The following is a 72,089-nucleotide window of genomic DNA, read 5'->3' as shown; positions in this document are numbered from 1 at the left end:
CGCGATGCTTCAGAAACTTTAACTACGCGAACGCGTGCCCTATGACGCGAACGCATTGAACAATTTCACAAGGCCTTGATTCCCTTCTACGCGAACGCGTTACCACTAACGCGAACGCGATGCTTTGCCTTCCAGAACTTCGCGAACGCGGCCCTCTTCCACGCGAACGCGAAGAACAAATTCCCAAGCCCTCACATTTCCTCTACGCATTCGCGACATCACCCACGCGAACGCGAAGGGCAAATCTCTGCAACACCAACAGCTGAAAATCTGCTACTTTTAAAGTCCAAAATTGGTCCGATTGACCACCCGAATCACCCCGAGGCCCCCGGGACCTCAACCAAAAGCGCCAACACATCCTAAAACATTATTCAAACTTGTTCCAATCTTCAAAACACATCAAACAACGCTAAAACCATTAAATCACATCGGATTCAAGCCTAAGTTTCTTCAAAACTTCTGAAATACGCATTTGATCAAAAACCCGACCAAAACACCTCCGAATGACCTGAAATTTTGCACACACATCCAAATTCACGTAAGAACTAATGCAACTCCCGGAATCCCATTCCGACCTCCGGATCAAAATCTCACCTACCAACCGGAATTCGCCAAAATACTAACTTCGCCAATTCAAGCCTAATTCTACACCGGACCTCCAAAATCAATTCCGATCGCACTCCTAAGTCACAAATCATCCCCCGAAGCTAACCAAATCACCGGAATTCACATCCGAGCCCTCTAAATCAATAGTCAACATCCGGTTGACTTTTCCAATATAAGCCTTCCTTAAAGAGACTAAATGTCTTATTTTCTACCAAAACCAAACCAATTCGACTCTAACTCACCAAATGCCGATAATGAAACATGAAGAAGCAATAAACGGGGAAAACGGGGTGGTAACACATGAGACGACGGGTCGGGTCGTCACATCCTCCCCAACTTAAACCAACGCTCGTCCTCGAGCGTACCCAGAGTTGTCCTAGAAGCCAACCAGTAGCTGAATAACCTTACCAAGCATATACCCGAGGTGATCCCACGTCACCCTATCTCACGTAGGTCCGATAATACAACATAGCCGAAATTTCACAATCCATCTAGTCCATAAACCATAGAACCACATTGCACTTTCCCAAATCATACACAAGATCCGAACCTCACATCTATACTCAGAATAAGCCCGAACCAGCTGTAATAACCCATACCTGCAACCTCAGGTGCAATCATATGATATACCACATAACCCAAACACTCGAAACGATAACTTCTATTCATAGTAGTTGTCCACAATACCCGAATACCGATAGAAAATATCTTATCAACTAAGGTCTTATTCCAACACTTTCATATACTGCCAACGATAAATAAAACACGCGATAAACCGTAACCATTTCTCAGATCAACCATTCATGAAGCCACTTCCCTTTTGACTAATACCACAACAGATTTCCGGGCCGAACCTCGATATTATCCTTCTAACAAGATGAGATCAAATCTGTCCGTATTCTTTAATGACTCCAACGACCACCTCGAATCCAACACTCCACTCTGGTGATATGACACCTCAAGTCACTGTGATCAAAAATCGATAGCCACGCACATTTGATGTCTGAAACCAAGGCAATTCATTACATCCACGGTGAAACAAATAACATATGACACGCAACCTGATAGGTCATAACCGATACTCCATTTACCGATCAACACCCAATTACTCTCCCCGCTCGACTTTCTCTATGAATCCCCAATAGAACCGCACCACATGTGCCCATATCCAACAAATCATAACGTCTCACAGCACAGAAAAGCAACTCATAGATCTCCCCAGATCACTAACAAGTTCAATAACGATCGAATCAACCTATCCCTCAACAATACAACTCAGGACCAACCAAGCTAACTCAAGCTAAATACATAGCCACATCGGTCTGCCAACAAACTCAATACCAAGAAGGCATAAAACTGCTCCTTCCACTACCACAATTCCTGCCGGAGCCGTACGATACGGTGCCCGGCACCAAATTAATACCGAAATCCACAACCTCGCCCGGCGACATGCCCGGCCACAAGAAACGCATCCGAAAAGTCTTTCAACACCGCAACTGAATCAAGGGTAGAAACCTCTGCACTGACATCCATCACGAAGGCCCACTTAAGAAAAACAGTCCTTCCCAACCGTCCGCTGGTCTTTGGAATACAAACCACTCTGCTAGAACGTAATCTGATGCACCTCGCCACGCAACCTGTGGCATTTTCCGGCATAGCCCATAGCATAATAGTCTAGAACAACCCAACACTGAGACAACCAGTCTACACCCCAATATCATATCCAAAATCTAATATACCAAGCAAAGAAAGATCCACTCGAGCCTCCAAATACCAATAGCCGCTAACGGTACCAATACACACGATCCAGAACCACTACATAGTCTGTACCTAAGAGCTCCCAGTCTCCAACTCCATATAGCACACGAATCACTGTACCTGATCCCAAATTCCGTTGTATGAATACATATTACACCTCGAGTACCCAATCATTCCACGAAAGATATTCTGAAATTCCCCTGTGCCATCAAACAAACTCAGATATCAGCAGTCGATCTAGCAAGAAAGTGCCGCAATACTACCGAAGTATCATCAGTCTAATCACATTACCCTTCTTCCGAGACATATACTCTCGTCAAATCACTTCCATTTAGCAGTACCATTTCCTTGATTCCTTGAGGCTACCCGTTGCCTAAGAATTTTATGAACTTCTTTCAGAACTGAACTGTAACTCGTCTAGCCAAGACCTTCCGTCAATCCCATCTAGAAGAAGAATCGTTACACATCCCATGCTTCGCATATCCATAGAAAATATGTTCATCTCTAAACCACGGTAAAACCCAACAAGGGCTCTCTCCCCCAATTCCATGTGCACAAGCTAAACTGCCAGGACTGAATCCTTCTACCCAAACCAAGCTAAGCAAGCTGCCAAAACTCAAGAGCATTGCTGCAAAATGCCTGTAAGGCTCATTACCTCGAACACATATGAAGAATTAATCGTACCCTTACCGTACCGACTCGGTCTACTATCAACCTATTCCATTTATCAAATTTCCTCTCTGATTGATCATCAACTTGATATTCTTCCTTGCTGTAGCACCACAATACCTCAACCCAGGTTTACCATACGAGACTCGAACATAAGACCACACTGTTTAAGACCCATAGGCTACCGAATACTCCCTCAAATGTTCCCAAAAATACCACATTCCAGAATACTTCACTTTGAAGAACTTCCTGCGAATCTGAATTCGCTACCATCACTTTCCAGATACTGATACATAGAATCCCATAATTAACATAAAATACCACCAGTCTTGACCTTTCCGATGAAAACACAATCTCTGACCACCTACACAACCTTGAGACACCTGATTGTTACATGTAGAATCTTGAACACAATAAAACCATTCTCGAGAGTCATTCACTCTTATTCAACTACAAATTACCTGGCTTAACGAATAGAACCACTCGTGCCTTATTAGCATTCCGACACCGCGGGATATGATCTCATTCCAATACAAACCAACATCTTCCTTCTCTATTCACTGAGCACTCTTTATCAACAACAGCTCAAGACATCCTATTATTTTCTCACATCTACGAAGCACCATATAACCTTTGTCAAAATTTTGCTTCACTCGTGCCATCCTCGGCTCAATTTCTGCAACCAGGACTGATCCGCCAGCATACCTCGAAACGGAACCAACATAGCACATAACCGTGCGATCAGCTAATCAACAGCAACCTCCCCAACTTGGCTCGAAGCCATATATCAGGACACACTCAATAACTCATAATGCTTCTACTAATGATGCCACCATATCATAGTGAGATTAAACTCAAATTATCTACTAGTTTGTGAAAACACAGATCATCTAGTACTATAATCCTTTACACTTCTCGCATCCATCTCTACATCAGTTGAATCCACTCTCTTAAGCGATCCGAAATTTCAAATTTCAACACGTACGCCTCAATTACACATGAGACCTTCTAACATATACATAAGGATCATACCACTCAGGAGCACTCCGCAGGAGATAACCCACCTGTTTCGCCTCAATTTAACATTTCTGCATGCCTTCCACCGTCATACACATTACACAATCATTTAATCTTCCTGGGTCCGAACTCATACCGCCACGTGAAATGCACTTCACTCCCCAACTAAGAGACACAAAACGATTCTTCACGCGCCCATAACTCAGGCTACACATCAAATCACAATAGGAATCGAACACTTAACAGTTTATCTATTATCCAGCAGACTTCTTCGTCACAACCAAGTCATATAGATACATCTCGCAGTACTAACATACTCATCACATGGATATGCAGTCGTCACTTCCACTAATAGGGACAATATCGAACATATAGGCTCAAATCACTTACTCACACAATCAGCACCTCGGTGCTTAAGCCATAGGCAAAGATCCGGCCTCAAGTCCTCCAGACTGGCCCAATATATGCTCACAGGGATAACATCTCGCCCTTGATCGGGAATCACAAGCCATCAAGGAACATCTGATACGGAGCGCTCATGCGCGCATACAAATGCGTGGAAGGAATTTCAAGAGTTTCTTTTCAAGCTGAATCAAGGACGCACGATAAGAATTCAAGAATGTGAAGTTTTCCTAAAGGTTCTGCAGCCTCACAAGGATAAATACAAACGTCTCCGTACCGATCCGCGAGACTCTACTAAACCTGCTCATGACTCGTGAGACCTAGTAACCTAGGCTCTGATACCAACTTGTCACGACCAAATTCCCTACCCGGTCGTGATGGCGCCTCTCGTGAAGACAAGGCCAGCCAACAGAACGAAGTAAAACAGAGAACCATCCCAACTCAGCCCGCAATCGGGGTGTCACAAGTCACGAGTTACTTTAGAGTTCACTAAATACTACAAGTCTGGAACTAGGAACAAGTCCGAAGATGATGTAAATACAGAAGATAAGGGAGAGAACGGGGCTGTGAACGCCGACAGCTACCTCGTCACTCCGGGTCTGCCTGGTCTGGAAGGAAATCAGCGCTCAGGAACGAACTCAGCTATGCCTGTATCTGCACACACGGTGCAGGGAGTAATGTGAGTACTCCGACCTAGTGAGTAATAAAAACAAATAATGACTGAGAACATAAAATCCCATAAAGGCACAAATAATGCTATCTCAAGCAGTAAAATCAGTTAGGCAATAAAACCAGTAAAATAGCAAGAATTTCCCTTTTAAAACAGTTTAAACAAATATTCTCAACGAGTGGAAATGTTCAGAAACCTGCCCCTCGGGCGCAACATCAAACTCTCAGTACAGTATCAGCCCCGCGGGCTCAGTATCAATCACACAGTACAACATCAGCCCCTCGGGCTCACTCTCAAATCACATGGGTACCCGCGCTCACTGTGGGTGTGCAGACTCTGGAGGGGCTCCTACAGCCCAAGCGCTATCATAATAAGGCATGAAAACCTGAACATATCAATATGAGGCCTGAAAGCCTTCTCACAATACACTCGAGGCCTGAAAGCCTCCTCACATATCGCTCGAGGCCTGAAAGCCTCCTCGCATATCACTCGAGGCCTGAAAGCCTCCTCACATATCCTCACATATGGCCCTCGGCCCCAATCAGTCCAAAAATAGTCATAGCCCCTCGGGCATCAGTAAAAACAACAACGCTCAGCTCAAATAATAGTTCAAATATCAGTTGAAAACTCAAGGTTGAGTAAAAATATAGCTGAGTTCATGAAACAGTGTAATTCAAATGGACTGAGTTCAAATAATATTTCAAATAGTGAGGAAAACAGTGATGATAGCTCACAAGGAGCTCAAACAGTCGGCAATAAGCCCAAGTATAGCAATAAGCCCAAGTCATAGTGAAAAATAACAAGTCATAGTGATATACGCGGTAAAATCAACAACTGGGATGGACCAAGTCACAATCCCCAATAGTAAATGACCCCGCGCTCGTCATTAAACGCGTGTCTCATCTCAACATAGCACCAAGTTGTGCAAATCCGGGGTCTCAACCCTCAGGACATCATTTAAAATCATTACTCACCTCTAGCCGGCCAAAAGTCTAGCTCGCTAAGCCTTTTCCCCTCGAATCGACCTCCCCGCGCGCCGAATCTGATCAAAACCACAAGGAATACGTTACAATAGGCTAAGGGAACATAACCCAATTGAAAAGACTCGAAAATTATCAAAAATCACGAAGTTGGCAAAACCCGAACCCCGGGCCCACTTCTCGAAAAATTATAACATTCATATCGCCGGATTCCTCGTCTCGCCACGAGTCTATACATATCAAATTTATCAAAATCGGAGTCCATTTGACCCTTCTAATTCTATTTTTAAATTACCAATTCTCAAGCCCTAGCTTTACCCCCTTTTGATGAATTTCAACCAATTTCCATGTTAAATTTATCATAATCTCGTGTATTTAGGCCAAGGAACTTACCTCCAATCAATCCTCCTTGAATCGCTCTTCAATTTGTCCCAAAGAGCTCTCAAAATACTCAAAAATAGAGGAAAATGGACCAAGCTTCGCGGATGATATGATTTAAAAACCCTTCTGACCAGGTGCAATTTACCTTACGCAAACGCGGTCAACACCCCCGCGTTCGCGATGACCAGAAAATATTGACCAGGAATTAACCTTATGCGAACGCGGTGCCCAAGCCGCGAACACGATGCTTCAGAAACTTTAACTATGCGAACGCGTGCCCTATGACGCGAACGCATTGAACAATTTCACAAGGCCTTGATTCCCTTCTACGCGAACGCGTTACCACTAACGCGAACGCGATGCTTTGCCTTCCAGAACTTCGCGAACGCGGCCCTTTCCACGCGAACGCGAAGAACAAATTCCCAAGCCCTCACATTTCCTCTACGCATTCGCGACATCACCCACGCGAACGCGAAGGGCAAATCTCTGCAACACCAACAGCTGAAAATCTGCTACTTTTAAAGTCCAAAATTGGTCCGATTGACCACCCGAAATCACCCCGAGGCCCCCGGGACCTCAACCAAAAGTGCCAACAAATCCTAAAACATTATTCAAACTTGTTCCAATCTTCAAAACACATCAAACGACGCTAAAACCATTAAATCACATCGGACTCAAGCCTAAGTTTCTTCAAAACTTCGAAATACGCATTTGATCAAAAACCCGACAAAAACATCTCCGAATGACCTGAAATTTTGCACACACATCCAAAATCACCTAAGGGAACTACTGCAACTCCCGGAATCCCCTTCCGACCTCCGGATCAAAATCTCACCTACCAACCGGAATTCGCCAAAATACTAACTTCGCCAATTCAAGCCTAATTCTACACCGGACCTCCAAAATCAATTCCGATCGCACTCCTAAGTCACAAATCATCCCCCGAAGCTAACCGAATCACCAGAATTCACATCCGAGCCCTCTAACTCAATAGTCAACATCCGGTTGACTTTTCCAATATAAGCCTTCCTTAAAGAGACTAAATGTCTCATTTTCTACCAAAACCAAACCAATTCGACTCTAACTCACCAAATGCCGATAATGAAACATGAAGAAGCAATAAACGGGGAAAACGGGGCGGTAACACATGAAACGACGGGTCGGATCGTCACAACATTTTGATTCAATACTATTTATAGGCTGACATTCTAAAATGAGATAAAATATTGATGTACATCCAGAAACAATATACGCAGTTGAATAGGCAGACTTTACTACCAGAAATAACCATGAAAAGCTTCAAATATCTTGTCCATAAGTATAAAATTTGTAAAGCAGAAAAGTGAAATAGCATAAATAACTTGAAATGATTAAAATACATTGTTCATAACTAATAAAACTACTAATAAGACTAATCGGACAGTTTGGTTTCTCCAAGTGTTACATTTACAAACACCTTATGTTGTTTTCTTCTTCTTAAATACTCTCTTGATTTTATTTCCTGACAACTGTGTATTTGGATCTTCTTCAACCACTGTTGCGGCGTTAGTTAAACTTATCTTGGCAGGTGTATTTGCAATATCGATTAACTCGTTCTCTTCAGTAGAATCCTGCATATATAAAATACAAAACTTTGTGAAAATAATTAGTGAACTTGCAGTTCCTATAGCTTTATTAATTTATACCCTGAAAAAAATTTATTTAGAAGAATCAATAATGTACAAAAATATTAATAATGAGTTTGCAGCTTCCTATAGAATAGACAAAGTGAACATTAACAACTTTTAAAGTTATAAAAAATCTCCAGATCTGAAAACTTATTCAGAAACATATCCTTCCAGATATATAAGTCTGTGTCATCTTAAAGGACCAATTAAAAGTGAGTGATGTATTTACCCCGCATTCCTTCTCTCCATCAAAGACTTGATTATTATTGAAGTCAGGGTCCTATCACAAAATAATAAATAAATGAGTGTGAAATTATGATTCAAATAATGCAATTTAAAAGAAATTTGCAATTTAAATATATTATGAAGTTTGTGAGCAAATATGACATACAGTTAAGTCATATGAAGGTGGATCAGGAATATATTTCTTTATCAGTTGCTCCTCATCCGTAAGCTTAACAACACTATAAACTTCCTGTTGCAGTTGAATGTTCGAGCTCTTGACAATAACCTTAAACATGAATTTTCTTTGGAGAACAATGTTCAGCTCTACTGGATAGGAATACTTATCAATAGCGCCAGTATTCTAGAATGAAATTTTGCGTTAGAATTTTTCAAATAAAAAATATGAATTTAATTAGTTGATATACCTCAAGAAATCCTTCCTTCAATTCTTTTGCGGATTCGCCTATGAGAAACATGGCTTCGCGGTCCCAGAGCAATAGGGAAACATATCCAGTAGCATCCATTACCCTAACCTGAAGCTTGTACCTAGTTGCACACTTGATTTGAGATATAAATGTACGTTTTTGATGGATTAAGGAAATAGAGTTGCTGCTTTTACCTAATAACTGCTGAGTAATCTTCATTTTTACATTTGGGGTTTGGGCATTGATAAATGTTTCCTACTTTATCCACCTTCTTTTGACACTTCTTGCAGCTGACATACGACCATCCTTTTCCAAGTTCTAAATTTTCAATACTTGCGACAATCCAACAAGGACCTTCCTGTTTAATAAAATGATTATACTTTAAATCGTGAGTGTGAGAGAGAGCGTATATGTGCAAATCATGAATGATATAAATTATGCATACTTTATATTAGAAAAATTATGGTTGTCATCCATAGTAACCAATATGTCATCTGAGATATGAACATATAAAGTATGACATGCATAGATTTGCATGGACTAAGTGCTGAAGAAAACTGGAAAATCATTCAAATGTACAACATAGGAAACATTGAGGAAAAGCAAAATGTTTCCCCCCTCCTTAACTTTGGTGACACTTATGCTTCAGTATGTGATGATTTCTCCTGGCTATATGCCTTTTTTCCTAAGTCCAGTCTTACCATTAAAATACATTTCAACTTGTTTTGTCATGTGTCATCAACAGATCCTCAGCCAATGGAAATCACACTTTGTTACTGTTAGAAGAGGCAGCAAAAGTGGCAACCGAAGGGCTTGACGCGGCAGGGCACGCTGTTGGGACTGCCTAGACTGTGTTTAAGATCAGAAAGGGTCTTAACCCCAAAAGTTCGTTAAATCGCGCTACCCAACTTAAGTCTAGTGCTAAAGCTGCTACTGTTAAGAAGGCCAAGAGCTCAAAATACTGACCTTGTTTGTTTTTTTTGCTGGAGGATCTGTCAATTGAGGCCCTCTTGTAGAGTTTTCAGATTTTATATATGTTAAGTATATGTTACTATAAATGATAAGATTATAATCTTTGTAGTACGTAGATTGAATTTCCACATCAATCCACCTCTTTTCACCCTCTAGCATTTATGTGTTTTCATAGAGGAGGCAATAGGTGCCAGAAAACAATTATTGTTCTGATAGTAGCTTTTTTCATTGGCTAAAACACATGTGATTTGTAATTGACTGTATATTTAGTTGCAATCATGCGTATAATGATATTCTCCCTTCTTTTATTCCTTTCTGCACATTTTGTTACTACTGCTGTTGTTCAGATTCATTACCCGTGACTCTAAGAATATTGTTTTGAAAGCAGGATATGTTCATAGCATTAAACTGGAAAATAAAGATAGACACTAAATACTGGTACTCCTATTTAATAAAATTATCTTTTAGTTGGACCTAGGGATGTTCATAAAAACCCGAAAAATCAAAGCAAACCGACCAAAAAAACCGATACTTTTTGATTTGGTTTGGTTTCGTTATTACAGAGATTAAAGATAGATGAATTTGCATAACTATAAGATTTCGTGTTTAAGGATAGTGTTATGTTTGTAACATATTAAGTTTGCAGTAGATTATTGATATGATAAGAGTTCTTACTATATTTCCCTTTTATGCATTCATATAAGCAAAGAAAAAGCATCAGTCCCAACGATTTCAGTGAATAAACAGAGCTGCCATGTGTTCCATCCAATATTATACCAAATTACATTAGTTAAACTCTACATATTTATGCAAATGGAGTAACTGTCATATAAAAACTTATCATATTCTAAATGTTTAATCACATTTTAATGCCATAAAATAGGAGAACCAAAGGCTGAAAGATGAGAAGAAAACAAATAGAAAAGATGATCTTTTGAAATTTCAAAGAAAGAAGATACTCACTTGCATGGACTCCACTAACTGGGAAACTGTTTTAACTTCAGCAATGCCCTTCTCTAACTCATCCGAAACAGAGTAACTTTGTTGAGAGATGATTTGAGTCAGCCTCTCAGAGTAACTATCCCGAACAGAAAGTAATCTATATTTATAAATGAGTAATATAGTTAGAACTATACATGAAAAGATAGATATGAGTGTAGATACAAGATTAAAATATATTAAACCGTGTTTTAAACTCGTCAGATTGAGGAAAAGTAGGATTAATCCACAATTTTAAAGCATTCCAAGTATTGCGCACATAATATGAATCTGCAAAAAAAAAAAATATGTGTAAGATGTAATGAATACCTTTCACAAAGTAATGTCAAATTGAATAGTTACATTTTACCTTGAAATTTATGGGCTTTTATGAGCTGCATAACAACAATAATGGGCTGGTTGTTAGAACTTAACAGGTGAGGTATAACTTGATCAACAAATTCACCCCAGAATGTAGCAGATAACTTGTTCCTCCTGTCAAATAGAAATAGTGTATAATTTTTAGCATATATAATTTTCAAATCTATCATTAATCCATGGATGTCTGTTTATTCTTACTCATCATCTTCTAGTTCGATATCCATAAACTTCCCAGAAATTTCACCTTGTTTTTGCGTGTGTACCTCACTAAAATTGACAATTTCTCCGATCACATCTAAAGAAAATAAAGATGTTAAAATAAATAGCATCAATCCATTACCAAAAAAGATGTTAAAACAAATAGCATCAATCTATTAGCATCAAACAGAAAAAAAAAGATGTTAAATAAAAAAAGATGTTAAAATAAATTAAGGTAAAAGTTATTATTACCAAATAATTCACTCTCGTTCACATCAACTTTATTTATCAATTGATGATATGGTCGTAGATCAAAGATATTCATTGGAAAAAGTGGATCAATTGTTTCAGCCACTGTTGTCCGTTGAGTAAACGTCAGCATCAATCAATGTTTTGTGGTGTTGAACCTCTCCTTGTTTTGGCAAACGATAAAGTTCGCCATAAGATATAATCCAAGCTCATTAATTTGTGTTTTGAAAAGATGCAAAATTGACTTGCAAATAGAAGCATGTATACAATCGCCCTACAAGGAAATTACATTATATAACAGAGATTACAAATTTTTATAGTAATAGTAATTTATATTAACTCTAGTTTTAAACAGTAGAGTTGAACAAATTAATAAGTGACAGAAATAGAGCAAAAACTCCAGATTTGCAAGTTTAACTGTTTTTGCTAATTCCAAAACCTTTTTTTAAACCCCTTTTGTCCCCTGTTTATATTTGTACAACTGTTTTGAGGACGATTAATTTGTTCACTATTTTCTTAAAACTGGGTTGCATTTCAAATACCACTTTTTACAGTAGAGTTGAAAGAATTAGCAAGCCAAAGACACATAGCAACAAATTCATATTTGCAACTAAAGAAACAGAGAACAAAAGGAATTAGTTTCTACTTTTCATGAAATATTTGAATAGATTTATATTAATACTATTTTTCAACTGTAAAGTTGAAAAAATCTATATATAACTAAAAGCAGAAGAAAAACTCCATATTGCAACTTAATTCATACTAATACTACTTTTCAATAGTAGAAATAGAGCAGCGTAAGAAGCAGAGAACAAAAACAGTTAGTTTCCACTTTTCAACAATATATTGAACGAATTTGTAAGTCAAAGATACATAATAATTGATTTAGATTTGCAAGTTCAGAAACAGAGAGAACAACTAATTAGCAATTTGCAACTTAAAAAGCAGAACAAAAGTAATCAGATAACTTATTCTGAACAATTAGTTGTATGATATAATCATATAACAATTTCGAAGAGCAAAACGAATTATATATAATCATATAACAATTTCGAAGAGCAAAACGAATTAGCAAGGCAATAACATATTTAAAATACCTTTTCATCTTGTAGAACCAATTCAATCGAGAATATAGTGCCTGGATTAAAACGATCCGGTACTTCCCACAGACGGACAACCCGAACTTTCAACTTCCATTGCATCTTCGAAATTGTTATATCGTTGATGAAATCAATGTGAGTAGCCATCTTTTGCATAAGCCGTAAATTTTCTTGAAATCTTGATAGAAGAAGGAAGATTAGAATTGAAGTACGTGTAGTTGTGGAAGAAATATATATTTGCAGTTTTGAGCAGTTGCTACCCATTATAGTAAATCGTGGGTTAGACAGTTGAGGGTATCGTGATTTTGCAGAGAGAATTTAGGGTAAGTTGAAAGTAAAAAGTTTTGACCTAATATTGTGGAGTAAAGGGTTTTCACATATAAAATCATTTAATAATTAAAAAAAATTAAAAATTCAGAAAGTTGAAGGGAATTTTGAGCGGTTTTGAACTACAATCCTATTTTGAACGGTTTTGAACTACAATCCTAATCCAAATAAAATTGTAGTTCCAAATTCTACTTCCTAACAATTTGGAGCAATGTCTTAAAGTACCAAGTGTCATATTAGGATTATGCCACTTGGCTTCATAAGAGGCTTTTTTTCTTCTGCTTTTAATTATAGATAGATTGTTGAATTCCTTGACATGAGAAAAGATTTTAATATAGTGGAAAAAGAGTTCAAAAACTTCTTTAGGTAATAGGTTCATATCCTAAGTGTGACATCCTAGTATTTTCTTGAATCCTCTAGCACAAAATTCCGGACTCCGCGACTACTTGCGATCACAACCAGCTTTGGTATTGTGATTGGTTGTGATCGCAGTCATTAATGTTGCGATCGTAGAACTGAAGAAGATCATCAAGACATTGTGATCATGACACTCGCAATTGTAGGATCTCTACATTGCGATTGGAAGAGACCTGTCCGAAGCCACCTCTAAAGAAACTTGTCTTATTTTGATATTTTGTGCTTCTTTATATTTGTATAAATCCTTTGACTTGGGATGAAACCCTATGGTTCTGCATTGAACTCCAAGTATATAGGCAATAATACCTTCCTACACGTTGTGAACTTGGTCTGTAGCATCCTAATTGATAGGATCAAGGTTGTGCTATACACTGAATGTTGCGGTTGATTGTTTATAGATCTTGTTCTAGTCTAGTTTCTTTTAGGTTTTGTAGGATTAATTTGAACGTGTCTCACTAAGGTCTATGACTTAAATCTTATGAGTTTTTTGAATCATTCATTTATATCAAAATATCTCGTAACTCTAGTGTTCTTGTTCACATCTTGGATGCAAGATACTGATAGAAAAATTACTTCAATGCAAGTAAATGATCAAACTATATGTACTACCAGCCATGCGAGTGCGAAGAGCAAACCACTGATTAACTGTTCACCAAAGTTTGGCTCAAGCCAAAAGCAGACTACACTGAACAAGAATGGTGAGCTTACCGCCTAGAAAAAGATCTACCATATCAACCAGGAATCACATCTTTGTTCCCAATCATAGAACAATTGAAAAGTATAGAAATGCACATCTTTGTTCCCATCATAGAACAATTGAAAAGTATAGAAATGCGCTATCCTAGAGCTAACAAGAAAGATGTTCCTGTAAAACATGAGATCAATCAAGCGGGCAGTAACTTCATATATATTGATGTGAAAAAAGGAAGCATTATCTTTTGCAAGTCCGCAAAACATCCCTCAGAACAGAAAACAAAATTTAGAATACTAACATTTCATAATAGAAAACTACCAAGTAGAACACCAAAACAAGGGAGCATAAAGTCTGAACAATCATCATCAAGCTTCAACCCTCTCAGGAGCTGGTGCCTCCTCAGTGGGGTAGACAATAACCTTATTGGCAGGTTTAGACAAGATATCAGCATACTCTTGGAAAGGAGATTTGGTGAAGCGAGTCTCCTTCCAGAAGTCTGGAGTTAGGAACCCATACGTCTTCATCAAACAATCAAATGTAGCCTGCACATATAAAGAATGTCATTAAGCCACAAATAAAATATATGGTATATGAGCAACATAGAATAAGAGAAGAGAGTCTATGTTTATGCTAGATCAGAATATATGTTTATGTTATAGGACAAAGATGGTTACAGCAAATTTACAGTTTAAGGTCTTTTTTAAACAAAATCTAATCAGAGTCACCTTTTTGTCGCCAATTTATTAAAAACAAAGAGCCATTACAGCATGTCCAAATCACGATTTAAACTTAACCCAGCTAGAAGGAATAAACACAAGTAAAAGACAGAAAAATGGTAGTAAGAACCAATAGTGTTACTCCCTAATTTGACTTCTCTTGCACCACATTCAACCATACTCTGTCAAAAATTAACAGCTCTTAATGCATCCCAGCCATCCGGAACTAGTAAAACTTAATATCGGTACTATTTATATCCTACTCTGTAAAGTCTCACTATTATATTTTAAAATTTGGAATTTTGAGTTAAAATAATGGTTTGTATAGTATAAATGTACCTTTCTTGAAGGAAAGGTCAAATTTTTTTAACATGAAACAGCCGAAGTTGATGGCTATTTACAAAACATTTGGAGCAGACTCCTCGGTCAGAGACAAACTTCACATTTAATAATCTCCACAATGCCTATTTCAGAATTATTTAAGCAAAATGTATAGTCCAAATCTTACTTTTCTTTTTTGGTTCAACGATAAAGTTAGACAAATATAACTGCAGCAATTCTTATCTTATAAGATCGCTACATGTACTAAACATGTAATCATGTAACAGAATCATAATACAATTGAAAAAAAGATAGTTGCGAGCTTTATTAAAATGATCGAACCTTAACGAAGTTGCCAAGGGTTTTGGTGGATCCACGAGAAGAGGTGAAGACATCCTCAATACCAGCAAACTGAAGCACCTTCTTAGGAACACGAGCAGCCACAATACCAGCACCACGAGGAGCAGGCACCATCCTCACTGTAACTGACCCACATTTCCCAGTTACCTTACACGGCACTGTGTGTGGCTTTCCGATCTTGTTACCCCAGTATCCTCTCCTCACTGGAATCACTGATAACTTAGCCAATATAATTGCGCCACGTATGGCAGTCGCCACTTCCTTCGAGCACTTCACCCCCAAACCGACGTGACCGTTCCCATCACCGACGACAACGAAGGCCTTGAACCGGGTTCTCTGACCGGCACGGGTCTGTTTCTGAACCGGCATGATTTTCATCACCTCGTCCTTCAGAGATGGTCCGATGAGTGTATCGATGATTTGGAACTCCTTAATAGGGAGTGAGTGGAGGTAGATTTGCTCCAGTGAACGGATTTTGTTGTCTTTCACGAGCCTTCCGAGCTTTGTGACTGGAACCCATTTCTCCTCCTCTGTCTCACGGCGGGGACGACGGCCACCACGGCCGCGTCCGCCGCGATCTCCGCCTCTTCCACCGCGTCCTCCGAAGCCACGGCCAAAGCCTCCTCTCTCCCCTCCTCTCTCTGCCATGGTTGTTGCTGTTTACGGCTAGGGTTTCAGTAAATACAGAGGATGCTGCAGATAGACTGTGAGCACGAAGTGTGAAGATGGAGAAGAAAGGGTTAGGTTTATAAGGGCTAGGGTTTGTTGATGCGGTAGAATTGGGCCCGACTGACCTAGGTAGAAATGAAGATTAGCCCATATAGCAGGGGATTTTGGCATGGTGTGATAATGTATCCACAAAATTAGTAGACAATAGCCTTAATTATAAATATTGGTACCAAATAATCAATAAATATATATCACAATAGTAATATGTATATCACAATCGTTTTCTCTTTATTGTGTATATCAACATGTATATTAAAATTTTATTTTCCTTTTTTGTATATTTAAAATATATCATCAAATATAGTTATTCAGTATTTATTGTTACCTTTTTATCAATGTATATCACAATAAAAATATTTATATTACTTGTATATCGCGGTGTACAACACATCGAATTTATATTAAAAATTTATTTTCTTTCTTTGTATATCAAAATTTTATTTACTCCTATCATTATATTTATATTTTTATATTTTAAAACTTGCTCTAAATCTATTATATCAAAAAAATATTTTCCTTCTTTGATCATAAAAAAAATTTAAGTAAATTTATTCATAATGAATTTCACTCTCTTAAATTAGTTAGGACGATTCAATTCCATATTAACCTTTTATTGCATTATCTAATAATGTATATCACGATATACAATATGAGATACATAGATATACACTACCTCAAACACACATTTTCTTTTTAACAATTAAAAAAAGAATAGGAAGAAGAAGAATTGGAGTCTGCCAAAGAGATACAAATCAAATTGAATCACGCAACAATCAGATGAATACAAGAAGAAAACTAGATTAAAAGCAAATCTTTTTACAGAATTGTCGTTGTGGTGAGAAGATCTTAACTTCATAGAAAAATGTATTCAACCATTACAACTTCCCAAACATTATCAAAGAACATATGCCCTTCCAAATCTAGATTGAAGAAGAAAATTTCCTAGATTGAAGAAGAAGAAAAAATGAAAAGATTGAAGAAGAAAATTGGAGAAGAAATACAAGGAGAGAGAAGAAAAACTACGGGGAGAGAGGATAAATAAGAAACCAGGGTTATTTAGGATTTGACTATAACCTAATATAAGGCTAACATATTGCCAATTTTCTCTATGAATCGTTATACCACGCCATTTTCTCATATAGCATGGCATCTTTGGCCCTTAGCACTAATCATTTTTTCCTATTATGATTTGTGACCAAATTTATTTTTGAAGAATTAACCTAAATAATCATATATATATATATATATATATATATATATATATATATATATATATATATGTTAGCAGAAAGAAAAAATAAAGCAAAAATACATATTCGTTGACCATATTGAAGTATATATATTTGGTACAAATATTAAGTGAAGACAAGTTTTTCCCACTCCACAACCAATGCTTCAGATAGTAGAAGTTTGGACATTGAAAAGTTTCTTCAAGCATATTTATTTTATGTGATAATATTTGAGTGAACATATAATTGGCACTTGGTTGTAGAGCGGTAAAAGTTTTCTTCGCTTGATTTTTGTACCAAATATATATACTTCATTATGGTCAACGAATATGTATTTTTGCTTTAATTTTTTTGCTGTTAACATTAAATTATTTGATATATTATAAATATCGAGTGTGGGTAAGTATTCTTAAAAATATTTTAGATTTATTGATTATATTAAACATGTTAGCTACCACCAACAAGGGTTGGGGTGGAGTAGTAAGTACTCCGTCATCCTTAACTAGGGGTCTCGAGTTCGAGCCCTGGGTATGGAGTCGCCTTTGTTAGGGAGCGCTTTACCCTCCAATGTGGGACTTCCCGGTGCGAATCTGGATTTAGTCGAGCCCCAACGTGGGTACTGAACACCGAACACCGGATGGGAAACCCAAAAAAAAAAAATGTTAGCTACCTAGAGAGTATAATGAGTAAAATCTTACAACACTTAGAAATTGTAAATAATACTCCCATCGGCCCTTGTTATCTGTCACCTTAGTTAAATATTTGGTGCTAAATACTTGTCACTTTAGAAAATTAAGAAAGTATTTAATTTTTAAAATTTCAACTCTACTACTCCAAAAAGGTATATATTTTTCACTTGGTTATTTAAGGAAAAAATAAGGGTAGGTTAATCAAATAATTTTTACAAGTAATACTGTTATATGGATTTTAAATTTCATGTGACCCAACTCCAATTCTCAACAACGTTAAATAAAATGTATCGTGGATCGCGGGTGCATTTCATGTCACGTGGTTCAAGGCGTGTTTTAAATAATGTTGAATCTTCCTAAAAATAATTAAAGAGGTTTAATAATTTAAAAATGTACTATAGGCTAAAACATATATTAAAATCAGATAATAGGCCAATTTTAATAGTTTAAGCGACCGTGCTAGAACCACGGAACTCGGGAATGCCTAACACCTTCTCCCAGGTTAACAGAATTCCTTACTTAGAATTTCTGGTTCGCAGACTTCAAAAGGAAAGTCGAATTTCCTCGATTTGGGATTCAAAATAAATCGGTGACTTGGGACACCAATTAAAATATTCCAAGTGGCGACTCTGAAAAATAAATAAATAATCGCATATCGAATAATGTCACTTAAAGTGGAAAAACTCCCTTATACTACCTTCAGGTGGGTAAAAAGGAGGTGTGACACTTGTAACACCAGGAACGATTTCAACCTAATCTTCCATAGACTAAAACTAGAACCCCCGTCAAATTTCTCTACTTCGTACTTTGTTGAAGATGATGAAGACATCTTAACCCTAGATTATATGTAGAAACCCGAACCTTGCTCTGATACCAATTGTTGCGGAATATCGTGGGTTAACTAGCACACAATCACACACAAAGCAAATAGATAAGAAATCACACAAGGATTTAACGAGCTTCGGCTAAGCCTAATCCTCGGGGCAAAAGCAGAGAGAGTTTTTCACTATGAATGAGAAGAAAGCACAATACAATCTCTAGGATCCCCAACTACAACCCCTATATATAGATCCCAAAAAGTCCCAAACATATAAGAGAAAGGTTTTCCAATTTGACAAGGACTATAGGTTTTCCTTTCCCAAACTATTAGGACGATGGTTTTCCTAAACCTATAGAGACTTACAAAAAAATAATTCAAGCCACAAATAACACATAGGTAGTCTTTTAACATAGGTAGCCTTGAGCATTTTCACCTGCCTAAAGTCATTCGGAAGAAAAGCAAAATTAGATGAACCGACACCGAAAGGAATGACTTAAGTAAACAGCCTGCTGCTCGTCTAATTTACCTACTTTCAAACTTGGTAACCTTCACCTAGCTTCCTATACCTATGACCCAAAATCAATACATAGATTAATTTTAGGGCATATCTAATGCTGTGGTAAATTTCAAGAAACATTCTAGCAAAAACTCGAAGTATGGTCAATAGATGAGTAGTACAAATATCTCATTGAAATATAGATCCCTCATATGTTCTATCCATCATTTCTTCTTCACAGAGGGGAAGTAACTGCTATATCTTTTAATAACCTTGGCGTCCGAGCATGCACCTCGAACCTCGACTAATTCCACAGATATCCTACGACCTCCTCCCCAGTATAGGTAACTCTACCCACCAAGACTTAAACATATGAAAAGAAATCTCTTACTTTAACAATTATAAAAATGTACTACTCAATATAATTATCCGACAGGAGGGGTGTGTAAATAACTCTTCTTGAGAAGAACCGGGCGAAGGGTTGGGGCCTTAACTAAGTACTAAGTACTAAAGCTGCTGGAGCGACTTCCTTATCTCATGGAGGGAAAAGCCAAAATGTAGTTGTCTTGTTCGCCGTTATGAGAGTTTTTTCCTTACCACACTATTTCTTGTAAACTTGTTCAATGCTCTCAGGTCTTCCTTTGACAAAGAAAGTTTTCCAAAACTCTTGGATCAAACGTGCAATAGAACTGAATAGAGTCATTTGCTGGAAGATTGAACCTGCTTGAAACTAGAAACCCAACGCTTAGTCTCTGGTTCTAAGGGTATGAGGAAAAACACAGTACAATCTGCAGGTGTAATTTCATTAAAGAAGAGCACCCACTGGTAATAGGATAAGATGTCAAATTGGAAATTTGGAATGCCAAGCAAGATGTCTAACGTATGGAATAACTTTGACAAAGTGCAAATTACAGCAGTAGCATTGAAGTACCCTGTCACATAATGAAACTGCTTAATCTTCTTAATACCTCTTGGTCCAAGCACGATCACCATCTTCTTAAGAGGAACACAAAAAGGAAAAATTGAAAATGCTAGATTGACATTTAGAAGAAGAGACAAGGAGGTGTTATGCAATCCATAACAAAACATAACCTTCAAAATTTGAACAAGAATGGTTCCCCAGTCTCCAGAGGTAGTTAATCTGCACAACGGAACTCCGATAACACCTTTAACAAAAATCTATTTCCTTCTTGAACTTGTTGCTTAAACTTGTTTTTGAGCTCTACTTCTTGTCAATGAACAATTACTCGAGGTAGTGGCATGGTTAAGTATCCCAAAATTTCCTATAAAATTCTACTTTATGCACATTTCTCTTTTCTTCTTCCTTCCAGTTAATTGTGGTTTTCTTATAAAGGCTAGCTAAACTTCTTATGAAAGGGCTGCTCCTTAAGCTATTGTTATCAATGCCAGCTCCACTCTCATCATTACATTTCTGAAGCACTTCTTTTCTACTTTGTGCATCGGGCACATGGTTATCATCTTCATTCTTCAAACTAGCTGCAGCTTTCTTCTTTTGATAAGCAGTTTCATCCAGTAAAAGACTTCTGCTTATGACTTGAGTACCACTTTTTTGGTTCAAAGAAGAATTTTCACCAAGGATAGAAGCATTGTCACCACTTTTATGTAGTATTCTACTCAAAACACTCTTTTCTGGTATATCCTCCGGAGTAGCTTGCTGAAAGTCTTCTTTTCCAGATTTTGCATCTGGTATACAGCTATCCTCTTGCTTCCAGTTAGTTTTAGCTTTCTTCTTTTGAATAGGATTTTCATTCAAAGAAGGATCTTCGGTTGTGACCTGATTACTACTTTTTTGGTTCAAACAAGAGGCTTCACCAATATTAAAAGCATTGGTGCCATATTTCTGCACTATTTCACGAAAAATACTCTTTCTTAGCATCCCGCCTTCTGGATTACCAGCACTCGATATTAAGATATCTCGTAAAACAGTGGCGGGAAGATGATCAATAGGCATAGAGAAGGAGCTACTTGTGCGATCAGCTGATGCTTTTGACTCTGAGAAACCAGGAATTCCAAAGGCTGCATCTTCATTGGTTGATTCTCCAAATGATAGAGCATCCGATTCTTTCCAGTTGTATGGAAATCCAATAAGGAACTGGTTGCAAACCTGTTGGTTTGAAAGTTTGGTTTATTATCTTCATCTTCAAAAAAAAACTTATTCTAATTTGTAACTAACGTGCTTATGCTCATTTAAAGATTCCTTTTTATGATTTAGCAGGCTTTCTTTCCTATTTTAGGTTCCTCAAGGAGTTAGTTAAAACCGCAAAAGCAGAAAACGACTAAAGTTTATCTGTAAGAAGATTGATAGCTGATGAAAGATTTCAGAAGAAATTATAGAGGAGTGGGGAGTAAACTTCAGAATAGGTAAGCAAAAACAAACGAACAAGAAAGGACCCATCAGATAGTAATATGAATATTTTGTAAGTCAAAAAATTTCATTAATAAACACTAAATTGACGTGAAAAAATATGTACAAGATGTGCATGCAACTCTGCTGAGTCGTACATTGTCTTCTACCAAGTTTGACAAACTATTGGTAGTACTATGATTTCAACAGTTAATGCTACAGTTGGGCCCAAATAGAACCTCTAAAACTTGTTAGCTAACGTAAACCTCAATCATATGTTCCATCTCAACGGCTGTCAATAAACAAAGCAGTCATATGAGGAGTTAAGAACTAAAATAACTTCAATACCTCTGACGAGAACCCATTTTGAAGAGTCTGAACCCTATTTATTAAACCGCTAACAAGAATGGTGATGCCATCCACTGTCACTAAAGTGACGGTATCATGCCTCTTCGCAATTGCTGTGGAGGTGAAAAGTCTATCATCTGGTCTCCTATTTAACAGGGGTGCAACAAAATTTCACATGATTGGAATCCAAAAGATGTCTTGTCACATGAAATAAAATAAATACAGTACGCTAGTTCCACTAAAGCACTTCTAGACTAAGCTTATGAATTAGTATGCTTTGCTTGCATATGAGCAGCCCAACAGGGGCGTCCAGGTGCAAAGTGAATTAGATCTTTTATCCAACATACTCATGGAAAAGAACCAAAAGAAAGCCTCTAAGCTGAGCTATGCTAATTATGTTCTGGAAAATGGGATCGTTGCCAAAAAAACTTTTAATACCCTTCCAAATAAGGTTCTAAAAGCTGATGGATCCACCACAAAATTTTACTGCTACAGTTATAACACTTACGTATGCAACTTGGAAACAATCCAACAAAAAGAACATTAATAGAACCGTGTTTCTTACTTGACCAATGGGAAAAAACATGGAAAAATTCATAGGAATTTGCGTGGCTACTTGAGAGACAATCAAAGCAAAACTTTGAAATCCACATATAATTTGCGTCTTGATTAAATTTTAACAAATATAAAAGCATGTTTTAAAACGGTTATGAGGTTAAGCAGTGTTATATAGAAGTGAATAATGCGCCTCCAAGATCCAACATATCCACAAAATAAGAATAGTAGAAATGTGGATTTTAAAATGAACTTTTGGTCTTATTAAAGTATATAAGATAATAAATGACCTGAAAGCTAGTGCAAGTAGCACATGGATTGAATTAGCCTGGAGTGGAATCGATAAAGAGGATTCATACTCCGAGCACACTAATTTGGCAATAATCCTCGTTGATTAACGGATTGATTTATTGATTGATAGAATTGAGTGCTGCTCTTAAAACTAACTGCTAATAAAGTAGAAAATTCTACCATGTTTTACAAATAACAAGGAAATTGAAGAAGAAGGTAGAATTTACTCTTTACAAGTGAAACCTTCAACAGCCAATTGCTTGCCTCCAGCATCATCTTCGGCTTTAATCAACCACCAATCGTATAAGTGAACCTGCAAAAGAAATTACATGCACTTCTCAGTGAACACTGAGTATATACTAAAATTCAATGTAACTAATGGAAATTCAAAATTATTAAATTTTTATTAAGAAAAAAAAAATTGTACTTCTCTGAGGAAGGAAGAAGAGGAGGTGGAGCTGCGAGGAGGCTGATTAGAGACAGGACTATTTGGTGCCTCCATGTGAAGGAAAATTGCAAAAACCCTAAACCCCAAAAATGAGAAACTCGGGTTGCTTTCTGGTTCGCGCGCTCTCTTTGAGATAAAGCAAAGCATATAGTAGATAGATGTTCTTCCGCTAATTATTCCGTTTAAGTATATTAGCACTTTTAGTCCAGACTTGGCATTAAAGTGTTTCGATGAATGGGGAGTATGTATTGGCAAAGGCGGTAATTGATTCTTTATAAGAACTAAGAAGCAAATCCACCACTCTCCTGATGTGGCTGGTGAAACCACGCAGGTGTTTGGATAGCTTTATTTTAAGTGTTTATTAGTTTTTAAGTATTTTTTTTGTTTGTGTGGTGTTGGCAATAAAAAAAAATATTTAAAAGTACTTTTTAGGCATAAAAAGTACAAAAATAAGCCAAAAGCTAAAAGTTGGGTATTACCAACTTATGGCTTTAGGTTTTTAGCTTAAAGCAAGAAAGTTACCATATATAATTGATATTATGGTTAAACCAAGTGGCAAGCTAATAAATGTCAATAGTATATGGTAACTTTATTCTATATTTGACTATTTTAGTTAATATAAATATAATATAATTATATTATATTATATTATATTAAAAGATAATTTTGAATTTGTTTGATGTATTTAAGTCTTCTTTGGCTAGATTGGGCCGAGCGATGGTGAATTGGTGAAGGAAAAGCTAAATTGAGTATTGAGTTTGGCCGAATTTAGGTAAGTTCTTGCCTAACCTTGTGTGGGGATTTCCTCTTAGTATTTGAGTCTTCTATGTTGATTGTAGTTCGTGTACACGAGGTGACGAGTGCGTGCTCAGACTTAGTTGTGGTAAGTTGGCCTTTTAGGGTTCTTAGGTCCTTATATTCATTGAGTATTGTTCTTGATATGACTTAGTTTTCTATTTACTAGTTTCACCTCTACATGCTTTATTGGAATTAATTGCTTTAAGATTCACTCATATTGCATATTTAACTCTTACTTGACTTAACTGAAGATTTTTACCCCTCCTATTGTCATGCTATCTTTTCATAATTGCATGTCTTTATCTAAAATTATTATTATCTCATCCTACAATTGTTTAGTCTTAATTGAGGTTGCGATTATCTCTCCTCCGCTTATTCTTATCTGAATTGTTGAATAACCATCGTAATTTCTCAACCTTAAAAGGAGTTACCCTATATTTCAGTTGACATAGCATTATTTGGAATTATTTGACTCGTGTTAGCTTCCTTATTGTTGAATTGTATGCTATGAGATCGTTGCTACATTTTAGTTTTTCTCTTTACGCCTAACATTCTTTTATGTGGTTATTCCTTGTGAACGGGTTCTACCGTTTCTTTGTGATTTAAAGTTTTTGAGTTGATTTACTTGTCGTACTTTGTATTATTGTCATTTTTATTGTTGTACTTGTTGTGGTGATGCACGAGGTTTCTGTCGTGCTGTAGTTGTTATCTCTGTTGGTTTGCGCTGCATATTTACTTTGGGACTACGGAACGGTATTCCGGAAGATCCCCTGTTCTGCATATTTACTTTGGGACTACAGAACGGTATTCCGGGAGATCCCCATGTCCTGCATATATACTTTGGGACTACGGAACGGTATTCCGGGAGATCCCCCTGTCCTGCATATATACTTTGGGACTACGGAACGGTATTCCGGGAGATCCCCCTGCATATTTACTTTGGGACTACGGAAAGATATTCTGGGAGATCCCCCTGCATATTTACCTTGGGACTATGGAACGGCATTGCGGGAGATCCCCTTGTATACATTCTACGTGTTGTCCGTTCTTTTCCTTATGCTTACTAACTGGTATGACTATGTTAGGACACTTGCACAATCATACACGTAGCTAAGCACCCTTATCGGATAAGAGTTTTTTCTTGATATTGCACACCCTTCTTTACTTGCCTCTATGTGAGAATGGCTCTATTTGGCACATGAGTCGTCAGTGCGGTTATGAGTTGTGATGAGGGCACAGGATGCCAAGTGTTAGGGTTTCAGGTATTGAGACCCGTGAGTTGTAATTTATCCGAGGTTCGATACTTCGTGAAGGTTGTTAACTAAAATCAAATGTGAAAGTTGTCGTAGTTGTTGAGTTATTATTTGTCCTTGCTGCATCTGTGGTTTCAAATTTAGGTTGTATTTTTGCTCACTCTTCTGTGTCATTATTATGGTATTCCGCTAATACTTGTCATTTTCCCTCTTTTATTGTAATTATTGTATTGTTAGTCATATTGCGTAGTTTTCATGCAGAAATCATGCACTGTTGTTCCTATACTTATACTTGTTCGAGTTATTAGACCAGTAGGTCTCTTAACTGTTCCTCGTCACTACTCCACTGAGGTTAATCTTGATACTTACTAGGTACCACTGTGGTGTGCTCATTCTACACTTCTGTACATTTTTGTACAGATCCAGGTATTGGATCAATAGTAGCTATGCAGACCGTTGTTGTGGAGACTCAAGGTAAACCTGATGTTGCGTTCGCAGGCTTCGGAGTCTCCCTCTTATTTTGTATTTACATTGTTTACTCTTATTTCGAGTCAGTTGTATTTTAGAGGTTTTCTAGCAAACTTGTAGAACTTTTGACTTGTACTACCGATTTTGGGAAATTGTAAGTTTTTTTTTATAATGATTTCTATTTCGAGACTGTTAGATTTCTTTATTATTGTTGTTATTCAATAAATTTTAGGCTTACCTAGTCCCTAAGACTAGGTGCCATCACGATACCCAACGAAGGGGAAATTGGGTCGTGACAAATTGGTATTAGAGTCCTAGGTTCATATGTGCGACGAGTCATAAGCAGGTTTAGTACAGTCTTATGGATCGGTACAGAGACGTCTATACTTATCTTCGAGGGGCTACAGAAACTATTAGGAAATTCCACTTCTTTCATTCCTTGTCGTGCAACATCGATTTAGCTTGAAGCATATATCTTATTTTCCTTTACATCCACTCGTGTATGATATTGCGCTCTCAGTGTTCGCTATGCGCAGTGGTTCGTGATGCTACAGATGGGCTATAAGGGAGCCAGGGATGCTCGTACATTGTCTCAACGTGTCGTCCAGACTGAAGATGCGGAGGTATTGAAGTACTATTTAGTTGTTTAGATAGGGTGCAGCAGGTCCCGACATCTGGTTGACAAGTACGAGCTTGGGAAGGTTTAATTGGTTGACTAGTCATCGCATCATGGTAGGGTCACGAGGTGGATGTTGATTGAGGATAGTTGGTGGTACTGGAGACTATGTGGTTCGTATGAGATTTCTACTTAGTGGAAGGTACATATTGTCATTCAAGGCACTGAAGGAAGCGAGTTTGACGGTTACGAGAATGGACATGCGCTTAGTGGATGAACTAGAGTACATTGTGATTGGTGTTGTATGAGCTGTGAAGGTTAGTTTTGTGGATCATCAGATGTTGTTTTCTATGGCTTCGCGCCAAGTGGGGGAGTCCATTAGCGGCAATCATATTGCAGAGTCAGGTGTTACCTCAGTTTTGGCCTGAGAAATGTATATAGATGGTATTAGAAGGTTCCCGGAATTTGTATATGACTAAGATCAGAGATCTTTCATGTGATGATATTAGGGCTTACGGTGTTTCTGCGTCATTAATGTATTTTTATTTCAGTATCAAAAGGGGGACGGAGAAATTACTTCAGATTCACAGAAGGTCTATTCAGCGTGGGCATCTCGGTCGGGGAATCATGTGGTACTTCAGGGGAAATATGGTGGTTTATGAGTTGCTGGGCTACGTGGCTTGTACTTGGATTTTCTGCATTGAGTTTTGGTTTGGATAGTTGTGTATCGACATGGAGAAGTGTTACTTCAGAGGAAAGACTAGGAGTAACCGAAGAAATGGGTCAGCTCTATGGTGTAGGGTCAGCATAGCAATGGAAGTAATTGGTCCATTTTGAATGGGAGTTCCCTACCGGCATTTGTGGCAGTACACTTGGGTTGGATGGTTTGTGTGGCTCGGTTGAGTTGGGAAGATGCAGTCCTAATGATTTAGTTGCGTGCAGACGGATCTCGGAGAGTTGTCGATGGTTTCGGCAACGACTTGAGTCGGCTGGCTGCTATGGGCATAAGAAATATATTGTACATTATGGTTTTCTCCTGGATGGATATCAGAAGTTAATAGAAGGTTGGTATTATTAGATATCATATGTGAAGAACGTGCATTATAGGAAAGACTCTTGAGTTTTGGTTTGCGAGTGCGTGGCTAGTGGTATGGTGATTTTGAGGCTTTTTAGGTTTAGGTTTTGTTACCCGGCCGGAAAATCTATATGGGTGCTTCAGTAAGATGATGGGGTGTGAGTGATACATCAGCCATTTAATTAGCGTAGTTGAGTTCGGATATGGAAATTTTGGTATTCCTGAGGTTTTGGGGCTAGATGTCCCCATATGCGGGCTATTTCTTGTTTGCGGATTGTGAAGGCATGTTGAGAATGAGATAACTGAAAGCATACATTATTGATAGGTTGCTATGGACTTTTGGGAGGATATTTACCTATTTGGGAATGATCAGGTTTAGGTTGGGAGCTATTTGAAAGCTCAACGAGATATGTATTTTATATCAGGTCAAGTTTGGGTACTCTTGTGAGATTGTTATCACGGTTATGTTACCAGGCATAATGGATATTATTTGTGCCCCAGGCCTATGTTATGTGCTACTCTTTTATGCCGTGATGGGCTGTGAGGTGGTATGATTATTCTCCAGGCATGTTGTAATACCATTCAGGCCTTATGGCGATGTGGGCGAAATGGCCCTCGTGATGTTGATTGGCTCATTCCGCCTTAGTTGTGCTTGCTTTCTTCCATGTTTTGTTAATTCTATTCATTTTTCCCACAGTTATACTTGTGCACTCTACTGTGTTTGATATCAGTATTCATGTGATTAGTGAACCGGAGCACTTTGGCTTGATGAGTATATGGGAGCGGGCTGTCCGCCGCATCGGATGTTATGTGGGATACCCTTTCCTTGTGTTTTATTTGGTGTTTTGTTTTCCCTCTGTGGGATGATTTAATGAAACTGTATTTTTGTCGTTACACATGTTGTACTTGTTAGATAATTCTTATACCTTGCTTTCCTTCTATTTGTACTGCATAACTGAGTTATTGCTAAGTTGGTGTACGAGCTGTGTGGCTTGAGAATCCGTGTGGTTACGTGATGAGTTGTTAGTTGGGCTGCTTGTATTGGCTGAGATGAGGTTCTTAGACCTGAGATTCGCACTATCATATTGGGGGTGATGAGTGTTTGGAAGTATGAGGCTATTTCTGCTAAGATTTGGGCAGTGGCCCTTGATGGACGAGAAAGCTTCTTGACTTGTTGACTTCATCGGCGGTTATGAGTTCCCACATGTTTCTTTATCATGGTCAGCGTTGTGGTGGTCCGAAACAAGGTTCTATTCAATGTGAAGTGTATTGCCGACGTTCATAATGTTATCTGGGCAGCTATGGTGGTCAGAAGTTATTGCTATGGGCATTTGAGTTGTGTGGAACATCGTGTGATTGTACCCTGGGTTGGAATTATGGCTCGATTCGGCTTGTTCAGGTTTATACAGTGAGATGATGTGAGATTCGAGTCCTATGATGAATTTCAGATGTTGAGATTTGGGTTTTGTCCTAAGGTTATGGACGAAGGATGAAGTGAGATCTTCAATTAAATTGCACTGTTAGTCCTACATAGGGTTGGGTGATGGGGAATCACCCACAGGTGTATGTATGGTGAGCTCATGCAATGGTTGATGGCTTTGGAACAACTCTTGGCACGTTCGAGGACGAACGTATGTTTAAGTGGGGGAGAATGTAACGAAACGACCAGTCGTTTTAACTTTTAAGAATTTGCACTTCGCTCGATAGTTTGGGGGCACAAGAAGCTCCGTATGATATATTAGGACTTTTTTGAAAAATTTGAGTTCATTCCGAGTTGCTTTGATATGTTTCGGCGCAAGTTTTTGAAAGTCGAAAGTTCATTAAGTTTGATTTGAGGTACGTTTCGTTGTTTCGATGTTGTTATGCGTGATTTAAGGCCTCGAGTAGGTTTGTTTTTTGTTATGGGACTTGTTGTTATATTCGTACGGGGTCCCGAGGGGCTCAGGTGAGTTTCAGATAGGTTTGGGCTGTGTTGTGCTTGTTTTTCTTATGTTTCGACGCCGTTTCTTCAAGCATAAATGGTACCACATTAAACAAATGAGCTCCGATTTCTGTTTTGATTGAAGTATTAGATCCGTATCATAATTAAGGAGCCATAGCAAAAAGAATCGTCAAAATTGGACATCGTATGAGGATTTTATGATCATTTTATTAAGAATTGGGCTGCCAGATTTTTCGGATTAATTACGAAATTGCCATTGACTTCGTATTTAAAAATCTGCACTATTTCCAAATATTGAAACCAATATATCTCCTTCATTATAAGGTCAAATGGAGTGATTCAAAAGCCTAACATGACTGAAATTTCACAAGAAATCCATTGGAGGCATCAAAAGTGAGTTTTGGGATCGTTTGGCACACAAAATGAGGCAGAACAACTGGGCAAAAATACTTAATATTGAAAGTTTGTTCATTTGGTCATATTTTGAGTTGGGGATCTCGGATTCGGATAATTTTGGAGGTGATTTTCACTATATGGATTAGGGTAAGTGTTTTATACTCGATCTTTATTATATTTCATAAATCCATCTTCGTTTTAGGCATTTGATTGATGATTTCAAAGTGAAATTTGGGGGTTTTGTCTAAAATTTCATAAAGTGAATTTTTGAGTTTTGAATATCGATTCGGTGTCGGATTTGAGAGAAACTAGTATGGTTGGACAGTAATTGAATGGGTGTTCGGGTTTTGTAAATTTTGTTGGGTTCCGAGGCGCGGGCCCGGGAAGTTGACTTTTTGCAAACTGTATAAGGATCATAACTTTGTTAATTGAAATTATTTTCTCTTGCATTGTTTGATGTATTTAAGTCTTCTTTGGCTAGATTGAGCCGAGATTGGTAAAGGAAAAGCTAAATTAAGTATTGTGTTATCCGAATTGAGGTAAGTATCTTGCCTAACCTTGTGTGGGGGATTTCCCCTTAGGATTTGAGTCTTCTATGTTGATTGTAGTTCGTGTACGCGAGGTGACAAGTGCGTGCTCGGACTTAGTTGTGGAAAGTTAGCCTTTTAGGGTTCTTAGGTCCTTATATTCACCGAGTATGAAGTTGTTCTTGATATGACTGAGTTTTCTATTTACTAGTTTCACCTCTACATGCTTAATTGGAATTAATTGCTTTATGATTCACTTTCATTGCCTATTTGACTCTTACTTGACTTAACTGAAGATTTTTACCTCTCCTATTATCATGTTATCTTTTCATAGCTGCCTATCTTTATCTGAAATTATTATTATCTCATCTTATAGTTGTTTAGTCTTAATTGAGGTTGCGATTATCTTTCCGTCGTTTATCCTTAATTGAATTTTTGAATAGCCATTGTAATTGCTCAACCTTAAAAAGAGTGAGATATCCTATATTTCAGTTGACATAACATTATTTTGAATTATTTGACTTGTGTTAACTTTCTTCTTGTTGAATTGTAAACTGTGGGATCGCTGCTACATTTTAGTTTTTCCCTTGTTAAGTTGTTCTCTTTACGCCTAACATTCTTTACTGTGGTTATTCCTTATGAACGGATTCTACCGTTTCTTTGTGATTTAAAGTTCTTGAGTTGATATTCTTGTCGTGCTTTGTCTTAGTGTCATTTTTGCTGTTGTACTTGTTGTGGTGATACACGAGGTTTCTGCCGTACTATAGTTGTTATCTCCTTTGGTTGCGTTGCATATTTAGTTTGGGACTACGGAACGGTATTCCGGGAGATCCCCATGTTCTGCATATTTACTTAGGGACTACGGAACGGTATTCCGAGAGATCCCGTTGTCCTGCATATTTACTTGGGGACTACAGAACGGTATTCTGGGAGATTCCCCTGCATATTTACTTTGGGAATACGTAACGATATTCCGGGAGATCCCCCTGCATATTTACTTTGGGGCTACGAAACGGTATTCTGGGAGATCCCCTGCAAACACTCTATGTGTTGTCGGTTCATTTCCTTATGCTTACTAACTTCTATGAACTATGTTAGGACACTTACACAAGCATACATGTAGCTAAGCACCCTTATCGGATAAGAGGTTTTCTTGATATTGTTGGGTATAGATGCACACCCTTGTTTACTTGCCTTCTATGTGAGAATGGCTCTATCTAGCACGTGAGTCATCAATGCAGTTATGGGGTGTGATGAGGGCACAGGATGCCAAGTGTTAGCGTTTCAATTATTGAGACCCGTGAGTTGTAATTTATCCGAGGTTCGATACTTCGTGAAGGTTGTTGACTAAAATCAAATGTGAAAGATGTAGTTGTTGAGTTATTATTTGTACTTGTTGTATCTATAGTTTCGGATTTAGGTTGTGTTCCGCTCACTCTACTGTGTCATTATTATGGTATTCCGCTGATACTTGTCATTTCCCCTCTTTTATTGTAATTACTGTATTTTAGTCATATTGCATAGTTTTCATGCAGAAATCATGCACTGTTGTTCCTATACTTGTTCAAGTTATTAGAACAGTAGGTGTCTTGACTGTTCCGCGTCACTACTCCACCGAGGTTAGTCTTGATACTTACCGGGTACCGCTGTGGTGTGCTTATTCTACACTTCTGTACATTTTTGTACAAATCCAGGTATTGGATCACTAGTAGTTGCAGACCGTTCCTGTGGAGACTCAAGGTAAACCTGTTGCTGCGTTCGCAGGCTTCAGAGTCACCTTCTTATTTTGTATTTACACTGTTCACTCTTATTTCTAGACAATTGTATTTTAGAGGTTATCTAGAAAACTCTGTAGATCTTATGACTTGTACTACCGGTTCTGGGAAATTATTTTTTATTTTTTGTAAAGATTTCTATTTCGAGACTGTTAGATTTTCTTTATTATTGTTGTTATTCAGTAAATGTTAGGCTTACTTAGTTACTAAGACTAGGTTCTATCACGATACCCAACGGAGGGAAAATTGGATCGTGACACACACGGTGCACGCCCACATGCCCGTCACCTAGCATGTACTTCACCTGAACACCAAACACATAACACGTAATTTGGGGTCTCATACCCTTAGTACCAAGTTTAGAAGTGTTACTTACCTCGAACAAGCCAAATCCAATTCTAAGCAACCCAAGCGATGCTCCGAAAATGCCATCCCACGCGTACCGACCTCCGAACGGCTCGAAACTAGCCAGAAGCAACTCAAATACATCAAATAAAGCCTAAGAAAACAATTCCAATAGATAAAGATGGAATCTTTAATCAAAAGCCCAAAGTCAACAAAAAGTTAAATCCGGGCCCGCACCTCGAAACCCGAAAAAACTCATAAAATACGATAACCCATTCAATTACAAGTCCAACTGTGCTAGTTTCACTCAAATTCGACTCTGAATCGATGTTCAAAACTCAAAAATTCACTTTATGAAGTTTTAGACAAAACCCCCAAAATTTCACTTTGACATTATCAATCAAATGCCAAAAACGAAGATGGATTCATGAAATATAACCAAAATCGAGTAGAGAGAACTTACACCGGTCCATATGGTGAAAATCGCATCCAAAATCACCCAAATCCGAGCCCCCAACTTAAAGTATGACCAAATGAACAAACCATTGATATTATATATTTTTGCCAGCTGTTCTGCCTCGTTTCTCATGCCAAACGATCCCGAAACTCTCTTTTGATGCCTTTAATGGATTCCTTATAAAATTTCAGTCAAGCTAGGCTTTTGAATCACTCCATTTGACCTCATAATGAAAGGGATATGTTGGTTTCAATATTTGGAAATAGTGTATATTTTTAAATACGATGTCAGTGGCAATTTCGTAATTAATCTGGAAAATCAGGTAATTCATAGTAAAATGATCATAAACTCCTCGTACGATGTCTAAATTCGACGATTATTTTTGCTATGCCTCCGTTATTACTGGGATCTAATGCTTCAATCAAAACAGAAATTAGAGCTCATTTACTTAATGTGGTACCATTTATACAGGAAGAAACAACGTCAAACATAAAAACGAGCGCAGCACAACCCAAACTTATACGAAATTCATTCGAGCCACTCGGGACCCTGTCCGAACCTACCAACAAGTCTCATAACATAACGCAAACTTATTCGAGGCCTCAAATCACGCATAACAACATCAAAAGCCACGAATCGCACCTCAAATCGAACTTAATGAACTTTGAACCTTTCAACTTCCAAAACTCGTGACGGACCTTATCAAATCAACTCGGAATGAACTCAAATGTTGTACACAAGTCCCAAATGACATAACGAAGCTATTCCAATTTCCCATACCACAATTCAAACCCGTTATCATCAAAGTCGGTCAAACTTATGAACATTCCAAACCTTTAAATTTCCAACTTTCGCCAAATAGTACCGAAACCTTCTAGAAATATCCAAATGCAAATTCAGGCATACAACCAAGTCCAAAATTGCCATCCGGACCTAACGGAACCATCAAAATTTCGATCCGGGGTCAAGTACTAAAAAAATCAAACTTGGTCAACTCTTCCAATTTAAAGTTTCCTAGTTGAAAATCATTCTTCCAAATCAATTCCGAATAAACTGAAAACCAAAAATGATGATTCACACAAGTCATAATACATCATACGATGCTACTTCAAGTCATAGTAATTCTAACAATTAGGAATTATCCAATGAGTCGGTTCAATGATCTATCTCTATATGCATCATCTATCTATGTGATTTAGTTAATGAGATCAACTAATCTTTATTGCATAAAGACAATCACTTAAATATTGACCTAGCCGAATTACTAGTGTCCAAATTAATATTCCTACGATCAAGAACAAATTTAGATTAAATTATAAGAAACTTCATTCTCATTTTCATGATCTTCGTCACAATGTGAAGTCTCAAAATTTAATCAAGGACCTTATCAAATTAATCAAGAAATTAATAACAATTATAAAAGAATATCAAATATATATTTTATATCAAATAACGTTCACAAAAATATGTTCAAATTATCAAATATGAGACTGGATCTAGGGGATATTTACGGTATCCCTAGCAACTTCAAAAAGGAAAAGAGACCATATATCTTGAATACTCTTCCATTACAATTGTCATTGACTTTGACTATTGTGAGTTCTAGTCTCCTATAGTTGGAGTTCCACAAAAGATTGTCATGAAACTAACTTAATTGACAATTCTTTTCCAGAGAACTTAAGGACCTCTATATTTATTTTCATTTGTATAATTTTCCACTGTACTCGGTTTCCGCAGTCCCACTTTAAAGATAAAATGCTCCTTTATCACAAGTGATACTATTATTTCTAGGCTAATAGTCTGTTTGGCCAAGTTTCAAAATCGGTTTATTTCGAGCCGTATGTGTTTAACTAATTAATTTGGAAAGTATTTCGAAACAATAATTTGTGTTTGATCAAATTTTTAAAAAGTACTTTTAAGAGTATTCTTCTGAAAAAATGCTTGTTAAAACAGTGCTTTTATGAAGAAACTATTTTTTTTTTTGCTTTCCCAAAATTGCTTCTGACTTTTCTAGGTAGTCAAGCGTTTCTCTTTGTCTTACTCAGTTCGCTAGCATTAGTGTTAGTATGATATCTTTTATTTATAGATGACTATTATTACCTAGAGTTTGACTGCATTCTTGGATTCGATCTTATTTCATCTTGCTATTATTAATACTTGTTGCAATTATCTTTTCTTTTTCAATCATTCTCTAGTCGATGATCTATCGGAAACAAGCTCTCTGGCCTTTCAGGGATAGGGATAAAGCTGCGCACATCTTACTCTTCCCATACGCAACTTGTGGAAGCTAGTGGGTCTATTGTTGTTGTTCCAAAATTGCTTCAAACTCTTTTCCCTTCTAAAAACTTGACCAAACACTTTAACTTAAAAATAATATTTTTTTTGAAAAAACATGCTTTTGGCTTTTGAAAAAGCCTGGCAAAACACACAATAAAACCCCAGAATTTTAGTTAAAAATAAAAAAATATTTATCGCTCCATCATAATGGTTTCGTCCTTCAATTCAATTCAATATAATTGTTTGTTGTAGAGTTTCTTATTTTTTGGAAGTGGTCAATCCTAAGACTACGCGCTTACAATTTACCGGAAAACCCTCACTACTAATTAAACTACCCCCCCCCCCCTCTCTCTCTCTACGTATTATACACGTTTACTTCGCAGACACATATACTTTCTCTCACTAAACTAGATTGTGGGTTTTTATTTGATTTTCTCAGAGGTAAATTATACCAAGATCTTGACTGCTTCATATCTTATTTGTCTATAAGATTTTGATACCTTTTACTTTGATCTTTCTTTGCGACTGTGTTTTCTTCATTTTTATTGTATAAAGTCATGATCTTGAAATTACTCCTAGTTGGGTTTGCTTCAATTTTGTTGTTCTCTTTTTTGGACAATCAAGCTTTCATTTGTATTGGATGTTTTTGTTGTGCATTCTAGAAACTAGAGATTTGTTTGGTAGGAAATTGGGAATTTTAATGATCTATTTCCTCTTTGATTTTTGGTGAACTTTGGTATCATTTGTTGAATTGCAGGTTAGTTAAAGTTTGATTCTCGGTGAGGTTCTACTTTGATTTATTTACTGTTTTTGTGTGTTTGAAGGGTGTGTTTATGTTCTTACCTTTGAATTTATCAATATTTAAGTTTTTGTTTTTGTTTTTGTTTTTTTCAGGGAGATCAAAGGTGGAAAGTAGAAAAAGATGGCTAATAATGCAGCAGCTTGTGCAGAAAGGGCAACAAGTGATATGCTGATTGGTCCAGACTGGGCTATAAACATTGAGCTTTGTGATATTATCAACATGAATCCTGGGTATTTTATCTTGACCATATTGTTTAAGTGATTTATCTGTCTTGAAACTTGACTGCATTTATCTGTCTTGAAACTTGACTGCATTTATCTGTCTTGAAACTTGACTGCACGGTATGCACCATGCTCTGCATTTTGTCTCTTTCAGCACCACAAAGTAATAAAGTGTCATCTGCATATAGAATATGTCATTCTGTCTATCTATGTGGAAGTCCTCGAGCCATCAGTAGCTTTTTTTTAACAAGTAAAAATTTCATTTTACAATTTCAAGCTCCAGCCTTGTTAAGCATTAAGCTTAACACTTCCATGACCATGACAAAGAGGTAAGGACAGATAGGGCCCCCTTGTCTTAGTCCTCTTTTTGGTTTGAAAAGACCATCACGGTTCCAATTTAACAATTTATTTATGTGATTGTAAGAATTTCTCCTAGAAGGTGTATACCAAAGTTGAGAACCTTACATGGTACTTGTTGCTGGTGGGAGGTAGCAGGTCCGCGCAAGCTGGCCCGGACATCACAATTATCCCAAAAAAAAAGAACCTTGCATAAAGACGTGATTCTCTCAAGAGTATCCAATCAAAATTCGTGACTGCTACATCAAAAGTGTTCCGAGAATACACAAAAAACAACATTTTCCACTAATTTGTGCAATGGAGCTCTGTCGGCTTCTACCACATAGTGGGGATGACAGAAATCCTACTCAATCTTAATGTTATGGTGCTTGAGCAAATTTTTTTAATTAGTTTGAGATTTGATGTAGGTGCTGTACTTCTGTCCTTTTATTTTTATTTTTATAAATGTAGTTAGTATTGAGCTCTTGCATAAAACAAAAAGAAGGGATTTTGACTAGACATCTGCTATCGAAGGCAAATGTGTTTTAGATCTTCTATATCTTATCCAAAAAAGTAAACAGTGTAAGAAGGATTTTCCGTCGAACTTAGTCCCACAATGTGATGTCGTGTAAGAATTAGTCTTATGTTACATTCACCGCACGTTTTGGGTAGGTAGTTTCAAGGACTGGCTGTCATGACTCATGAGTGACCACACTTTCAAAATAGCCTGAAATGTGATCCAGCTTTGCATCCTACCTTAGTCTCTGGAAGAAATCCCAGGGTATGATAGCAGTGAAGTAGGTAAACTGTGTATACTTATTGTATATGGGCCTTTTGTTGGTGTAAACATTAATGAAGTTTATTTACCTTATCAAAGAAAAAGTTGGAGGCAGGCTTTCTGGCTGATAAAAGTTTAACATGCATTTTTGCTGATTTTTCTTTTGCCTAAATGGTATTTGTGCACTGTTTTTTGATCTTCTGAACTTGTTTGTTTTCTTGTAAAATTTCAAATTGCCCTAGTCTGTTTTGCCAGGTTGAGCTTTTCTGTAGTTGATCGTGTACCAGCTTACTCATTAAACTCTTAATTTTTTTTGAGAAGGCTTACTGATTAAACTCTAATTGCAGACAAGCAAAGGATGCTCTTAAGATTATCAAGAAACGTTTAGGGAGTAAAAATCCGAAAATACAGCTTCTTACCCTATTTGTAAGTATATCTCACTTAACTTAAGTTTACTAGATTTCTTTTTGTCTAGGGTTACATAGAGTTTATTTGCTGAAATATCTTCCCTCAAAATTTTATTTTGCTGAATTTTATCCAGAAAATTATTCTCTTGCTTTTCTTATATATGATTTGTTGAGTTTGTCTCCTTATATGGTCTTGGGCAATTTTACCTCATGATTAAAAGTACCAAGATCCATATTTGAGCTAGCTTTTGGGGTTGAATTAGGCCCAAGGTTCATTTCTTATCATGTTTAAAAGTGCAAGTCTAAAATTTGAACTTCCCATATCTTATAAGATCCACTTATCCTTAGTTTACCATACAAATTTGACATGTTACTGGTCTCATCTCCTCATTCCTGACATATCGTCTGTGAAACTGGTATAACTGACAAGAGGTGAATATAGTTGTCAAACTTTAGCCTGCTAGTGTACTATGCTGAAATATCTCTTATGTGTTTTCAGCACATCTGTAGTGTTGGCATTTTTCAGATAGGTCGATAACTATTGCCAATAGAAATTCACTTATCTATGTGTCATGTTTGACTGCTTATGTCTCGAGACAAAGTTAATTGATCAGTAAAAAATTCAGTGGATATTCTGGGAGTACAGTTGTTCATTCTCATCATGGGATTTGCCATTTGAAGTTGCAAAAAAGTTCATAAAAAGAAACTTGAATTGAAGATTATTTGCTATCTATTTTATTCTCCGAACTTTTTATTTAGGTTCTCGAGACCCTGAGCAAAAATTGTGGAGAGAATGTGTTTCAGCAAATTGTGGAGCGGGACATTTTAAAGGACATGGTCAAAATTGTGAAGAAGAAGGTAAACAACTTCCTGATATACATGGTTTCCTCAACTTGTTTCACCTCTTTGAGATATGTAATAACTTCACGATTATTGTTGTTGATGTAAACTCTGCAGCCTGATTTAAATGTGAGGGAGAAGATTTTGATTTTGATAGATTCATGGCAAGAAGCTTTGGGAGGGCCAGGGGGAAGATTTCCCCAGTATTACGCTGCATATAATGAGCTGAAGGTGATTCCTTTGTGTCCCTATTATTATGTTTAAGCATCTATGAATCTTTTCGTTAAAGCTGTTCGCAAATCAGGGGCGGACCCGCAATAGGGTCAAGAGGGTTCAAATGAACCTGCTTCGTCGAAATTTTTTGGTATTATATATAGGTTAAATTCTGTAAATTTGATATAATAATGTTATTTTGAATCCTCTTGAGCAAACATGATCTCGTGGACAGATGGTTGCGCGAGTTCAATGTTTGATGCAGGTTAAGGGTTCGAAACTTTGTAACAGCAACTGTTTGCTGTTTTTTCCGTTTGCAGTTTTGTTCTTGCATATCTTTTGTTCTTTGTCACCGTACATGTGTGTTCAGTCTTCAATGCGTGAAATCTAACATTATTTTGCTAAAACATGCAAGTGTAGACATTGAATATTTATAATTCCTAGTTCATCTTAAATTATTTTATGCTAAATTAATTATTTATGTTACGTTGAACAAGTTAGTTTACTTTATCAGCTCTCTTATTTTATATTAGTTTAATTTAAGTTATAACTCTTTATTTTTTGTTTGTAAATTAACAAGTTTGTTCTTTATAAGAAAAAAATCTAACAAATTTCCAAATTGGTTGAATTTTTTTTTTTGTTAAAGTTTTACAAGCTGTAAAATTCGTTTAAGTATAATTGCTAAATTAAGTAGATGAATTGTTAACGTTTGCAGCTAAAGTAATTTGTCTTTGTTAAACATTTTAAATATCTTTCCCAACTATTTTTGGAAAGAAAAAAAAAGGAAAAAAGAATGTCGATCTCAACTTTTTGGATGTTCGTTTTGTGGTAGCATTATGACTCAAAAAAAAAAAGGCCGGGCAAATTTTACTTGTCAATACAGCCCTTATTGTTGGTTATAATTATTTTTTATTGAACCCGCGTGCATAAAATTCTGGGTCCGCCATGATGCAAAGCATTCTTGGTTGATCTTTCCCTTATTGTAGCACCTTGCTGTAGCGAAGTTTCATGTTTTCAGTTTCAGTTGGTAATAATTTCCTAGATATCTTTATTACAAAAAAGAAAAAAGTTCCTGGATGACGCTGAATCAACTCCTCTATATTGATCTGTTAGATAAGAAAGTGGATATGTTTCCCGGTATCGATTCACATTGACCTCTATTCAGATGTCTTTGGAACTGGATAAACAAAGTGAAAGGAATGGAAAATGAACCAAAGGAAGATAAAGAAAACTGAAAGAAGAGAGTTCCCTTCCTTTTGTCTAGGACCTCTAGGTGCAGAGCAAAGCTAACGGAAGACAATTTTCTCTCTCATCACTATCCTGGTTGAAATAATTAAGTCTGCCTTAGTAGAAAATAGTTTTCCTGATTCATATTGCTTCCCTCTCTCCATCCAAACCAAACAACTTAAATGAAAGTTGCTGCAGCCATGTAGGTAGAGAGGGCAAAACAACTTTCAATCATCGAAGTACTGTGCAGAATTTCTGTTCATGATAATGCTATTTTCTCACTGATGTCCCTTAGCATTCTCTTAGGTCTGGCTTATTTTGGTAGCTTTTGTCATTTTCCTGGTCGTTTCCACTTTCCAGGACTCGCTTTATCTTGCCAGGCAATTGCCTGTTTTCCACAAGAGATTGTTCTCCTCCGAGGCTTGAGAGCTTATTCCCTTCTTGTTCACCTTTCCATCCCGAAAATAAAAGAGCCTTCGTGGAAAAACTGTTGGAATGAGATCTCTCATACAAAAAGACCTGAACTAACTACTCACTCAATGCGCATTGAAATTCTAATGAATGCCTTTGATTTCAACTATAACTATATGTCGGTCTTTTCTTTCGAAGACCCCATTCTGCAGCGGAGTATGAACACAAGTAGCGGGACATGACAGTGGTTGGGGAGAAGGAAAAGCTATCTGACATCAATCCAATGAGTAGACAAAGCGGCTTGGCCGAAGAGGGTGTGTGTGTGTATATATATGTATATATACCTACAATATGGTTGTAGTAGGTTGGCATTGTAAACATAATTTAGTTCTCCAAAATGCCCATGTTATTTGCTTCCACCACATCAAATTTAGGGGCTTTTTTTTTTGTTCCAGAAAAATTCGCCATTTTAACTTTCATCTCTGCAATTTGCATTTCCCACCTCTACAACGTTATGGCGGCAAACAAAGCCAGCAGCACCTTTATTTTCCATCATCAGCAGGCCATTCTTCTCAATCCAGTATCTTTTTCTCTCACAACTTGACAATAATATAATGGAAGTAATTTTTTGCTCTAATGTCTCTTCATTTTAGTAAACAGATTATGGTGTAAAATTTTGTCAGTTTGCTTTTCGATTTGTTTATACCCAACAATTAGTCTATTTGATTTGTCCAATAGAATCCACCATTTATTGTTCCAAAATTGGATGTTACACATTCAAGATTCATTTTTCTTCAATCATGCACAAGGAGTATATTAAAATAATACAATTCTTATTTTGTGGTTTTGTCTTTATTCTTCTTCTGAGTATGTACTGAACCTTGCAAAATCACTTTGTTATTTTGCAAATTGTTCTTTGTTGCTATGGAAAGAGAAGAGAGAGGTAAAGGGGCTACTGCGGAGAAAGAGTTCTAGTAAGCTGGGTTTAGTATTTCAAGTTTAGAAGGACATAAAAGCCCCTAAATTTAATGTGGTGGCAGCAAATAATATGGACATTTTGGAGAACTAAATTATGTGTATAATGCTAACCTACTACAACCATGTTAGCAATATATATATATATATATATATATATATATATATATATATATATATATATATATATATATATATATATATATAAATATACGCGCGTGTGTGTATACATATTGGATCTTGCTAACTTGCTACATGGCTATAGTAGGTTTGCATTGTACCAACTTTTAGTCTTAAGTTGCTCGGACTCGGGTGCGGTTATCCGATACGAGGACGGATCCGAGTATCAGATTCGGCAAAATCTAAATTTTAAGATTCGGGGGTGCGGATCCGGATATGGATACGGGTGCGAGGATTCGGCTAATAAAAAATAGAGCTATAAAAATATTGTAAATTTTAAGAGATATTCTGTGAAAAACTTACATGAATATTGTAGAATTCAATCTTTCATTCTCCTAGATGGACATTATTCTTTTATTCTCTTAAATCTGTTTTATTTTTGATTTTGAGAAATCAAAATCTCAATTTTTCTCCCAAATTTGTTGATGGACTTCGGTCAAAGTGTCCGAAGTCATTTGTGTATCCGGGACGTATCCCGCTCCCGTCCCCGTCTCGTATCGGGACAAGGACGGCACCAAAATCGAAGAGTCCACGCAACTTAGCTTTTAGTTTCCATATATGTCCCTGTCCGCAAATTAGCAACACATGAATTAAATGGGTTCTTTGTCTTTTAACTCATCCAACTCTTTCCTCCACTGTACCTGGCGTCTCTCTCGGGCAGAGAAGAAATCCAATTTTGCGTCACTGCAAATTCTTTTCAGTTTTCAACCCATTTTCTTAACTTCAATTTCCACCAACAATTCTTTGCAGATTTCAACATTTTCTTAAATGCCTCCCCCATTTTCTTAACTTCAGTTTCCACTGTAAATTACGTTCTTAAAATGAAAATTTCCAGATTAGTGTTTGCTAAATTTCCATTGCTTCTTTCATTTCTTTTCCCGGAGAATCCAATGAAGAGCAAGAGAAAAACATGAACAGCAAAGTCGGTTATTTGGGGGGGGGGGGGCAATTAATCTGATTTAAACTAATCAAGATAGGTCTAGTTTGTTTTTTAATTTTTTCAATATATTTATTCTTTGAGTTTGGAATTGTGAAAACTTTAATGGTGATACCTGTGGAGAATAGCAACAACTAGCCATGTAAAAAGCTTTAGTTAGTTGAATATGAAAGTCGGGAAAATGTAAGTATATGAGAGAATTGAAAAGAGAGGAGGAAGAGAGAGGGAAGGAGAATTAGATATAAATTTTGGTAAAAAGACAAAAGAGCTCATCTGACACATTGTTAATTTGCTGACAGAGACGTGAAAACTAAAAAGTGGGTACAATGCTACCTACTACAACATGTGTATGTAGGTGCGTAACTTTAAGTAGCTTCAGCATTGGCTACAAAATAGGAGATAGATAGAATATAAAATAACGATGTACGAATAAGAACCAACCACAGAACCCTGTTCTATAAGTGGAATGCATTAGCTGTCCGCTCTCAGGTTGGGCAGTCAGGGTTAGGGTTGGAGAAGGGCAATGACCCATTCTTAGTTAGAACGGGATTCCGACTCAACACCCTTTGAGTTAAATTTTGAGAAGAATTGCTCTTTGGAGAGCTTCGTCTCTGGTAAACTTACCGAGGGCTAAAGTCATAGTGATCCTCCTATTCAACTACTTCGACCATTCTGAGCACCTCATATCATTTTTGGGGCGTCAGAAGATTCGATCATATTTGCATGACTAAAAATCGTAAGCTGTTTGGTTTTAGAATTTCAAAGTCTAATTTCCCTATAAATGTAGGTGTTACTAGCTTCAGCTCAAGAGTTTGAGTGGTATAGACTTTCTCGGATGATTATATTTTTCCACTTTGCTGCTAAACTATATAATAGCAATTTTTTTTGATTACCTCGGTGTCCGGGCCAGCTTACGGCACCTTGACTAATTTCGCGGGGTACCTGCTACCTCCTACCAGCAACATGTACCTGGTCACTCTATTCACCAAGGCTTCGACGTATGGGAAGAAATTACGTCGTGTTTTTTGTCTCTGCTGGGATTAGAACCTGAGACCTCATGGTTATAATGGCAAAATTATGCTAAGGAACATTAATGTTTTGAGTCCTTAAGACATGTTAGTGATAATTAGTTTATTTAAGAAATCAATATTTGGCAAATGTATTGTCCATTATTGGGACCTTGCTAATTTGGATCAGCATGGAAGTTCTTCGGCAAGTATGTATTTTCTCTGAGGAGTGTTAGCAAAAGATATATAGCTCCTGTTTAAAGGGAGGGAAAAAAAAGGTTAACCCACACCATTCTAGAGATTCTAGAATCTTGCTAGGACACTGTATTGATCCTAGAAATTCTAGAATCTTGCTAGGACTGCAGAACAGTTTTTCTTCTATTTTTTGCTCACATGTAAATATGGTGTCAGTACAACATATGTACTGATCTTTTAATATACACAATACATTACCATCTCAAAAAATAAAAAACCATTCTAAGATGTATGCTCTGGTTCTGTGAATGTTTCAGAAAATAAATCATGCAAAGTATTTGAGAGTTAGAACCATTTTTAGTAGGTTAAACCTGGACATGTATTTAACTGCTGCTCTTCCCTCTTTTTCTCTTCTTTTTTTTGATTGATTTGAGAAGTAGACATTGTGCCAGTATTAGACAAACTTGTTCCAAATTAACCAGGCAAGTGGACTAAACATCTGTTAATCTTAGGATCAACTTTTCCATATAGTTTATGTCGTTCTTATATGGTACTCTGTTTACAGTTCCGGATGCTGCCTTTTTCTTTTAGTTTTTTCAAACTTTCCTACATATACTAGTCGCACTTGCATATTACAGTTTTATACGTTAGTTTTTTTATTTTATTTTATTTTTTTCCGATTTTTTTAGAGAATGTTATGCCAACAGAAGTGCTTTTATATTTGAATGTGTTATTACAATTACACTTTTAATGTAAAGGTGCTTTTACGTGGCTTTCAGAATGGCCATCTTGGTGGCTTGGGATATTATTATGAGGGCCCATTCGCTTCTCTCTCTCTATTTCCCCTTTTTATTTCTTTTGGGTTTTCGTTAATAGGAGTTTAGTGCACAGTAAAAGGAAGTAACACTAACACTTATGCCATAAAGCATGTCGCATGTTTTGCCAGCAACAACAACCCAGTAATAATCCCACTCGCATGTTTTGCCAGCAATTGGAGCAAAATGCTCTATTAAGATTAAACATTGACAGATTCGATGGTGAAATAAAGAAAAAACAACCATAATTTGACTAAACCATCGGTGCAGCAAATATCGGAATGTGAAAGAAAGAGCCCAAGTTGAAGAATGTCCATGTTTCCCGAGAAAATTAAGTAGACAAGCAACACAGAAGAGAAGCTGCAAACATTATCTTTATTTCTAATGCGCAAAGAAGTGGCTGCAATTATGCAGGAGATCTCCGAATTCACCACACCAAAGCCCCGATTTAGTTAGCCTTTCTCAAGTAAAATTTAGAGTCCATCCTCCATATCAAACACTCATTCCTATCTGTATATAGAAAGATATCAAAACTTTAGTTAGAAAGACCGCTAAACCTAAAGCCTGGCACTAAATACAACACAGGACTTTCCAAAAAACTTCTGGTTTCCTATGTAATAAACCATGAAATCACTTGGCATCACCATTGTGTCACTATATTATTTGTAACTTTTGACATGGTTTTGTAATCGGAGAGTTCATCATCTACATGTTACCTTTATCTTGAGTTTAAAAACTGTTTTCATAATACCTCAAGTTTTTACTCGAACTAATGGTTTTCCTTGTTTGGGTTTCTTTTAGTGCTCCTTCTGTATTTGATAGTTATACATCTTTTTATTCTTTTATTTTTATACTTTTTGCTCTTTTTTTTTTTGTACAATTTGAACGACTGCTCTGTTTTCATGCCAAGTAATTCTGCATACGATCTTAGGGTAGCAACGACTTTGTTTCATAATTGACAATTCTCTTTCTAAATAAGTTTTCTGGTAAGTTCCTTTTTTTTGAGAATGATCTTTCTGGTAAGTTTCTTTTCCTAAATAAGTTGATTGTTCATGTCCTTTCAACTTCTTTAATGAAGTACATGGTAGATTGGAAGAGCGGATACCATTTTGTATCCATTCTGTTCGAATTAATCATGTGGGTTGCTCACTGAACTAGTGTCCTTGCTCTCCCTATAACTTCCTTCTTGTTGTCACAATTGCTCTGTTATTTTGCATTTGTTTCTTTTAAGACCCTTTTCCCCTCCAATATGGAAATCAGTGGACCTAGTGGTATTAGTTTTACTATATATCACTTACAACCTACATCTTTTTTATGTAGATTTTATCAATTTGATGGATTACCCGTCATATATTCATTCAAATCTTCATGTATTTGCTTTTAATATGAACTTTGCAGGCATATGGTGTAGAGTTTCCACCTCGAGAGGAAAATAGTGTACCTTTATTTACACCACCACAAACCCAGCCAATAGTCCACATGCCTTCAGCTTATGAGGAGGCTGCAGTTGAGGCCTCTCTTGAATCAGATCCTTCTGGACTCAGGTATTGCATAGCTTGTTCTTTTCCCTTTAGCATGACTTCCTGCTCGAAATTTTTAGATTTTTATTTACGGACATCTCACTTATTTTAAGGACACAATTAAGTTTTATATGGATATATTGTTAATATGGAAACATCTCTGCTTTAAGTAAGTGCTCCACTGTTGTTTATGTACCTATGCTTTAAAGGTCAATAAGTGCTCCTTAAGCCTCAAGTTAACTATCTAGAAATGAAAATCTGAGGCAGTACTTTTTGGTAGTCAGCATTCATTGGTACCTTGTTCAAGTGTAAGATGAAGTTTTTGATTAAAAAATGCATTGTTTTTTGCTATTACATTAAGTTGACGAACTTTCAGTCTGTCCCATTCATAGATGTATTGAAACTGGAAGAATGTAGTAAACCATAAATCTCAGGTGAAATAGAGCAACTTTTATCAAAACTCAGTTTCGATATTGCCATTCATTTGGGGAACGTTTTATGATTGGTATAAATACTCCGAATTTTGGCGGGGGTGGTACTATATGAGGAAAGCCCTGAAGTTAGCTATACTGTACTGCATCTTTCTTTTGAATGAGTTATCATTGGCATCTAGGCTGCGTGTGACCTCTGGAGCTATTTCCTTTTTTCATCGAGTATGTACTCTTAGTGTTGTGGATTTTTTATCTGGCTTTCAAACTTTATTGCAACTTTCTCCAATGCTTTCTGTCCCTCGTCTATGCTGTTTAATGAGGCATAATGTACAAAAGAAGAAAAGCCCTGGGAAGTCCTCGTGTTGCATCCTCCTTTTTCAACGAACACAAACCTTTTTTTTAAGCTTCCCAACCACTTTTACCTTATCAAAAAAAAAAAAAAAAAAGAAAGAAAGAAGAAGAAAGTACTGCTAATTTCAAGTAAGTGACATTTATGGTATCCCGTCTTTTCAGTGTTTCGGAGATTCAAACTGCTGAGGGACTAGCAGATGTTCTAACGGAGATGCTTGGTGCATTGGATCCAAAAAATCCTCAGGTCAGAACTAGTTTTAACTCTCTTGTTTCTTAGGTTCATAGTGTTTACTTGTCCTCACTCGCTACTAAAGTTGAAAATTGGAAGGGTCGTATGTTCAAATGAGTTTCTTTTCTTGGATTGTCTTTGGTGAGACTGTATTCGATTAAGTTGGCAATTTCAGGACTACACCTTTTAGAATGATCCCTTTCACCCCTTCACTATTTGAAAAGAGAAGCTTAGATAAAAAGACCACAAAAAAAAGAAGAACGAAGAAATATAAAAGAAAAGTAAATAGAGAAAAAGAATGAAATTGTACCTTCAGAAATCCTTTAATGTAAAGTATCTGGCATTTTTTTTAAACTCTTTGACGGGGCAGAAAGAATGGTTGATGCAGTGAATTAGGTTAAACGGCAAGTTTAGACTGAAACATTGAACGCAGAAATTCAGTACAAGCTTCAAACATTTTTTGGTGAAGACAAATATGCTAAGGTAGTTTTGGGCATGAAATTGGGAAGAATTAGGAATCTCTAATTTTAATGTTGTTTGGGATATTTAAATTTCTGTGCCTATTATAGGTATCTTGTTGTTGTTTAATCTTGTAGGTTAAATCCATATGGTTATATAATATATAGGCATCCTGTTCTTCTACCTTTCTCAACCTTTTGGCTAAGATCAACTGTAGTCCTGTTCTTCCTTTCAGTAGGCCGAAATACTAAGAGTTCCCTGTTTATATTTCATTTTTTGATAAGTGATCTTACGTTCCATCATTGAGTGCTAAAATCCATATAGGTTGATCACCATTGTTATATCCAATTTACGTTGGGCAGTACTTGTAAAATCCAGATGAATTATTGTTCATGCTCTAATTTATTGCTTGACATCTTTACAGGCCGTAAAGGAGGAGGTGATCGTCGATCTTGTCGAACAGTGTCGTGCTTACCAAAAGCGTGTTATGATTCTTGTGAACAACACAGTGTAAGAACCTGTAGGTTTTGTGGTTTTATTTCATTCCTGATCGCCCCTTGACATTGCTCACCTTTCCAAATTTAGAGACGAGGATCTGCTGTGTAAAGGATTGGCACTCAATGATGATTTGCAGCGAGTTCTTCGTAGACATGATGATATTGCCAATGGAACCTCAACAATTACAGTACAGCCCAGAGAAACTCCTGTTGCACCCCTCTTGAATGTGAATCATGAGGATGATGAGTCAGAAGATGATTTCTCTCATTTAGCACGGAGGTAATGCTTGGTCATTTTGCTGCTATACTGTTCCTTCTCCCGTTTTCCTTGTCCATACCAGTAGTGTTAGTCTTGCATTTTCTTATTTTTTTTATTTCTATTACTACCTGCTGTTTCTTTCGCTTCGGTTTTCTTATTATCTTGCTGGTGTTACTGTCTATCGGTAACAACCTCTCTACCTTCTCAAGGTAGGGGTAAGGTCTGTGTACACACTATCTTTTCCCGATCCCACTTTTGGGATTACACTGGGTTTGTTGTTGCTGTACTGTTCCTTCTCCCCCACCCGCACAGTAATTGTCTTCAGTTTTATAATTATGGTTTTGCCAGGCATTTTCTATTCTTACTGCAAATATTGCCACTTTAGAGTACATGATGTAGTAAAAGCATTTTGATTAGATCTTTAGATGGTCATTGATATGAGAATATAAATCAACTGCCTTTATTCTCCATCTAGGTGAAGTTGGATTTCATTTTCTGGGAAGAACTTTATGTCAAATGATTCCTAGAGATCATTTTTGCTTTAGTTCTCCCAGCTGGTTAGCACACTTCAACATTTAGCCTGTTTGGCATGCATCCGAGGTAACCTACTTTTAGATTTATTATAGGTTATCAAAAAAAGATTTATTATAAAGCAGCAGTGGATAGTTAATTCCATTGTTGCTATTTAAAAGAGACCAGAATTATGATACTGTTTCAAAATTGGGGTTTTGCCAAACTATTACCTTCACCTTTTGGTATACATTGAAAATAATCGACTTTAGCCAGTCGCTGTTATGTGTACTTTTCATATAATCCTATGTGAAAAAGTCAATAAACTTCAGAGGTTGAAGGTAAGGCATGTTTGTCTGACTAAGCTCTTCATTTCTAAGGGGATTTTAGTTAAGATTATAGAGCAATCAAAGAATATGAGACCACATCAAAATTTTGGTAGCAATAGTGAGAAGAAAAACCGTAGAGCTGATCATAACTAATTTTGGTTGAGGTTTAGTTGATTGATTTATGGTGAGCAGAAAAAACATAGTCCTTCTAATATTATTTGTTTTGTCTTTCAGTATAAATTGATATTAACAGTGCTAAAGGGATATGTCTGTGTAATGTCAAAGGTTTTTGCTTTTACCTCTATGTAAAAGATTTCTTTGTGTTTCGCTTTTACCAATAGTGTAATTGTTGCATTATAGCATTTCTTTCTTGTTATGATTCGTTTGCTTGATTGCGAGTCTCTGCATAATGATGAATGGATATCCAATAGGTGAATGTAGCTTAGTACAAGATCACTTTCTTCAACAATTTAAGGCACTTCCTTAGGAGTTGGGAGTGATTTGTTGGGCTTAAGTACATTGTTCCAAAGCTTTCCCAAGTCCTCCTTAAACTCTTCTTGGAACTCTTCCTATCTTGGCCTTGCAGTTTCCGTGAGTTTCCATCAAATAGTGGTGCAATTTCCTCTTCTCAGTTTTCTATTTTTCTTCTCCTGAAAAAGTGCGAAACTCCATCATTTTATCCTGTGAGTTCCACACAGTTGGGACTTGTTATTGAGATTCTGTTTAGTACAGAAGAATGGCTTAGAAACAAACAAGTGCATCAGAGCTTACTGTCAAATGCCACCATGTTATCCTGGTTAAGTGTCCAAGACTGTATGCCTTGCTGGTTGGATCTGAATCTGCTCTATAGTTATCTAATCTCTTTCTTTTTCCTACCTCCCCTACGAAGGGATTCCCAAGGATTTTGATTACAGTTACAGTTACTATATTTTGCTAAGTACAGAATAATGGTTTAAAGCAAACTAGTGTTGCAGAGCCATTGGAGTTGTGGCTCTAAATCCTGCATTTCTCATGTGCATGAGTTGGATCGCTGGGGAAACCAGCTTCTCTATTCTTATTTAGAATTTTATGAAATCATATTTTTGTACCAGTATGTACTTGACCTAATTTATATTACAATAAGCCATCAGCACTTGAAAGATTTTGACACTTAGAATCCAAAAACATTATATGGGTGAGTGATACAATAAGCCGGAACTGCATTTCATCAGTGTACTCAAAGTCTAGAACATGCATAGTTGTTAATTCACAAAAGAGCCGAAGAAGCTTTTGCTCCACATCATTACCAAGCACTCAAACAAGTAAGCTTATGATTCTTGGTTTTCCACCAGCATAAACATTTGCTGTTGCTTAATAGGAAATTTGGGAGATAAAGAAGAGGAAACGATGAGTTTCATTTCCTGTTTATGGTTTTTAATGGAATAATGGGCTGATGATTATATTACCATTTGAAGTTCCAGGGGCAAAGGCCTTGTGGGGAAAGTTTGGGATACAAGAGTTTGTCGTAACTATTTCTTGAATCTTTAATTTCTTTTCTCGACCTAGATTTCCTACTTCTGCATCTGGTGGTGTGACGGTAACTTCATAATGTTGTCAAATTCTGAGTAGAATGTTTCCTGGGTTCTCAAGGGCAAGAGCTTGGCAAATTGATATTGGTGCCTGTCATGCTTAAGAGATGTGCAGTCTAGTTTTGCTGTAAATCCACTTTATTCATCTGTGGGCTGTCATGTGCACAATTGTATTTCTAGACTAAGAATCCTCATTGAGTGAGAATTTTTGTGCACCGAGTATGAAATTGTACTTCCCTTAGTAGATAATTGGCAATGATTTGTCCCTTCAGGGACATCCATTAAAATTGGTACGATAAAGAGAAGATATAAGTGCCAATTATTTTTATATCTATCATAGCTATAGGTTTGTGCTTTAATTTACTCGAGGATTTCAAAAAGCACAGGAACATTTGGTTGTGTTTTATGAAATCTCTACTGGTATCCTCTTGGTGGTGTTGTCCCTGGCTTTGCTCGTCCTTACTTCCCTTAGTAGATAATTGGCAATGATTTGTCCCTTCAGGGACATCCATTAAAATTGGTACGATAAAGAGAAGATATAAGTGCCAATTATTTTTATATCTATCATAGCTATAGGTTTGTGCTTTAATTTACTCGAGGATTTCAAAAAGCACAGGAACATTTGGTTGTGTTTTATGAAATCTCTACTGGTATCCTCTTGGTGGTGTTGTCCCTGGCTTTGCTCGTCCTTTTCTTGATGTGTTTTTACTATCACTCGTGTCGCAGATCTTCAAAGGATCCGTCGCAGGCACAGGGGCGGAAGACTGTTGATGTAAAGAGTGAACCTATGCGAATTACCCCTACTCTTCCTCCCCCACCTTCATCAAGGAGACCAGTTTCTACTGATGCGGGAATGGTTGATTATCTCAGTGGTGAAAGGTTTGAATCTGAAAGATCTTTTGGAACAGCAGGATCCTCACCTATTGCTGTCTCAACTAATTCAAACAATGTGAGCTCCATCCCGCGATCAAGTCCCAAGCCTTCTTCATCCGCACCCCCTCCGGATGATTTGCTAAACCCAACAGCTGATGATGATTTCGTGAACCCCACTGCATCCTTGTTTACTGGAAAAAGCAACAACGGCGAATCTGATACAAAAGCCAAATCTGCTGATCACTTGCCTCCAGCACCTTGGGATGCTCCTCCTACCACACTCCCTCCACCACCAGCCAGATATAATCAGAGACAGCAGTACTTTGAGAAAAATGTTTTTGGTGGTGGATCGAGTTCTTATGATAGCGTAGTTGGACAAACAAAGAATCTCTCCATTGACTCTTCGTCGCCATCCAAACAAGAGAAACCTGAGGACGCACTGTTCAAAGATCTTGTTGATTTTGCAAAAGCCAAGTCTTCGTCATCGTCAAACCAATCCAATAGATCATTTTAAGTGATTGTAATGGATATGAATAATTTGTGGTGGTATATATCAGCTTTTACATCTTGTAGACAATAAATATTAAACAGAACTGGGTTCATGGATTACTGGAGCTGCTCCCTCTGCTTTGTTTTAGTTGTGAACCTTGGGCTTTCAGCTCCAAGGTGAGTGATAGTGTAGCCGACCTGAGATTTACAGTTTGGTTATTATGTATTCTTTTCTTCCTTTTCAATTGGTTTGTAATCATAACAATACTTGGGTTCTACTATCTCTCAATTAGTAGGGATGATCGTCTACGGCTATATGAGGGGATGATTTTAAAAATAGCCAGATTTACAACTGGTCGTTCAAAAATAGCCCAATTTCAAAAGTAATCGAAATTTAGCCACTTTTTATGTAAAGATAAATCTGAGCGAAAACACTGTTCGAAACCCGGAAAATACTCTAGTATATTATGCTGGAACAGCATAAGTATACTTGAACTCCAGCATATTATACTGGAGTTCCAGGATAGTATGCTGGAACTCCAGCATAATATGATGGAGTTCCAGGAATATGCTGGAACTCCATCATATTATGATGGAGTTCCAGCAAGTATAATGGTCCAGTATAATATACTGGAGTTTGGAGCACCAGTGCTCCAGTCTCCAGTATATTATACTGGAGCCAGCAAAGTATATCGGTCCAGCATAATATGCTGGAGTTCATACACAAGTGCACCGAACTCCAGTATATTATGCTGGATCGGTCTCTATTGCAGCAAAACGGTAGCTATTTTTCATTGACTTGGTAAACGTTGGCTATTTTTAATTGATCAGTCCGAAAACTGGCTATACCGTGAAATTTTGGCCTATATGAGTTCTGTTTACATGATTAAATGGTTAAAATACCATGGTATAGCCAGTTTTCACACTGGTCAATGAAAAATAGCCAGCGTTTATCAAGTCAATGAAAAATAGCCACTATTTTGCTGCAACAGGGACCGGTCCAGTATAATATACGGGAGTTCTGGTGCATTTGTGTACGAACTCCAGCATATTATGCTGGACCGGTATACTTTGCTAACTCCTGTAAAATTTGCGGGAGACTGGAGCACCAGTGCTCCAAACTCCAGTATATTATACTGGACAATTATACTTGCTGGAACTCCNGTTTGGAGCACCAGTGCTCCAGTCTCCAGTATATTATACTGGAGCCAGCAAAGTATATCGGTCCAGCATAATATGCTGGACCGGTATNGCTAACTCCTGTAAAATTTGTTATGATGGAGTTCCAGCAAGTATAATGGTCCAGTATAATATACTGGACAATTATACTTGCTGGAACTCCCGTAAAATTTACGGGAGTTCAAGCATACTTATGCTGGAACTCCCGTAAAATTTGCGGGCGTATTTTTCCGGATTTTGAACAGTGTTTTCGCTCAGATTTAAAGTGGCTAAATTTCGATGACTTTTGAAACTTGGCTATTTTTCAACGACCAGTGGTAAATCTGGCTATTTTTGAATTTCTCCCGATTAAATGTTCTGCAGGTGGGCTGGGTGATTCTGCCTCCAAGAAGAAAATCCAAAGGTTCAACACCTTTCTCATATTTCAGTTTGATAGCATCAAACAATACATTAGAGGATGTAATGGTGGTTGCTTAAGAATATCAAAATCCATTTATTTTTGCATCAACTGAACTAGAGGAAAATATGACATTTTCCAATGGACACAATCAGAGAATTCTCATTGACAGCATCCTTCGATGTGAAGGCTTGGGCAGGGAAGTCAAACGTATCAACCTTAAGAGTGTACTATGGTCAATAACCCTTCTGGTTCATCAGATAGGGATTGCCATAGTGACGCCACCTTGTTCAAGTGATACTTTACGACATCCTGCATGTTGAAGAATTAGTCATAGATTGGACCAGTCGTCTTGTTTTTAACCATGTTGATGTGAACTGTGTTTGTTTAGGGAAAGGAAAACTTCCTCATTAGCAACTTGAGAATAATCTCCATAGAATCTAAAAGATTGACACACTTTCTCCAGCCACCTTCTTAAGTCGTCTGACCCTCATACCTCTTCTCAATTTTGCTGCTTTCTCCCATAATCCAACTTCAGCATACTTGTTTGCTACCATAACTATATTCCCACTCCTTTTAGGCTCAATTGCAAGCAACCTCCTCCTGACCTTCTCTCCAACTCCAGTATAGTCATTAATATCATGAATGTGGCAAGAACTCAGTAATGTCCTCCAAATAACTGCATCAGCCTCAACGGGCATGTCCACAATGAATTTGTACGCTTCTTCAAGATGACCAACACGACTCAAGATATCTACTATGGCACCATAATGTGCCATCATAGGTTTGATCCTATGGACACTTTCCATCTCTCGAAACAAACGTTGCCCCTCTTCCACCATACCAACATGGCTACAAGCGCAAAGGACACCAAGAAAGGTCACATAGTTAGGCTTCATAGAGCAATCCTTCATTTTCCTAAAGAGTTCCATGGCCTCTACTGCAAATCCATGGTGTGCTAATCCAAGAATCATCGCACTCCATGTCCACACATTTCTTTCACCAATCCTATCAAAGATCAAACGAGCATAATCTACTGCTCCACATTTAGCATACATGTCAACAAGGGAAGTTCCCAATTGACAATTCACAAACATCCCTTGCTCAATCACTTGACAGTGTATCCATTTACCTAAACTCAAGTCACCCAACTCAGCACAAGCGGAGAGCAAAACAACCATAGTTGTCTCATCCGGTTGGAACTGACATTGTCTCATCTCACGAAAAATCTCAACCGCTTCGTAAAACCAACAACTTTCTACAAAAGCCGAAATCATAGAATTCCAAGAAATAACAGTTCTGAGCGACATAACAACAAACACCTTATATGCATCCATAATCTTCTTGCAAGATCCGTAAAAATGAACCAAAGTGTTCTGAACATAAATGTTGTTACAAAAACCAATCTTGATTGCTTCGGCATGAATCTGTTTCCCTTCTTTCAGACCCATAAAGGACGAACAAGCTTTGAAGAGAAAAGGGTATGTGAATTCATCTGAAGCAGCTCCACACCGCCGCATTTCGACAAAAACACGAATGGCTTCACTATGTGAACAGTTGTTGCACGTGGCATAATTTCTAATGAGGATATTCCACCATACATTAGATGAATTGTGGGATTGTTTGATGACAAGACCCGCGTAAGTAGCTGAGTTTATAGGGGTATGAGATGCAAAAAAGTTGACGATTTTAAGGATGATAGAAGTTTGTTGAGAGAGTCCGGAGATTATGATGTGAGTATGGATTTGGAAGAGGTGTTTAAGAGAAGAACAAGAGTTGAGAAGAGCCAAGAGTTGTTGGGTTTTGGAGGTGAAGCTCATGCCACAGCACTTTTCAGCAGAGTGACATTTTCCCCTTCTTTTTCTAGTGTTTAACTAATATGGGAAAAGGGTTAAATTTACCTTTTACTTTAGAAATTGATCCATATTTAATATTCATTTAACAAAAATAACCCTATAATTAAGCTATGTAGCAGACTAGCAGTGATGCAACTATACCCTTCATATCACATCAATTGTGTACTATAAAACATTGTTCATTCATTAGACATGAAGAAAATTATTAAGTAGCAAATGATGTTAACACAATAAATGTCTAGCTTTTAGGTTTGCATATCCTTCAAAGTGTGTCATTAAGCGAGTCTGGAACCAAAATGTGGAAAAAAAAATTTAGTGACCAAAATATATATAGCGTTTTTTTTTGAAAGACGCTATACTTAACTGGCCAAACGGCCGTTAAGGTATAGCGTCTTTTTAAAAGACGCTACATTTGAATTAAAAAAAGCGGGAAACTATAGCGTCTTTTGTTAAGACGTTATATATATAGCGTCTTAACAAAAGATGCTATATATATAATAAAAAAAGGTCTCCATCTTCCCCAAAACAGAACTCTAGAAATCGAACCCCTCCCAACCCCCTCAAAATTTAAAAACCAGCGGCTCAACCCCCCCCCCCCCAACCCACCCACAAACATTTTTAATTCAAAAATGTTTGAGTGGAGCCCACCCGTCCCACAAAAAGTAAATATTCTCGGTCCCACGCGCTAGCTAAGGCGTTATCTCGGACATTGTTGCTTGTTTCGGCTCCAAATCACAAAATCTTCAACTTTCTAAAGACCTTAAATCAAGGTATTCCGACTTAGTTTTTGTTAAAACTTGTATAAAAAATGCATATTAGTTGTTTTGTATGTGCTCTATGTTATATTGTGATTGTTTTGTGATTTAACTAATTTGTTATTTTTTGTCTGGACTATAGTATTAGTGTGCTAAACAATTCGTAAAATAGAGAAATTGTTATTAGTTGTTAAAAAAAATATTACTCCCTCCGTTCCAATTTATGTGAACCTGTTTAACTGGGCACGAAGTTTAAGAAAAAATGAAGACTTTTGGAATTTGTGGTCCTAAACAAGTTAAAAAGGGACCCAGAGTGTTTGTGTGGTTATAAAAGCTTCTCATTAAGGGTATAATTGTAAGTTTAACCTAAATTGTTTTCAAATTTAGAAAGGGTTCATTCTTTTTGGAACGGACCAAAAAGAAAATAGGTTCACATAAACTGGAACGGAGGGAGTAATTAGTTACTTTTTACTGTGGTATATGTAATTTCGTGATTGTTTAGTGATTAAATTGATTTGTTATTTTTATCCGTTTTAGATTATTAATTTGCTAAAAGACTAGTAAACTAGACAGATTTTTACTTTAGTTCCCTGTAGTGGTATCTTGTGGCCTAATGTAGTGTTTGTATTTGTAATGTAGTGACCTTTTAGCGTAGTATAACGTAGTGCCCTTTAGCGAAGTATCCTTGTAGTTATAGAAATTAACCATTTAAGTTTCTCTTATTCCCAAAAATACGTTAAAAAGCTGATAGTTCAAACACAAACTATCTCCAATTATAGTCAACAAACGTAAGAACATAAGAATTCAGGATACATTGGTGCGTATTGGGCCTCAAATATTGTGTCCGGAACCAAAATGTAAATATTTAATAATTAAATCTTGTATAGTTATGAAAATTAATTATTTCAATTTAGTATAGTAAAAAATAAGTCAATAACAAACAAACATATAAAATAATAAAACTAACATATTAAATAATAAAACCAACATATACAATAATAAACTAACATATAAAATAACAGACTTGTTGAGTGAAAAATTGGAAAAAATTTCTCATCATGAGCATAAGAATTCAGGATAAAATTGGTGCTAATGGGCCTCAAATATTGTGTCCGGAACCAAAATATGAATATTTAATAATTAAATCATGTATAGTAAAAAATAGGTGAATAACTAACAAACATACAAAATAATAAAAGTAACATATAAATTAATAAAACTAACATATAAAATAATAAAACTAACATATTAAAGTAACGTATAAAATATAAAATTATAATATTAAAAATGTATCAACATAATTAACAATATAGTAAAAATAACGAATAAAATTTAATGTTCAAGGTATTGCAATATATTTAAGAAGTGGAAAAGAAAAATAATATAATTAATTTTGTTCAATTTACAGTTTTCGTCATGGAGGTTCCGCCTTTGCATCCTGGACCTGCCTCCCTAGGCTACTAATGCTACAGGTCGAGCATAGGTCTTCCTACATATGGGAGGGGCAGTTATTGGCCCAGACTTTACGTTCTAGGAGAATAGATGATATGTGAGACTTTCTTAAGGACCGTCAGCTCCATCCCCATATAGTCAGACGCCTGCAGGATACGGGTTTTTATAGGATCATTGAGATCGGCCGGTTGCAACTGGATTGGTCGTTGATCATGGCTTTGATAGAGCGGTGCCGACCAGAGACGAACACATTCTATTTGCCCACTGGCGAGGCCACTATCACGCGGCAGGACGTGGAGGTTCTGTATGGGCTGCCAGTTGATGGACTTCCTGTTGCTCTGCCGCAACCCATAAGAGATTATACGGGAGCTCAGTACCTGGACACGCTGCAGCGGCTCAACGGTTTCCGGCCAGAGGATGATGGTGTATTGGTTGGGGCTAGTCGTCTTCCGTTGACGCCCATCCGGCTGCATTTGGAGGCCATGCATGATGATATTACTCATGGTACACTGGAGCTTCATATTGACCGGTACACGAAGTCGCTGCTGCTGCTTATGTTTGGAGGCGTATTGTTCCCGAACACTTCGGGAAACCTAGTCAGTTTGAGATTTTTTCATCATCTTGGGCGGCTAGATGATTTACGTCAGTACAGATGGGGTGCTGCTGTTCTTGGTTACTTGTACTGGCAGATGTGCCGGGCATGCATGGGCACCTAGCTAGACGCTGCAGGATTTATGCCGCTGCTGCAGGTGAAAACATAGTCAAATACTCTCTCCATTATAACATACATCATAAAAATATACCTTAAATTTTATGTCCAAATTGTATATTAGGTTTGGGCTTGGGAGCGGTTCCTGCAGTTTCAACCACCTCTACCACCCATAGCTCAGGATGCACCACCTCCACCGTTCTCCCTTTGGCTAGGAGGTGGGTTGAGAGGTGGGGATACAGACGCGAGTACGAGGCTTGACATAATCTCCCTATCGCAGAGATTTGTTGGATTTGCTGGAGGACGCGCATGTAATTCTATACTTAAGTTTACTTGGCCTGCGTTAGATATGTGTTTTGAATACTCACAGTTCCTGTTTTTACGTAATAGTTCATTTGGAGGCCATACATCGACGAGCTAATAACTGGTTTGCCCGGTTATTGCTCGACCGGGCGACTTATCTGGAGCTCTTCCGTCCCGTTGATGTGTCTCGATATTGTCGAGCATCATGCCACCGAGCGAGTCCTTCGTCAATTTGGTCGACCACAGCTTGTACCTCCATCGCCCGCTTGGGTTAGGACACATTACCAGCGGGATGATCATTCAGAAATCATTATAATAGGTCTATGGGCCAGGTATTATGTGCATGGTCCTAATTTGTCGATTCAATTATGAATATCCTTATAGATTGGCTTGAAATTTTGTTTGATGTTTAATCAAACAGGATATAGAAGTTTGCACGATTCTAGAGGCCAAGATAATATCTACCATTATATGCTTGATCCTAAGATTATTTATTATTTACTCTGCTCATCAGCTCTTGAATGCATTTCTATTTGTGTTTTCTTTAAAATTTTCGATGCTCAGAAACACATTTCTATCTACAATTTTAAGAATAAGAATTTTGTTTACCCTAAAATCCAAGTAACAATTAAACTTATATTGTGGTTTTAAGGATATGTGATTTAATCCAATACTAATTGATAAACAAGGAATTAAATATATAAATTGAAGAATAAGATAAGTCAAGCCAGTGTAGGAGCTAAATCTCGACCTCGACTTTTTGAAGTCTCGAGGTGGGTCAGTAAGAACAGTAGATTATAGGGCAACTCTGATGAACAGTAAGCAAAAAAATGATAAATGTATATTCTCTTCTTTATGAACCGTACGTTACAAATGAATAGGCTCCCCTTTATATAATAGGGGAGTCCTAAATAATGTACATTTCTAATTACAGTAGGGAATCATATTGGACAGTTTTCTAACCGCCAAGGACCAATCCGTTCCGAAATTTACGCCGTGATCTTTGGGCCGTTGCGGATATCTCTCTCTTTCTGTTGCTAAATCACAACGGTATTATCTCGAAGTGGGCCTTCTTCTGACCTCGGCAAATGATATCGACCTCGATATTGGGAAGGAGCCTCGACCCCAAGCTCGGCGTCCTGGCCTCTCGACGTAGTACCACCTTTTCCATTGAAGAACGAAATTGGGTAACCCCGATTTCCACCGTATACAGATAGTCCCCTCGTTTCTTAGAATAAAAATAATAAAAAAAGATTTAAACCTCGTTTTCCCAGAGGCCCTGATGATGATGTCATCCCCGTGACGTAGGCACTCGAGGTAACCAAAATGTCCCGTTGGTTCGTTCCCTAAAACATTAAATGCTTGCTAGTGGCGGTCGGCCACTAGCACCGCCGAACCGTCACCGTGTGTCTATAAATACAAGGCTTTTATTTGAATCAAAACCTTTGCTTCCACCTTCAAACTCCTCTTGTTCTCTTCCTCTCTTCAACTTTTTCTGTCTCTACCTGTTGATCCACCCCTTTTAGCACCAAGAAATATCAAACTCCACCTCTCTCCGCTTCCTCCCACCTGAATCAATGGTGAAAACCTCCAAAACCGTTCCTCAAAAGGAGAAATCTTCCTTCTCTTCTTCCCGGCCGACCGGTGATAAAGCGCTGGCCCTTCATGATATTGTTCCCGGCCCCTGTGTCACAAAGAACGACTTCAAAGTCGAGAATCCCCCATCGGTCCCTGGCCAATGCGAGCATGTATCGAGATATATTTGCTCGATAACAGAGAAACACCTCGAGGCCGTGAAGATGAATTGTGGCTGGGGGATGAGGTCGTGGTACGGATCCCCGATCCCCGATCCCGAGGAAAGTATCACCACTCATGTGGAGGGGTTCCTAAGTGTATACACTTACCCCTTCATACTGGGTCCCGTTGATCCAATCGTCATTGATTTCTGCAAGAGGTACCAGGTCACCCTCGACCAGATCCACCCTTCTTTCTGGCGCATAGTGATCATGCTCCGTTTCTTTTCCAGCAAGGCCGAGCGGCTGGAATTCACCCTCAACCATCTTATTCGATTATATCGACCTTAGCTTTTTCGAAGGTTTATCAAGCTCCAACGCCGGGTGACCAAGGCCTTTTTTGCTAGCAACGACAAGGATAAAGATCGGGGTTGGATGAGCCGGTTCGTGCGAGTGAGGACTTGCGACATCATCCTATAGGAAAAAATGCCGTTCCCAGAGAAGTGGAACCTCAAACGTAAGTAAAGTTGTTTCCCATTAGCCTTCGTGCTCCGTTTTTGCATTATGTGATGCCTTTATTTATTTCACAGCGGTCGCTTGGATGCCTCATGTGGTTACCGACCTCGAAGACTAGATCCGAAAACTAGCCTCGACCTCCTCTTATAACGAGCGCCGCTGGCGTGACTTGGCGAAGCATAGATGGGAAGCCAAGCATCATAGTAAGCTCATCTTGTAAGCTTTTGATGCTTTCCTCTTTATCGGAGATGTCCCTTTACTCATACTTGATTCTCCTTCATGCAGGCATCGGAGATGTTTCTAAAATGAGTCCGGCCCTGCCTGGGGAAGAGACCGAGTCCCTGATCCTGAAATCGGAGAAAGACAACAAGAGGAAAAGGGTCTCGAAGCCCGAAGACCCCCAGGACAAAAAGGCTCCAGCTCGCAGATGCAGGAGAAACCTCATTCCTGTGGATATAGAATCGGTCCACCAGCTGGATGAAGAAGAAGACGACGAGGGTGGAGACTCGGTGCTGGTGGTTCGAACCAGGAAGTCGGTTGAAGCTGCCAAGCCCTCCGAGTCGGAGACCCTTCCTTGTGATGAGGAGGCTTCGAAGAAAGATGCGGGCAAAACCCCTGAATCGCCCTAGGTCGAGATTGTTCCTCGGCCATCAGCAAGCACACCGGAGGGGGAAGGCTCCGAGATCCCTAAGGCTGAACATAGCTCTCCGAATGATTTGCTCGGGGCCATGACAATAGGTCACTCTCCCTCTCTACCAGCTTATTCCGAGGAGGACATAAGGGAGGCTCGGGCTCTGCAGATGCCTGACTTATGCGGAGCCCCCAGTGAAGAGGATCCCTTCCGGGATTGTTTTACCGGGGTCGATGACGCCGCCGATCTCAACGACGCGTCTACCCTTTTCGAAGAGGCTCAACACCTTTTATCTCGGGTAAGCATTTATTCCTATCGTTGCAATTTTCTTTCCTTCTTCTTCCTTTAGCCTAACTTGTATTTTCTTTCTATGTAGGCTTTCACCAAGTTTAGGGCTGACCCAAATGTGAGGCCGAGCTCCAGAAGACCCCGGAGGAGAGGAACACTTTGATGCTTCTTTGCGTTCAAAAGGAGGAGGAGCGCAGGGACCTTCGGGCGGACTTGGCCAAGGCTCGTAAGGACGAGGCCGAACTAGACAAGTAGGTAACTGTCATTTTGAAAGAGTACGGTCTACTCGACCCAACTGTGAAGGCTAATACTTTAGTGTCTCAGCTGCAGCAAAATTGGAGAGGATCGAGCTCTTCGAAGGGAGGTCGATCCGATCAAAGCCGACTGCGATCGATGGAAGGAGAATATGGACCGCCTTACTGCAGAGAAAGAGGCTACTTTGGCCAAACTGGCATCCGCTGGGGTCCAACTTCGAGGAGCTAAAGAGAGAAGTTCGACCCAGGCCAAAAGGATCGACGAGCTCGAGGTCAAGCTTGCTGAGGCCAAGGCAGAGGTCGGGGAGGCAAAGATCGCGGCTGACAAAACCATTGATGCTAAGGCTGCTTAAATGTAGCTTAGGGAAGCCTCCAACCAAGAGCGATGGAGTAATGATTTGGCCAAGTGTCAATCCTGGAGGGAGACCCTCGAGGAAATCCACGCTCGAGGTTACGACCTCTCTGAAGAAATAGCTCAAGCTAAGGCGCTTGAAGCTGATGCCAAATTTCTCGTCTCCTTTAACGACGACGATGATGATGGCAGCCAAGGTGAGTTCGACGAGGAGTCCGAAAGAGAAACTGCTCCCGAGGGATAAACCAGCCCCGGGCATAGTTAGGGTTTTACTTTTTCTTTTTGTAAGACCTCTGTTGGTCTCTTGTACACATCTTCTTTCAAATATATAAAAGAAATTTTTTCTTGAATGCCTTCTCGATCTTTTAATATGTTTTTTGCCTTGTATAATTTTAGCAGAATCTTATGCTTTGAACGGTGTATTCGAGACTTTATCTCGGGTGGCTTCCTTAAAGTTACCACGGTCGAGTTCGAATAAGGTTCGAACTTTGAGGCATAGACCCTTAAGGGTTTGTGTCGGATAACGGTGAGTCCCCGAGCCAAAATCAAGTTATTGTTTATTAGGGCTCGGGATAATCGAACCCTTGGGTTCAGATTAAATGAGAACAAGATTTTGAACTCTAAGTGTATCGACCCTTAGGCTCTTTAGGTCGGGCCGATATGGCCTCTGGAAGATGGCTAGTATTCCCCTCTTTTGGCTTTAAAATACTTAGTGAAAATATCTTTATACGTTAGCACGTAATTTGATACCTCTTAAGGTTTTTCGAGGGCTGATTTTATCGAAGCCCTTTTTATTATTTGCCGAGGATAGCCTTTTTTAACCGGTTTTTCAAAGAATTTGAAGGCCTATTTTGAGTGCGGGGTTCAGACATCTCCGAGCGCATCAATTTGGCTGTAGCCTTTGGGTATGCCTCTTGGGCTTGTTCCCCAATAACACTTCGAACTTGTTCGAGGTGTTAGTCCCCGAGAAAGATGGCTTTGGCCTATAGATCGAGGGGCGCCTCTTTGAGGTCTTATGAATTCGAGTTTAGATATAACTCGGATATGTTGATTGTCGATGACAGTCCCCGGGTGTTCTAGGTATATTTGCGCTTGGCCCTTGAGCCATTTCTCACAAAACCATAAGTATGGAATTCGTATAGTAGCAAATTCTCTTTGAGACACAAAGTGTTTGATATAGAAAGAATGCTTCTTTGAATAATTTATACATGCGTACATGTTTTGCCATCGGGGCTCGACTAATCTATATGGACACGGTCCACTTGACCGTTTGTCCCATTACAAGGTTTCCCTATCAAGACCCTTTGACATGAAGTATTTTTGTCGAAAATATAACCTCCGAGGGTGATGCCCCCCCAGTATTCGAGGTTGACTGAAAAGAAGCCTTGTATACTGTTGAATTTTCCTTAGGTATCACATAGTTGTTGCCTCGCTAAAAACTTCACCGGAAAAAACCATTCGGGATAAAAACCGATCTGAGGGAAAAAGAGTGCAACGCGTGCTTTAAAACCTAAGATCTTCGTGTTGAAGAGTTCTCTCGACGCCTTGATCGGACACCTACAATTAGTTAGTATAAAATACAAATGAAAAAGGGAGAAAGTCATACCTCAGCAATAATATCGCTTGAGTAGTGATACATTCCAATTGTTTGGAAATTGTTCGCCCTCCATCGTGCCAAGTTTGTAGGATCCCTTTCCGATGACACTAATGACTCGATATGTTCCTTCCCAATTTGGGCCTGGTTTCCCTTCGTTTGGGTTCCGAGTGTTGAGGGTGACTTTCCTTAAAACTAAGTCCCCGATTCCGAAGTGGTGAAGGTTGGCTCTTCTATTGTAATATCTCTCGATTCTTTGCTTCTATGCACCTATCCAAACTAGTGCAGCTTCTCATTTTTCATCCAATAGCTCGAGGCTAGTATTCGTAGCCTCGTGATTTGATTCCTCCGTTGCATGTCAAAATCTGGCGCTAGGTTCCCCAGCCTCGAGTGGAATTAAGGCTTCAGAGCCATATACTAAGGAGAACGGGGTAGCCCCCGTGCTGGACTTCGATGTCGTTCGATACGTCCAAAGGACTTCGGGCAGAACTTCCCTCCATTTCCCCTTAGCGTCGTTCAATCTTTTCTTTAAGTTTTGAATGATAGTCTTTTTTGTCGATTCGCCCTGTCCGTTTCCGCTTGGGTGGTACAGCATCGACAATATCCTTTTTATTTTGTGTTCTTTGAGGAACTCTGTTACCTTGCTGACGATGAACTACTTTCCGTTGTCGCATACGATTTCGGCGGGTATCCCGAACCGACACACGATGTGATCCCAGAGAAAGTCTATAACCTCTTTTTCTCTGACCTTCTCGAAGGCCTGTGCTTCCACCCATTTAGAGAAATAGTCAGTCATAAACAAAATGAACTTAGCTTTACCTAGGGGCGTTGTCAGAGGGCCGACGATATCCATCCCCCATTTCATGAATGGCCACGGGGATAGGACTGAATGAAGTTGCTCTCCAGGCTGATGGATCATCGGTGCAAACCTTTGACATTTATCACATTTTCGAACAAACTCCTTAGTGTCTTTTTCCATGCTATCCTACTAGTACCCTGCTCTAATGATTTTGTGAACTAAAGATTCGGCGCCGAAGTGGTTCCCACAAGTGCCTTCATGGACCTCTCGTAAAACATAATCGGTGTCTCCCGGCCCTAAGCATACAGCCAATGGTCCATCGAACATCCTTCTGTATAATGTTTCGTCTTCATCCAATGTGAATTGGGCAGCTTTGGTTCGTAGGGCCCTCGACTCTTTAGGGTCCGATGAGAGCTTTCCGTTCTTTGAATATTCAATATATTTATTCCTACAATCCCAGGTCAAGCTTGTAGAGTTTATCTCGGCATGACCCTCCTCGACCACAGATCTCGATAATTGGACGACAGTCCCCGGGATAATATCGTTTTCCTCGAGTGACGATCCCAAATTTGCAAGTGCATCGGCTTTACTGTTTTGTTCTCGAGGTACGTGATCTAGAGTCCAATCCTTGAAGCGGTGCAAAGTTACCTGTAGCTTGTCCAAATACCTCAGCATTCTATCCTCTCTAACTTCGAAGCTTTTGTTTACTTGGTTCACCACCAATAAAGAGTCACACTTGGCTTCAGTGACTTCTGCCCCCAAGCTTTTAGCTAGCTCGAGACCTGCAATCATGGCCTCGTACTCGGCCTCATTGTTAGTCAACCTAGAAGTTTTTATAGACTGCCTAATAATGTTACCTGTGGGTGGCTTCAAAACGATGCCTAACCCGGAACTCTTCATTAGAAGCGCCGTCTGTGAAAAGGGTCCATACCCCCGATGATGTGCCCGATTTTAATAAGAGTTCCTTTTCAACTTCGGGTACGAGGGTTGGTGTGAAATCGGCCATGAAGTCCGCTAAAATTTGAGACTTGATGGCCGTTCGGGGTTGATACTCGATATCGTACCCGTTGAGCTCGACGGCCCATTTGGCCAATCGACCCAAAAGTTCGGGTTTGTGCAAAATATTACGAAGTGGGTAAGTGGTTAATACACATATGGGGTGATATTGAAGTATGATTTTGACTTTCTAGAGGCGCTTATTAGTGCAAGTGCTAATTACTCTAAGTGTGGATACCTAGTTTCTGCTTCCCCTAAGGTCCGACTTACATAGTAAATGGGAAATTGCGTACCTTGGTCTTCTCGAACTAGGACACCACTCACCGCAATTTCCGACACCGCCAAGTATAAGCAAAGCTTCTCATCTGCCTTTGGGGTGTGAAGCAATGGTGGGCTCGACAGGTATCACTTTAATTCCTCTAATGCTTGTTGACATTCTGGGGTCCAGGTGAAATCGTTCTTCTTCTAGAGTAAAGAGAAAAATCTGTGGCTTCGATCCGATGACCTTGAGATAAATCGGCCTAAAGCAGCTATCCGCCCAGTTAGCCTCTGCACGACTTTTACACTGTCCACGACGGTGATCTCTTCGATGGCCTTGATTTTATCGGGGTTGATCTCGATCCCCCGATTTGACACCATAAAGACCAGGAACTTTCCCGAGCCGACCCCTAAAGCATATTTCTCGGGGTTGTGTTTCATGTTATATTTTCTCCAAATCCCGAGCGTTTCCTGCAAATGAGCCAAATGTTCCTCTGCGCGCAAGGACTTAACTAGCATGTCATCAACATACTTCCATTGGTTTACCTATTTGTTCTTCGAACATCTTATTTACTAGGAGTTGTTAAGTAGCTCCTGCATTTTTTAGCCCGAAGGGCATTACATTATAACAATATGTTCCATACTTGGTGATAAACGAGGTCTTCTCCTGGTCTTCTGGGTTCATCTGAATTTGATTTTACTCAGAATAGGCATCGAGAAAGGTAAGGATCTCGTGGCCAGCCGTGGCATCGATCATGCGATCAATGTTAGGCAGTGGAAAAGAGTCTTTAGGACATGCCTTGTTCAAGTCTTTGTAATCTACACACATTCTAAGTTTGTTCCCTTTTTTGGGACTACGACTACGTTGGCTAACCATTCGGGGTATTTTACCTCCCGAATGGACCCTATTTTGAGAAGTTTAGTTACCTCGTCCTTTATTAATGCATGCTTTACCTCGGACTGGGGCCTTCTATTTTGTTTCACCAGTTTGAACCTGGAGTCAAGGCTTAGCCGATGCATTGTTATCTCCGGTGGAATCCATGTCATGTCTAAATAGGACCAAGCAAAACAATCCATGTTATCGATAGGAAATTGAATAATGTCTTTCCTGAGTTTGGGGGTTAACCCCGTTCCCAGGTATACCTTTCGCTTGGGTAGTTACTCGATCAATATAACCTGTTCCAGCTCCTCGACAGTTGATTTAGTAGCATCGGAGTCTTCAAGAATAATAAAGGTTCGAGGGGTCAGAAAATCCTCCTCTTCTTCTTCTTCTATCTCCTGCCTTTCCGATTCGGTCGAGGCTGGTGGCTGTGATTTCTTTTTTGTTTCCTGTTTACCTTTGATGCCCGACCTTTCCATTGATACCGTACTACCTCTTCGACCGTAAACATTTCCTTTGCAGCATGCTGTTCCCCATACACTATTTGTACACCGTCCGACGTCGGGAGTTTCATCATTTGGCGGAGACTTGAAGGGACTACTCTCATATTGTGAATCCAGGGCCTCCCGAGTAAGGCATTGTATCTCATGTCGCCCTCAATCACGTGGAACTTGGTATCTTGAGTGGTTCCAGCCACGTTCACCGATAGAGTAATCTCCCCTTTAGTTGTTTCACTGGCCATGTTGAAGCTGTTTAAGACTCGAGCTGCGAGCACAATCTGATCTTGTAGGCCGAGTTTCTCCACGACCCTCGATCAGATGATATTCGCCGAACTACCTGGATCTACTAAAACACTCTTAACTTGAACTTTATTTAATAAGATAGAAATTACCAGAGCGTCATTGTGTGGTTGGGAAATGCCTTCTGCTTCTTCATCGTTAAATGATAAGGAGCCTTCGGGCACGTAATCTCGGGTCCGCTTCTCCCTAGTAATTGATACCTGCGTTTGAATATGGGCCCTTGTGGAATATCGACCCCGCCGACGATCATATGAATGACATGCTGTTGTTTCTCCTGTTTATTTTTCCTGTTGGTGTCTCTATCTCTGAAGTGATTCTTAGCTCGATCGCTGAGGAACTCTCGAAGGTGACCCTCGTTGAATAGACGGGCTTTCTCCTCCCTTAATTGCCTTCAATCCTCGGTCTTGTGACCATGCGTGCCATGATACTTGCACATCAAATTTGGGTTTCTTTGGGAAGGATCGATTTGTATGGGTCTGGGCCATCTAGTGTCTTTGATCCTCCCGATTGTCGATACAATGCTTGATGCATCAACACTAAAGTTATATTCCGATAATCGAGGTGCCTCCATGGGATCGACATGCTTGTCAAAACCATTGTTACTCATAAGTCCCCGAGAATTTTGTCCTTGGTCATTTCTTTGATCATTCCAGGAGGGATTGCGTCGCGAGCCATAGTTCCTTCGATCCGCGGTATATGGTTGATCGCGCCCTGTTTGACCTAGGTTCCCTGTCGACGCCCTTCTGGGTTTTAATTGCGAACCTGCTTGGATGTATTGAACCAGAAGGGGCTCCTAATTGGTCGTCCTCGACCCTGATCTTCGATTGATATTGATTGTGCACATCTTCCCAGGTTACAGCTGGATACCCGACCAAATTTTGTTTCAACTGTCGCGATGCTATCGAACTCCGCTCGTTCAATCCTTGGTTGAAAGCTTGAACGACCCAATCATCTGTGATCGGTGGCAACTCCATGCGTTCCATTTGAAATCGGGATACAAACTCCCTCAGCATTTCATCGCCCCTCTGTCTTATCTTAAAAGTGTTGGATTTCCTTGTTGCGACCTTTATGGCCCCAGCGTGCGCCTTCACGAAGGCGTCTGCTAACATGGCAAACGAGTCGATAGAATTTGGTGGTAGGTTGTGATACCAAATCATTGCTCCCTTTGACCAAGTTTCCCCTAATTTTTTCAACAAAACTGACTCGATTTCATCATCATTCTCCTTTAATCCCGCACGTGTACGAAGTGATGTGTTCATTAGGATTGGTTGTCCCGTTGTATTTAGGTATATCCGGCATACAAACTTCTTAGGAATGGGCTTCGGAGCCGCACTCTGAGGAACAGGCTTTTGCACGAACTTTTTTGCATCCAAACATTTTAAGATCGGGGGTGCCCCCGGTATCTGATCAACTGGGAGTTGTATGTTTCCACTTTTTTATCATTATCTCCGATTTTCTTTTCCCCCGACTCGATTTTTTGGTGAGCTCCTGGAGCATCTTCATAATTGTAGGATCAGTCCCTGATCCGTTATCATTCGACCTTTCTGGCGCTGGCTCGGTATGGCGAGTGATTTTCCGCTCAACCACACTCGGAGTTCTATGTTGACTTTGAAGCTGAGCGATGCAGCCTGCTGGGCCTGTAGCATCTCGAATATTACCTGGAGACTAACTTCCCCGTCTTCTCTGCCGTGTGTACCTTGGTCACTAGATCGGCCTTCCCTGCGTATACTCCCTTCGGGGTCCGCGCCTAAATCCGCATTCAAAGCAATGTGCGAACTGATGTCGACTGAATCGACGACCGGTACTCCCCCGAGATTAGCCGGTGGAACCCCGGCTCCTAGAGCAATTACATTATCGTTTTCCCCGTGAAATCCAAGACCATCATCACCATGTACGGTTGCGTTTTGTGAGTTTGACATGTTTTAACCTGAGAACAAAAATTCTTGACAAGAACAAGTGTGAAAATAACGTGTGTTATCAGAATCAGCACTGAAACAATCACTATTATCCTTAGCCCCACGGTGGGCGCCAAACTGTTCACCCTAAAATTCGAGTAATAATTAAACTTATATTGTGGTTTTAAGGATATGTGATTTAATCCAATATCAATTGATAAACAAGGAATTAAATATATAAATTGAAGAATAAGATAAGTCAACCCAGTGTGGGAGCTAAATCTTGACCTCGACTTTTTGAAGTCACGAGGTGGGTTAGTAAGAACAGTAGATTATAGGGCAACTCTATGAACAGTAAGCAAAAAAGCGATAAATGTATATTCTCTTCTTTATGAACTGTGCGTTACAAATGAATAGGCTCACCTTTATATAATTGGGGAGTACTAAATAAGGTACATTTCTAATTACAGTAGGGAATCCTATTTGACAGCTGTCTAACTGCCAAGGACCAATCCGTTCCGAAATTTACACCGTGATCTTCGGGCCGTTGCAGATATCTCGCTCTTTCTGTTACTAAATCACAACCGGTATTATCTCGAAGTGGGCCTTCTTTCGACCTCGGCAAATGATATCAACCTCTACCTCGATATTGGGAAGGAGCCTCGACCCCGAGCTCGGCGTCCTGGCCTCTCGACGTAGTACCACCTTTTCCATCAAAGAACAAAATTAGGTAGCCCCGATTTTCACCGTATACAGATTTACATCCGAAGGGGATGTTTATATTCCAACTTCAGTCTTAACTTAAAGGTTCTTGGAGAGAGGGTATGTCAGATTAAAGTTCAAATCTCCGCCATGCAGGTAGTTTTAACTTAAGGATAATCGACTTTTTACATGAGCAAGTTAAAGTAGTTAGTAGTGTCTCTATCATACCCAGCCTTTTTGTAATTTGTTGAGCTGACGAAATTGAAATTTGTATTAGGCAAAAACTTTTAAGCAAAAAAAGATTTCTTATTTATGACAATACCGTTGAATAAAGATATCAAATCAAAAGAATGCTGGTGCGGGTGCTTTTCTATCACTTGCTTTAGCCATGTCATACCTTTCTGTTACTGCATTGTATAGAGAATGAAAGTTAATAGGAAAAATGATGTTTTCTTGTTGGTCATGCTTTTCAACTGTTAGAGAGGGGGTTATTGTTTAACTAAAAAATGGAATTTCGGTCAAAGCTTTATTTTAGAAGAACTCGAGTTACTGATAATCAAAGAAATGAATAATAGAAATTGATTTTGCTAATAATAAGATGAATAAAGGAAAGCAAAATAAATCAGTGTATTCCAATAGTGTTTCGTGTCCTTACAAATGACCAGTCTTCTCCTTTTTATAGCGATCTCTAAGATATACGTTTTGCCTTTGTCATAATAAGGCTATTACAGACAATTAAAGGCATTAAATGCTACGTTACATAATCATTGTAATTTAATACAGATTCTCTAACGTTTTTAGTATTTAATGCTTATTAAATACTGTATCTGTACTCTCTTGTGCTGTCAGATTCATTCTCCTTGATTTTTGGATTTAAATAGGTACGAGCGTTGAGTCTTTTGAATAACTGCCCGTGCCTCTACTTGTGCCTCTGCTCGTATCTGTTGCAACTCGTGCCTCTTTGCTAATCATCACTCTTTGACCAGCCTTCATGTCATGACGTGTCATCTTTCAATCACTTCGATATGTGTAAACTCAACTTTTCCAATATAGATAGTCCCCCCACTTGCCATTTATTTATCAATTGAATATTTGGGAAGTGTATTTTATTAAAGCGGGATTTTTACCGCCATTAATGCTATTATAGAATCGACGCTTCAATTGTCACTTCCATTTAATGCTTGTTACACGTGGCATCTTTTTGTTGGTTCTGCGACTTCGCAGCGCTTTTTAAGGCTCTTTTACGGCTTCACCAGTTACGAATCGACAGTTCTCATCATGACCTTTCCATCATTACACCTTTTGACGGTTGCTTCTTAGTATAAATATAGTGGAACCATCTTTGTCTTTCTCACATAAAGTTTAAAGTTTACAGAATATTTAATTCTTGTTCTTCATCTTCCTTGTACTGTCATGTCTTCATCAAACCCTAACCCTAGGAGAGTCCCCATAGTTGATAACTTTCCTCT

General features: G+C 38.4%; 4 protein-coding genes across 7 annotated transcripts; 1 reads left to right on the top strand and 3 right to left on the bottom strand.

The window, feature by feature from the left end:
- Positions 14,303–16,293, bottom strand: LOC109229638 (40S ribosomal protein S2-3-like). The gene is made up of 2 exons (XM_019395157.1): positions 15,496–16,293; positions 14,303–14,658 (listed from the first exon to the last, which is right to left on the bottom strand). The coding sequence occupies exons 1-2, from the start codon at positions 16,159–16,161 to the stop codon at positions 14,482–14,484; spliced, it is 843 nt and encodes a 280-aa protein (XP_019250702.1). The 5' UTR covers positions 16,162–16,293; the 3' UTR covers positions 14,303–14,481.
- Positions 20,306–23,785, bottom strand: LOC109229637. Its single transcript, XM_019395156.1, has 4 exons — positions 23,463–23,785; positions 23,263–23,348; positions 22,190–22,334; positions 20,306–21,601 (listed from the first exon to the last, which is right to left on the bottom strand). Exons 1-4 carry the CDS (start codon positions 23,628–23,630, stop codon positions 20,741–20,743), a joined length of 1,260 nt encoding a protein of 419 aa, XP_019250701.1. The 5' UTR covers positions 23,631–23,785; the 3' UTR covers positions 20,306–20,740.
- LOC109229636 (TOM1-like protein 2) lies at positions 35,754–52,570 on the top strand. Of its 4 annotated transcripts, XM_019395153.1 has the most exons (11): positions 35,769–35,853; positions 36,170–36,191; positions 36,307–36,444; positions 37,897–37,975; positions 38,716–38,814; positions 38,914–39,027; positions 46,155–46,300; positions 47,221–47,302; positions 48,171–48,256; positions 48,332–48,523; positions 51,636–52,570. In XM_019395153.1, exons 3-11 carry the CDS (start codon positions 36,335–36,337, stop codon positions 52,294–52,296), a joined length of 1,569 nt encoding a protein of 522 aa, XP_019250698.1. In that variant the 5' UTR covers positions 35,769–35,853; positions 36,170–36,191; positions 36,307–36,334; the 3' UTR covers positions 52,297–52,570. The 4 variants fall into 4 exon arrangements, with proteins under 4 accessions (XP_019250699.1, XP_019250698.1, XP_019250700.1 ...); XM_019395154.1 differs by lacking the exon at positions 36,170–36,191 and having other exon boundaries at positions 35,754–35,853; XM_019395155.1 differs by lacking the exons at positions 35,769–35,853; positions 36,170–36,191 and adding an exon at positions 35,877–36,169.
- LOC109229635 (pentatricopeptide repeat-containing protein At2g36730) lies at positions 53,839–55,860 on the bottom strand. The gene has a single exon (XM_019395150.1). It carries the CDS (start codon positions 55,665–55,667, stop codon positions 54,288–54,290), a length of 1,380 nt encoding a protein of 459 aa, XP_019250695.1. The 5' UTR covers positions 55,668–55,860; the 3' UTR covers positions 53,839–54,287.

This window comes from Nicotiana attenuata, chromosome 7, assembly GCF_001879085.1.
Source record: "Nicotiana attenuata strain UT chromosome 7, NIATTr2, whole genome shotgun sequence".
Taxonomy (NCBI): Eukaryota; Viridiplantae; Streptophyta; class Magnoliopsida; order Solanales; family Solanaceae; genus Nicotiana; species Nicotiana attenuata.
Note: the sequence above shows the minus strand (reverse complement) of the source record. Positions and strands in the feature narration are given on the sequence as shown.

Excerpts from the sequence above, each read along its gene's own strand:
- LOC109229638 (XM_019395157.1), bottom strand. The coding sequence starts at position 16,161 with ATGGCAGAGAGAGGAGGGGAGAGAGGAGGCTTTGGCCGTGGCTTCGGA. Across the intron at positions 14,659-15,495 it reads CCCTTGGCAACTTCGTTAAG|GCTACATTTGATTGTTTGAT; the intron begins GTTCGATCATTT and ends TTATATGTGCAG.
- LOC109229637 (XM_019395156.1), bottom strand. The coding sequence starts at position 23,630 with ATGCTTTGCTTTATCTCAAAGAGAGCGCGCGAACCAGAAAGCAACCCG. Across the intron at positions 22,335-23,262 it reads GAAGGTTTCACTTGTAAAGA|GAGACCAGATGATAGACTTT; the intron begins GTAAATTCTACC and ends CCTGTTAAATAG. Across the intron at positions 21,602-22,189 it reads AAAATGGGTTCTCGTCAGAG|GTTTGCAACCAGTTCCTTAT; the intron begins GTATTGAAGTTA and ends TCAAACCAACAG.
- LOC109229636 (XM_019395154.1), top strand. The coding sequence starts at position 36,335 with ATGGCTAATAATGCAGCAGCTTGTGCAGAAAGGGCAACAAGTGATATG. Across the intron at positions 37,976-38,715 it reads TACAGCTTCTTACCCTATTT|GTTCTCGAGACCCTGAGCAA; the intron begins GTAAGTATATCT and ends CTTTTTATTTAG. Across the intron at positions 48,257-48,331 it reads ATTCTTGTGAACAACACAGT|AGACGAGGATCTGCTGTGTA; the intron begins GTAAGAACCTGT and ends TTCCAAATTTAG.
- LOC109229635 (XM_019395150.1), bottom strand. The coding sequence starts at position 55,667 with ATGAGCTTCACCTCCAAAACCCAACAACTCTTGGCTCTTCTCAACTCT.